General features: G+C 36.2%; 3 protein-coding genes across 4 annotated transcripts; 1 reads left to right on the forward strand and 2 right to left on the reverse strand.

The window, feature by feature from the left end:
- Positions 1–41,654: 41,654 nt before the first annotated feature.
- LOC104217415 (probably inactive leucine-rich repeat receptor-like protein kinase At3g28040) lies at positions 41,655–45,535 on the forward strand. Its single transcript, XM_009767656.2, has 2 exons — positions 41,655–43,433; positions 43,820–45,535. The coding sequence occupies exons 1-2, from the start codon at positions 41,881–41,883 to the stop codon at positions 45,303–45,305; spliced, it is 3,039 nt and encodes a 1,012-aa protein (XP_009765958.1). The 5' UTR covers positions 41,655–41,880; the 3' UTR covers positions 45,306–45,535.
- A 1,358-nt stretch (positions 45,536–46,893) lies between these two features.
- LOC104217416 (eukaryotic translation initiation factor 3 subunit H) lies at positions 46,894–54,306 on the reverse strand. Of its 2 annotated transcripts, none has more exons than XM_009767658.2 (12): positions 54,207–54,306; positions 54,027–54,106; positions 52,382–52,498; positions 52,182–52,285; positions 51,871–51,937; positions 49,749–49,882; positions 49,582–49,630; positions 49,120–49,191; positions 48,917–49,018; positions 48,760–48,827; positions 48,101–48,253; positions 46,894–47,255 (listed from the first exon to the last, which is right to left on the reverse strand). In XM_009767658.2, the coding sequence occupies exons 1-12, from the start codon at positions 54,214–54,216 to the stop codon at positions 47,198–47,200; spliced, it is 1,014 nt and encodes a 337-aa protein (XP_009765960.1). In that variant the 5' UTR covers positions 54,217–54,306; the 3' UTR covers positions 46,894–47,197. The 2 variants fall into 2 exon arrangements, with proteins under 2 accessions (XP_009765960.1, XP_009765959.1); XM_009767657.2 differs by having other exon boundaries at positions 54,027–54,109.
- A 1,930-nt stretch (positions 54,307–56,236) lies between these two features.
- Positions 56,237–60,492, reverse strand: LOC104217417 (probable polygalacturonase At1g80170). The gene is made up of 9 exons (XM_009767659.2): positions 60,204–60,492; positions 59,469–59,597; positions 58,753–58,923; positions 58,456–58,476; positions 58,158–58,365; positions 57,748–57,829; positions 57,399–57,507; positions 57,070–57,186; positions 56,237–56,824 (listed from the first exon to the last, which is right to left on the reverse strand). The coding sequence occupies exons 1-9, from the start codon at positions 60,438–60,440 to the stop codon at positions 56,543–56,545; spliced, it is 1,356 nt and encodes a 451-aa protein (XP_009765961.1). The 5' UTR covers positions 60,441–60,492; the 3' UTR covers positions 56,237–56,542.
- Positions 60,493–61,015: the final 523 nt, after the last annotated feature.

A 61,015-nucleotide genomic window follows, 5' to 3' on the forward strand; every position in this document is an offset into this window, starting at 1 on the left:
CTTTTTGAGGTCGAACGGACCTTAATCGAGTGTTTTCAACGGAGAACACTTTGACTAAGGTCGATTAGACGCCCAAATTCCTTTAATTTTGGACAAAACCCAAGTTTGGTCTTTATAGGGGTCTTGGTTCCATTTGGGGTTCGAATGGTTCTAACAAGATTCGAACCAGGCCAAAGGTATTTTGGGCACGAGGGAGGTTAGGGGGTGTCGTGGTGTGAGTTTGGGACTGGTTGGGGTAGGTTTGGGCCAAACCCTCCTTATTACACCGTGAAAAAAGAAAACAAGAAGCTAGACTAAACTAGGGATTACAACATCTTATCTATCTTCAAACTTGCTCTTGTAGTCTTCCTTTTGATTTTTGCAGCGGGATTTTTGCTGGGGATATTTTGTTGTAACCCTCCGCTTTACTGACTTCTGTCTTGAAATTGAGTGTAGTCCTCTGTTCTACAGGCGGGCTCCTGACTTGTTTTGAAATGTACTCCTCTGTTCTACAGGCGGGCTCCTGACTCCAACAATAATTTAAAGATAAAGCAGCCTCCATTCTCCAGGTGGGCTCCTGACTTCAACAACAACTTAAAATTTAACAGCCTCCATTCTCCAGGTGGGCTCCTGACCTCATCAACAACTTAAAGATAAAAGCAGCCTCCATTCTCCATGCGGGCTCCTGACTTCAACAGCAATTTAAAGATAAAACAGCCTCCATTCTCCATGCGGGCTCCTGACTTCAACAGCAACTTAAAGATAAAACATCCTCCATTCTCCAGGCGGTCTCCTGACCTCATCAACAACTTAAAGATATAACACCTCCATTCTCCAGGCGGGCTCCTGACTCTGTCAACGACTTAAAAATATACTACCTCCATTCTCCAGGTGGGCTCCTGACTTTAACTATAAAAATATAACACCTCCATTCTCTAGGCGGGCTCCTGACTTTTACTATGACTTAAAAAGATAATACCTCCATTCTCCAGGCGGGCTCCTGACTTCGTCTACAACTTGAAATGATAACAACCTCCATTCTCTAGGTGGGCTCCTAACTTCCAACACAACTTAAAATATATAATACCTTCATTCTCCAGGCGGGCTCCTGACTTCAACAACTTCTTGAAAATGTGTTCTATCGCCGTTGTTCCTTTCTGCCTCCTGAACCATTTTCCTTCTTCAATCATCTTCTTTCAGAACTGCTTCCCTCAAAACTAGTGTTTCATTCCTCTGAAGACTGCTGGGAATAACACCGGTGTTTCATTCAAAAATATGTTATTCTCCTCCTAAAATTTCTTTCTTTGAAACTTGTTTTGCCTTCTCCCGAAAACTGCTGGGGATACCACTTTTCACCAAACTTATATTAGACTTCCAGAAAATTTTCAAAATGAGAGAAAATTTTCTGCCCCAGTCTGACAATCTTTCTTGTGGCATGTCTTTCCGTCATCAATAACATTTCCTGTCCCTACTTCAAATCAAAGAAAATTTGTTAGTTTAAAACGTGGGGGACCTTCCTGCTGGGGATGGTTTTCCTTTTTTCCTTTTTCCATGCTTTGCGTTGTTCGACCGTCTTGAAACTTGGCTGATAACTTTTGATCTTCTTGATGCTTTTGTATCCACCTACTTCTCAATCGTTGTTTTTCACTTTTACTCCATACTTTCCACGGCATCTTAGAACAATCAGTCATTTGGTCTTATAATGACATCTTTCTTGTCCCTTCACATTATCTTCGGCCTGTATTATCCCCATTTACCTTGTCCCATGTTGGCGACTGGTAGTTGGCTTTGAAAATCCTTCTTAAAAACAAACTACCATAAATATATTTAACCAAAAGAAATGAAAGATGATGACTTCAAAAGATAAAAAGAAAAATCTTCCTAAAGAATTGTTTGAATAGAAAAAAGGAAAAGGACTTATCTGAATGGCGTAACTGATCTCAATGATCATGTCGTGCATTTTGGCTTAATCAACCCAGTATATTGTATCACTCAATCTTTCTAATGGTCTTACTTTGCATTTCAAAAGGTCCCGCAACCTAATTGTTTTGTCGAATCAACATCTTTGTTCTGCTTGATGCCTCGACGGATCATTTCTGTCAACCTTACCTCATTTGTCCACTTTCAATTCCTTGTCGCATTATAGTGCCCTTTGAGGGGTTTTCACTAATAAGACTCTCTCATTTCACTCAACTCTCGTCGCCTTATGGTGCCTGTGAAGGTTTTCACCAATAAGACTCTCATTTTATTTCTTTTCAGCTGGGGATTGGGGTGTTACTGACAAGATTCTCTCATTTCATTTCTTTTCTGCTGGGGATTCTCTCATTTCATTTCTTTTCTACTGGGGACCAGAGTGTTACTCCAGACTTCCATTTTCCCGACTTGGCACTTCTCGGATACTGAGCGGGAGGTCTTTTTGGACGTCAATATTGGTTTCTGGTGTATGGCTAAAGAAAAATTTAAAATAATTTTGATGGGTAAAACATTACAACCCTTGGAATCAACTTTCTTTCCCAAAATTATAAACACAACTTCTTCCCTAGTTTTTCTTGCTTGAGGATTTTTGATTCTTATAACACTATGACCGAGTCGTGAGGCGCCTACGTATCCTTTTTTAGGAATCAGGTCAAACGTAGTTCCCAATTCCTTTGTTTTTCTTGTGACTTTTCTTTTGTCTTTAGTATCATTATTTTGCTTTTCTCCCTTTTTTATTTTCATTACTGATTCCAAGAGAGGTGTATGAAAGAATAAATAAGGCTCAAAAGGGGAAGCAAAGGTTTAAGTGTTTGGATGGAAGAACAAATTGCCTCCTTCACTTCATTCTCCGATATCATGCAAAATGCAAACAAACAACAATTACAATTAAAAGAAATCATACATAATATCTCTTAACTGCGTCAGAATTGATAGTCATGTCGATGCATTTTCCTTTGACATCTGTTAAACATAAAGCACCATTGGACAACACTATGGTTACAATGAATGACCCTTGCCAATTTGTGGCGAACTTGCCTTTTGCCTCAGCCTGATGTGGAAGGATGCGTTTCAGCACTTGCTGGCCCACTTCAAACTTCCGGGGACGCACCTTTTTGTTGTAGCTCTTGCCATTCTCTTTTGATATAACTGGACATGACACATAGCTGCCAATCTTTTTTCATCAATCAAGTTCAACTGCTCCAGACGAGTTTTGACCCACTCATCATCATCATTCTCAGCTTCAGCGACAATCCGAAGGGACGGGATTTCAACTTCTGCAGGTATTACGGCCTTAGTTCCATATACCAACAAATAAGGAGTTGCACCTACTGAAGTACGGACAGTGGTGCGATAACCCAACAATGCAAATGGTAATTTTTTATGCCATTGCCTCGAACCTTCTACCATTTTTCGAAGTATCTTCTTTATGTTTTTGTTGGCTGCCTCAACTACTCCATTCGCCTTAGGACGATATGGGGTGGAATTGCGGTGTGTAATCTTAAACTGCTGACATACCTCTTTCATTAAATTGCTATTAAGATTAGCACCATTATCTATGATGATCACCTTTGGGATTCCAAATCGACAGATGACATTTGAGTGAACAAAATCGACCACTGCTTTCTTGGTCACAGACTTGAAAGTTTTGGCCTCAACCCATTTGGTGAAATAATCAATGGCTACCAGGATGAACCTATGCCCGTTGGATGTTGCTGGCTCAATTGGTCCAATGATATCCATGCCCCAGGCGACGAAGGGCCATGGTGCTGACATTGTGTGCAATTCCGATGGTGGAGAATGAAACAAATCTCCGTGTATCTGGCACTGATGACATTTGCGCACAAAACCAATACAATCTCGCTCCATGTTGAGCCAATAATAACGTGCTCGGAGAATTTTCTTCGCCAGCACATATCCGCTCATATGTGGTTCGCAGACCCCTGAATGTACTTCGGACATGACATCCATAGCCTGTCTAGAATCTATGCATCTTAACAACCCCAGGTCTGGTGTTCTTTTATACAGAACTCCTCCACTCAAGAAAAATCCACTTGCCAACCGTCGAATTGTTATCTTTTGATCCCCCATGGCTTGCACTGGGTATATCCCCATCCTGATTTATTCCTTGATATCGTGGAACCATGGTTCGCCATCCAGTTCTTCTTTAATCATGTTACAGTAAGCATGCTGATCTCGGACTTGAATATGCAAAGGATCAACATAAGATTTGTCCGGATGGTGCAACATTGATGTTAGGGTAGTGTTGATACCCAATTTTTCCCTATGTATTTTTATACTCAAAATACTTTCAAAATAGCATGTATATGCACATGCAAGCATCCCCAAAGGCTTTGGTATTTTTCTCAAATTTTTAAAGATTTTTAAAACCAATTTATGGCCTATTTTGCACTATAAAAACCAATAATTATTCCCAAAACTTGTCATTTTGGTGAATAATTTATTTTATTCTCACATTTACATCAAAATATAATTTACATGATTTTTTGCATAATTTTACAAGTCCATTTGTTATTTTTAAACTAAAATTGCATGAAATTGCAATTTTAGCCCACTTTCAGATTTAAATAGCATTTTAATTACAAAATCAATCCTAATATTTTTAAATTAATACCTACGTATTTTTTATCAACCCAGTATCTTTATTTCGATTTTTAACGTCTTTTACTATTTTTATAAATTCAAAAAAAAGGGAAAAGTGGCTATTTCAATTGTAGCCCATTTTACTTTCAATTTTAGCCTAATTTCGACCCCAATCTAACCCCCCCAATTCCCAACCCAATTTCATTTCTACCCAACCCATACATGTTTAATTAAACCCGCCCAGTTCCCCTTTTAATCCTGGTCGTTGATCATTTTGATCAACGGCCCACAGCCTTTCTTTCCTTTTTAATTTCCCAACTTCCCCTAACCCTAATTCATTCACACAAACGAGCCGCCCTTGTATCCCCTTCGTCTCTCAAATGCTCTCAACCTCTCTCCGAACCCTAGTCTATCTCACCGGTCTCCGACCTTATTCCACCGGAAATCATGGCCTCTCGGGCCCTGAGCAGCCTGTACTCACTCCCACGTACCCACGTACCCCTGTTACTTGAAGATTCAAGGTTCGAGCTTGAAGTTCTTCACTCAGATCTCCATCGATTCGAGTTCTGTGTCCACCTCCGCCTCAACTTCAGCATATCCTAACCCTATGAGTCCATCTCTGACTCATTCGACCCGGAGCAGCTCCTTTTCCAGGCCTTTCTCGCTTCTAGGGTTTCTCTGAAACCCTAGCCTTTCAAGGTTTTCCTAATTTCTCTAGATCTGTTCTAGATCTATGTTTATTTTAAGGTTTTCAAACGATTCCTCTAAATTTCTTCTAAAACTTTGCTTTCAAAATTGTTCGTCTTCTCCGACTGAGGGTTTTCTTTAATTTTACTTGTTCTACTTAGATTCCTATGTGTTTTTACTGTATTTGCTCTACTGTGTTTTCATCTACCATGCTTTTTTCTACCATTGCTTTATGAGTTCTTTTACAGTATTTTGTTCCCTTCTTATGTTTTCCGAAAATGCTTAAGGTTTTAGTTCCTTTGGGTCTTTTTGAACTTATTTCGTTATTACTTTGGCCTGATTTGTCTGTTTTCGTCTTTACACTTGATCAATGGCGGAAACCCTAGAATTTGGGGAGTTTTCAGACCACTTGTGTGTGACTTGTTTGCTTCCCATGTCTGAACTAGTTTGACTTCAAAGTCCTAATTGCTAAGTTCATCTTTGTTCTCCATGTGACTCTGATTCTGGCTAAACTTTGCAAGACCTTTTATCTGATTTCTCGTATGCTATCTGATGCTCTCCTTTAGCCATAGTCTTCTACTCACTAGTCTTTGGTTGCATGATATTTTGTTCGAATCCAGTCTCGCATGTTTAAAGCCCATGCCCTCTTTATAGTTAGATCTTCCCTCTCAGAATAACCTTTGATTTGGGGATTGATTTCAGTCTGCCTTGTGTGAATTCGATTGATTCTTTCTTTGATTAGTGTTAAACTTCTTGATTTCCCTATTGGCTGGCTAGGTTCATTGAGTGATTTAAGGAATCTCTAATTCCCTGAATTGCTATGTGCTAATTGGTTTACTTCCTTAACTGTGTTTTTCAAAATTCCCTTTCCTTAATTAAGACCCACATGTATTTACCCTTATTTGTATGTTGTGCACAATGTGTTTATTTGATCCCCTTTCCTTAAATATTTCTTGTCTTTTACTGATCAAATTGGGATTCCTTAATTAAAGGAACCTCCGTTAATTGATTGATCTTAATTGATACTCGACTAATTTTCTTTCCTTGCTTGCATAACTGATTTCAAGTATAAATACATGCTCTTCTTTTCACTTCATCATCGAATTCTGACTGAAAATAAAAATCAGAATTCATCTCTCTGTCTTCTTTACTACTACTGTTACTACTCTCTATTTCTCTACACTACTACTGAGCATTCTATATCTGTACCTCATGCTGTCTGAACTTCTAAGCAATTGGGGAGTTTTCTTGAGTCTGTTCCTGTTATTCCTGGCTGTCTGTTTGCTGTTACTATCCTGCTATTCTAGAATTTATAACTGGTATGTTCTTCTATGTTAAATAGCATCCCTGTTCAACTTCTCTGTTTCTACCCCTTTCTTTATGTGTTTATTTATGCTTTCCTGCACTATTTAATTACCTTCAAGCATGTTATGTCTCTTATGTTATGTTAATCCCTTTCCCTCTACTCCCTTTGTATGTGAGTATTGTCCTGGGTCATATCAGCACTATGAATTGTTGTCTGTGATCCAGGACAAGACTCTTCTGAGCCCTTACTCGATTATTTTCCCATTCCCTTTCCCCTCAATGTGCTGAGCTCTAATTTGGGTCTGGTGGTGACCTAATCACCCTTCAGACCTAAGTTTGACTCTCTAAGAGTCTGCTCTTATTTGTTTGAATCTAAGCAAGGGGTTAGAGGTGTGTCAGTCTATGCCATGGCTGGGTATGACCACCTCCTACTAAGGTTCCTCCTTCACTTCACACTTACTCTTAGCTCTTAAGTTCTACCCCCCTCTGGTAAGCCATGCTTCGGGACCCTAGAGCTCCCTCTGAACTTGGATGCCTAAGGGATGGTAATTCCACACATTGCACTACTATGTTACCACATTCACACTTTAGGGTGTAAGCATTGCCTGGGCTCTTGAAGCTCCTTGGAACTTTGAAACACTCTAAGAGAAGGCCTTGGAATCTAGAACCCGGATTTGGTGAAACACGTGTTATTGGGTATTAAGATTGAATTAGGCTGCTCGGATCTAGTTGTAGGCTGTGATGTATTTCTGTTTACTTTCTTTCTTCTGGTTCTGTAATAATCTTGTAAAAAGAACTCGAAGAATATTAGTAAAGGGTGTGGGAGGGGTTCATATTGCTTGCATGAGTTAAAGGGTAGAAATATGCCTATAGGATTTAATACTTTAAATCACCTAGAAATCATACCTATAGGATTTAATACTTTGAATCGCTAGATATCATGTCTATAGACTTTTAACGTTTGAATCACCTAGAAACCATGTCTATAGGCTTTGCATCTTTTCACTCAATTATCCAGAAATCATGCCTATAAGAAATGCATTCTTTTCATTCAAGCATATAAAAATCATGCCTATAGGAAATGCATAAACGCTAGGCAAACTGTAGGATCAAATACTCATCCTCCTTAATGTTTTAAAAGAATAACAATCAATAAAATCAAGGTATAGATATCCTGCCTATAGGGTCCCAAACTCGTTTAAAAACTGAGTAATCTGGCGATTAGTTTCAACGTTTTTTTTCACATAATTCGTCCAAACCTGTCTGCAAAGAACTTGTATTTCTGTCGCTAAAATTGTTTTTAACTCTCTGTCTAAACTTTTATTCATGAGGATACTTTCAAACAATTTTCAAACTCTCGCCCCTTTTTATGAACACTTTACTTTTGAAACTCTGCTGCACATTTCTTTAAACAGTCTCAGCGATTTTCCAAAACCTTTTCGAACTTCTGCAACTTCTGCTTCTTTCAAAACTTGTCGATGTTAGTCCTTAATAAACAATTTGGTAAAATATTCCAGATCCTAACAATTGGATCCAAGTTGCCTAATGTAGACCTTTTATCTAGTTCTATGTGTTAAACTGATCCGTCCGCCGCTTAAGTTTTAATTTTAAGACCAAACCAGTATATGCAAGACATGCTAAACTAATTGCTATGTGATTTATGGGGTTTGTATGAGCCTTTTTGAGTGTTTGTTTCCCATTTATTTGCTAATTGTTTTGATTGACGCCTAGTATTTTGTCCTTTTAAACCCCGTATATGCCTCTATCCCTTTTCTTCCCCTTTTTTAGGATTAGAAGTCCAAATACCCCGGGACTAATAGGTTGGGACGGGTACTAGCATGCAATAAGCAAAACGAGACTAATCGCGTTTAATACCCTAACGGGGTGGGAAGGGTAGAATATGGAGATGATGACGGTGCGCTAATATCTCGTGCGAGAATGATTGCTGGGTATTGCACCAAACTGATTCATATTATATTTAAACCTAGGATCCCCTTTTCTCCTTCTTTAGTTATCAATGTTTTCTTAAATTAGTGTTTTCTTCAACTAAGCTTTTCTCTTTTCAAAATCACTTGTGTCTTTCTTCTTTCAAAATTTTTCATCTTGTTTACACTTCCTATGTGCAAATTTTGCTTGTTTATTCATATTCTTAAAGTCATAACTAAGCACGGCCGGGAACCACACTAGTGGATCTTGAGGGGTGCCTAACACCTTCCCATCGAGATAATCTCAAGCCCTTACCCGAACTCTGGTTTATCTTTCAAAATCCTTTTTTTAAGTGTCCTAATGCACTATAATCATTAGGTGGCGATTCTTCAAATTCCATATCCCGATTCCTCAAAAGGGAAATAAGAGTTGTTTTGCCCATAATGTCGTAAACCCGATTTCGCCTTCTTTCAGGAGGGAAAAAGGGGGCGTCGACAGGTAGCCAAAGCATTGGCGACCTCATTATGGACCCTTGGAATATGCCTGAACTCCACTGATCTACACCGTTGGCAAAGATCATGTAAGCATTGTCGGTATGGTATGAGCTTCAGATCTTGCGTTTCCCATTCTCCTTGAATTTGATGTACCAGAAGGTCTGAGTCTCCCAAGACCAAGAATTCCTGGACATCCATGTCCGTAGCTAACATTAACCCCAAAATTCATGCTTCGTACTCAGCTATATTGTTGGTACAATAAAAACGAAGCTGAGCCGTAACAGGATAGTGATGCCCTGTTTCAGAAATAAGCACAGCTCCTATTCCGACTCTTTTCATGTTAGCAGCCCCATCAAAGAAAAGTTTCCAGGTTGGTTTTTTGGCCTGTTCTAGTTCATCAATATGCATCACCTCTTCATCAGGAAAATAAGTCCTCAGTGGCTCAAACTCTTCATCGACCGGGTTCTCGGCCAAATGATCGGTCAATGCTTGGGCTTTCATCGCAGTCCGAGTCACATAGATTATGTCAAACTCTGTGAGCAAAATCTGCCATTTTGCAAGTCTTCTTGTCGGCATAGGCTTTTGAAAGATATACTTCAATGGATCCAAGCGTGAAATGAGGTAAGTAGTGTAGGATGACAAATAATATTTCAACTTCTGTGCCACCCAAGTTAGGGCGCAACATGTCCTTTCTAGGTGAGTGTACTTAACCTCATAAGCTGTGAACTTCTTGCTAAGATAATAGATGGCTTGTTCTTTTCTGTCGGTGGTGTCATGTTGCCCCAATACACAGCCAATTGAATTTTCCAGGACAGTTAAGTAAAGAATCAAAGGTCTCCCTGGTTCTGGTGGTACCAGCACAGGCGGGTTAGACAAGTATCCCTTTATCTCGTCGAATGCTTCCTGACACTTACCAGTCCACTTAACCGCAAAGTCCTTCTTCAACAACTTGAAAATAGGCTCGCAAGTCGTCGTGAGCTAAGCGATAAACCTGATGATATAATTCAACCTTCCTAACAGACTCATCACTTCAGTCTTGTTCCTCGGAGGTGGCAATTCTTGTATGGCTTTGATCTTTGATGGGTCCAACTCGATGCATCGCCGGCTGACTATGAATCCCAACAGTCTTCCTGATGGAATACCAAATGCACACTTGGCGGGGTTAAGCTTGAGGTTGTACCTGCGAAGCCTCTGGAAGAATTTCCTCAAATCCCTGACGTGGTCGGCCTGATGCTTTGATTTTATGATCACATCATCTACATATACCTCAATATCCTTGTGTATCATATCATGAAACACAGTAGTCATTGCCCTCATATAAGTTGCCTCAGCATTCTTCAAACCAAATGGCATTACCCGGTAGCAATAAGTTCCCCAGGGTGTGATGAATGCCGTATTTTCTGCATCTTCTTCATCCATTAGAATCTGATGATACCCGGCATAGCAATCCACAAAAGATCCAATCTCGCGCTTGGCACAATTATCAATCAGGATGTGGATATTGGGTAGCGGGAAGCGGGAAGTTATCCTTCGGACTTGCTTTGTTGAGATTACGGTAATCGACGCACACTCTGATCTTGTCGTCCTTCTTCGGTACAGGCACGACATTAGCCAACCATACAGGATATCGAGTGACCCGAATAACCTTTGCATCCAACTGCTTGGTAACTTCTTCTTTAATCTTCACACTCATATCAGTTTTGAATTTCCTCAACCTTTGCTTGACGGGTGGGAACGTTGGATCAGTGGGCAATTTGTGGACCACTAAATCAGTGCTTAAACTTGGCATGTCGTCATATGACCACGCAAAAACATCTTTGTACTCAATGAGTGCTTTGATTAACTCCTCCCGGATTTTTGGCTCGAGGTGGACACTTATTTTAGCCTCTCGGACATTGTCTGTGTCCCCTAAATTGACGGCTTCTATGTCATTCAAATTGGGTTTGGGTTTTTCTTCGAAGTGAATTAACTTCTTACTAATTTCTTCGAAGGCTTCATCGTCGTCATCATATTCTAATTCGTAATCGCAATCTACTTCTTGAACTATCATTTCGGAATCAGATTGATTTTTAAGATTGGGATGAGAATTCCTTATGCACGCCATGTCATTAAGACCAGTATAAAAAGAACTGTACAAAAAAAGAAAATAAGAAAACAAAATTAAAATAAAATAAGGAATGAAGAAGAAACTTTTTTATTTTATTTTATTTTTATTTTATTGAATTACGGGATAACAAAGTTTCACACTTTGATGAACACAATAAAAAGAAATATGGATTACAACCCTGGATTAATCCAGAAAACAAGAAGGAAAATCAGAGCCAACTACCAAGACTCCCTCCGAATGGGAAAAGGAGTAGCCATCCAATTGTTGATTTTTGCCTTTGGCCCCACAAACTGCACATCCGCCTTGCTGGACCCCTCCCCAACTTCTACCATGTTGATTTCTGTGAATAATCTTTCAAAGTCTTCATTTAAGTCTCCATCTGTACCAATCAATGGCCCTGTAACCTTGGACAGCAATTACTTTTTGATGCTCGGCCTAACAAAAGATCTGGACAGGCGCGGGATTGGCTTGGGAAGGACCCAGACTCTTTTCTTCAACTTGCGGGCCCGTCTCACATCCTCCACTGTAGGCTTGAACCCCAGCCCAAAGGTATCCAGATTTTTGGGTAAAGAAACCGGTTGAACAATACCCTGAAGATCAGCCCCTAAACCTTTGCCTGGCACAAACCCGTTTTTCAACATCTCCGAGGCTACCATGACAGTTGCAGTTGCTATTTTGGGAAGTGGGATGCTTTCACCCTCGGGAACTTTGTCCACTGAAGTTGTATAAAAAACCTGGTAAACCCACGGCCCCTTGTCATTGTCAGTCTCTATGAAGGGTACGATGGCATCACTTACGGCGCTTGTATTGTCTTCCCCATGTACTACAATCTCTTGCTTATCCAACTCGAATTTGACCATTTGATGTAATGTAGAAGGCACTGCTTTGGCGGTGTGGATCCAGGGTTGCCCCAACAGAAGATTATATGGCACTGCCACGTCTAACACTTGAAACTCCATGGTGAACTCGACCGGACCAATTGTTAATTCAAGTATGATGTCACCCACTGTGTCTGTACCACCACCATCAAACCCTCGAACATAGATGTTGTTCTTGTGAATTCGGTCACCATCGACCTTCAGTTTGTTTAAGGTGGTCAGAGGATAGATATTGGCACTGGAACCATTATCAATTAGTACTCGAGTGACTACCGAGTCTTCACACTTCACAGTCAAATAGAGGGCTCTATTATGTTCTGTACCCTCCACGGGCAACTCATCATCTGAAAAAGTGACCTTGTTGACCTCGAAAATCTTGTTTGTTATTTTCTCCAGATGGTTCGCAGAGATCTTATCCGGAATATGGGCTTCGTTCAGAATCTTCATCAATACCCGGCGGTGCTCATCTGAATGGATCAACAAGGATAACAATGAGATCTATGTCGGGGTCTTCCTTAACTGCTCCACAATGGAGTAATCTTGTGCCTTCATTTTTTTTAAAAATTCTTCCGCCTCTTCCTCGATAACTGGATTCTTTGTTGCTACTGGATTGGCCCTTCTTAACTCTGCGGGAGCAAAACACCTTCCCAAACGAGTTAGACCTTGGGCTTCACACACTTCTCCTTTGACTTCTTTCCCTTTGTAAATCACCGTCACCCGTTCATAATTCTAAGGAACAGCCTTGATGTTGATCATTAGAAGCTGAGTTACCGGTTTTATAATAACAGGCTCTGTGCGAGCACCCTTCACGACCACAACAGGTTTACTTGCTACCCCTGGCACTACCACTTTAGCTTTCTCGGGTTTCACTGCAACAAGGCTCGACGACCCTCTCTCGGCTACCACAGCTGGCTCATCATCTACCCCTCTCAACTGGACCACTGATTTCCCACTGGTTACTTTTTCCTTTGAGCTGGTTTCGCTGGAATGGATCATCATTACCGTCTGTGAGGGCTTCCTGGGCTCCCCCTCTTTGTGTATAAACTCAATCATGTGTGTCTCATGGTGAGCTGGCAGTGGATTATGATTAATATTTGGTGCTTCTGGTGCTTGAACCTCGATCTGATGAGTATCGATAAGCTCTTGCACATTTGTTTTCAGCTTCCAACATTTCTCTGTGTCGTGCCCTGGGGCCCCTGAACAGTACTCATAACTCACCGAATGGTCAAGATTTCTAGGGGAGGATTTGGCATTTTAGGCTCAATTGGATTCAACATGCCCAACTGCCTCAATCTGTGGAAAAACTGGTATATGGTTCCCTCAGTGGAGTGAAAGTCTTTTGCTTTTGTGACCTCTCATTCTTGAGGGCTGAGTTTAGTCGGAAACTGTCCTGGGGGGATTTCTGTAGGCCTTTGGGGGTGGATATGTGTTTTGTGGAGCTGGGTATGGATTTTGTGGAACAGGCGCACGCTATGGCGCGTATGCCGGAGTTTGGGTATAGGTTTGTGCATGATGGACTGAAAAATGGGGATCTGACAGTAGATAGTAATGTTGTGGAGGGATATATGGAGTATGGGGGTAATTTTGGTGGTAGGGTCGTGGTTGGCCATAGTAGGGTGACGGGCCTCTAGATCCGAACCAGGCTTCGGACTCAACAGTCGTGACATCTTCTTTCTTCTTCTTCCCAAGTACACCCCCTGTGCCGCTTTGGATGGCCTGAGTGGTTTCCTTGATCGCTGAATAGCTCATGATTTTGTTGGACTTAAGCCCCTCCTCGACCATGCATCCCATTTTTACAACCTCAATAAAAGACTTGCCAATTGCGGACACCAAATGACCAAAGTAAGTTGGCTCCAAAGCCTGCAGAATGTAATCGACCATCTCGCTTTCTTTCATTGGGGAATCTACCCTTGTTGCTTGCTCCCTCCACCGGAAACCATATTCTCTGAAGCTTTCACTGTGCTTCTTTTCCAGTTTGGTCAGGGGTAGTCGGTCCGGAATGATCTCAAGATTATATTGAAAGTGACAAGCGAATGCTTGGGCCAAATCGTCCCATGTGTACCACCTGCTATGATCTTGTCTGATGTACCATTTTAACGCCGATCCACTTAATCTTTGGCTTAAATACGCCATGAGTAATTCATCTCTTCCGCCCGCTCCCCTCATCTTGCTACAAAAACCTCTCAGATGGGCCACCGGATCACCGTGTCTGTTGTACAAGTCAAACTTGGGCATTTTGAACCCTGCCGGTAGTTGTACATTTGGGAATAAACACAGATCTTTGTAAGCCACGCTTACCTGACCTCCTAGCCCTCTTATATCCCTGAAGGATTGCTCTATGCTTTTCATTTCTCTGAACATCTCTTCTTGTTCAAGATTTCTGGCCGGTTTTTCTGCTTTCCCCGGTAGGTTAGAATGTGGATCATGTGGATAGGCTTCAGGCGCTTTGAAAGTAAGCTCCAAGGGATAATACTTGTTGTCCTACACTTGGATCACAGGTTCACTCGAGGATTTATGGAGTGCAGTTTGTGGAGATGCCACAAAGACAGGGGTAGTTGGTGGAGAAGGGTATGGATTGATTTTGGTGGTGGAGCTTGTGGCGTATGAGAAGTAGTGCCATGGTAGTGTTGATAAATGGAAAAACCTGGATCGGTGGCGGGATGATCTTGAGACTGAGCTAATGGTGGGGTAAGGGCCGGGTTGGTTGGGTAAGCTGGCGGTGATTGCCCTTTGGACCAGGCCTGGTACATTTCGGCCATCTGTTGCTTAAGCTTGAGCATCTCCTATTTCATTTTATAGACGTCCAACTCCTCTACCTCAACACTAGTGTCGACATCTGGGATAGACATGATTTCCGGTATTGGTCCCTTCGATCTGGTTTGGTAATGGTAATGTGCCAGTATCCTCTAAATAAACTAACTGCTTGAATTCTCTGGAAATCAACAAACTTGTTAGTTTTTCAGAGTTTAACACATATGCAATTACACGTTGGGATGCAATGCACCTAGGCAATTAACCATTTCTATCATGCATTTGCTTCGGTTGCGTGCGTCATTCCGGCCTCTCATAATTGTGCCCCTTCTTTTAAGCTTCCTTCTTTATTTATTTTTCATTTTCCCCTTTTTATTTTTTAGTGGTGGTCGAATCCTATAGAGATTGCCTACGTATCATGTCCCCGCATGAATCAGACCGTGCGTAGTTCTGTCACGAGTGCGGAAAATAAAGACACCATTTTTGGATTTTTCAATCTTCACTAGCAAAATATTTTATTACAAGGAAAAACATTTTTGAAAGGAAACTGACAGGCTTGATACAGACTACAGACTCTATACAAAAGGGAAATACAAACTCCAACAGACAATAGACTCTGAAGACAAGGAAAATACAAACTCAAACTATGAATGTTTCAAAGTTTTGAATTTTGGCGCCCGCGGGGCGTCGTTCGGTCTCGCCGCGGGCTTTGGTGCAAGGCCCCTTTGCAGATCTTTCAAATCTTCCATGATCTGGTGGACATAAATCATTACTGAAGCAAAGAAGGTGGTACGGGACATATCCTCATAAGCTAGGCACTTTATGGTGATGTAGTGCCCGATATCGTCGATTCTTCCCTTGATTTTGTCCCTCTCCATAAGCAATCGCTCTATTTGTTGATTCCGTGTCCCCATCACTTGAGCGTTGTAAAAGAGTTGATCCTGAAACTCATTCATCTGTTTCTTCATTTGGGTCATCAGATCATAGTAGCGCTTCCTATCTGTTCTGGCATCTCGGGCTTGTCTGAAGATCCGCTCTTCGTAGTCCCTCTTCATTTGTTGCGTGAACAGTACTTGCTCTTCTGTCTTCTTTATCCATTTCACCTGGATTCTCTCTAGACCAACTTTAGATTTTTCCAGGTCTTCTTGATATTCGAGGACTTTTTTCTTCAGACCATTTATGAGCCTTTTATCAGCCCGGCTTCTCTCCTGGCTTCTGGAAGCTATTTTCGTTTTCTGGATTTGAGTTTTGAGGACCTCGTTTTCCTGAGCTAGTTTTCTCCTTTCTCCCTCATCTGCAGCGATATGCAAATCTTTCTCAAATTTCAAATCCATAACTTGCTTCTCCAACTTGCCTATTGTCATCCTGTACTCGTGTTCTTTAACCAACCGATCCCACTGTTCTTGCGACGCCTTGACAAACTCCTGGAGATGGGGTCTTTTAGCCGGCCTTTCGTGCTCAAGTTCTCTCATGTACCAAGCAAGGTATCCTGGCGCCACTTCGCCTTTGGCCTGATCCTGCACGCAAGTATCTGCTTTTAAATATTGGCATTCACTCCAGATCTGACGGACTCTTGCTTCAGGAAATTGTCCGTCAGGGTTAATCTCAATTACTTGAGCACTATGATCTTTCTCCTGCGGCATTGTTTGGCATCTCCCGAGTTGTCTCAAAACCCGATATGGCGCGTAAGGCTGAATGATCTTGAGCCCCATCAATAGAAAGTGGGTCCTAGCTGCCGGCATATATATGACCTCATCAACGGGCAACCATCCTAGCGTCCACTGTATTTGGCTGGCGGTGAGGGTCCGAAAGAATGATGTCCACGCTGTAACTCCCTTGGGTAGACTGACCCCCTTAATTCTTGTATAGAACTCTTTTATGCAAGTTTTCTTCGAGGAACCATAGCTCAAGAGCTGGGAACGGTGGCAGAGATGCTTAGTCATCCATATTTGTAGCAATAAGTTACACCCCTCGAAAAAGTTCCCTCTGGATTTGCAGGCTGTGAGAGCTCGGAAGATGTCAGATACTATCATAGGGGCAAGAGTGCTTTCATCTTGAGTGAGCAAGGTACTGACGACCCCGGCTATTTTCAAATTAATGTTTCCGTCTTTCCTTGGAAACACCAAAAGGCCCAAAAAGGTTATCATGAAAGCCACTCATCTATGCTCCACCCATTTCTAACGGTTACTTTTGCTGCATAACTTGTTACCCGGATTGTTGAATCCTCCGACATGACTGTATTTGTCGTATATAAAGCGCGGATTACAAAAACCTGTGGCCAAATCTGAGTTATGTACCGTCCTGGGTATCTTTAATGAATCTAAAAATCGATGCGCGGTGACAGCTCTTGGAGCAACCAGTTATTTTTTGCCTTATCGGAACTTCAGCATTTCCGATGTACCCGGCTATTTCCTCCAAAGTCGGGGTGAGTTCAAAATCGGGGAAGTGGAAGACATTGTGTGCCGGGTCCCAGCAGGTGACCAAAGCTCTTATGATATCCCCCCGAGGCTGGATTTCCAATAAACCTGTAAGACCTTTTAGATATTTCTTGACCTCATCTCGCCCCTTACCACCTAAATCATCCCACCATAGCCGCAACTCGAAAGGGATTTTAGTCATTATAGAAAAAGGTTCATTTTGCATCATGCTCATCCTGCACATTTATTAAGGTGATTAAGAAATAAAATTTATTTGACTCAACAAATTGACTATATATTTTTTTAAAAACTTTTCACAGATTAAAAGGAAGATCCGGTTCCGAACACGGCTTTTCAGCACTTCGGGAACGAAGATTTTAAGGCTGGGTGAGTCAACCGGTCAAAAATCCAAAAATGACTAAAAGTGGCCGTTTATGCAAAGTCAGCCTTTCGGCGTCCCTTTCGGGAACATTCGGCTATTCTTGCCAAAAACGGCATCACCCGACTTATTTATGTTGACAATTAAAATTTGACATTTTTGGCTATTTTTGCAAAAGGGGAGGTTGGACCCGATGAGGGTTGCCTACGTATCTCACACCCGGTGAGAATCAAACTGGCGTAGTTCGGGACGATAAAACAAACTTCTTTTGAAAACCAGACTCATTGGCAAATAAAACTATATTTTTTTTCTTTCTTTCTTTTTTTTTCTCAAAAATTCGTAGAGTTTCGACACTATTTGGACATTGTTTTTTTCAAAACAGGCGATTAACTCTCTTTAACCCTCATACTGCTATTTCTTTTTCCTCAAAATATTCAAAAGTCGGTCAGCATGCACGTCCGAAGCAAATAAATGCACAAGTAGCAAGTAAGATGCATCAGGATGGTCTTTTCATTTTTGGTACACCTGTCTTAGACAGACCCAACTCCTGTGTTGAGCCTCCAAAGTCAAATGCACGTGATGCAAACAAACGTTCCTACTAGGAATCTGGCATGAAGTCACGTTATTCTAGGTTCAAAGCCTAGGTATTTGTTATAGACTATGTACCCAAGCGGACAACTCGAGTCGAGGAGGGGGCAACGTACCGGGGACCCGCGAGATCGTCCGGCTTTGTAACTTGTCCGGCCTCTTTCTTATTTCAGGGTATGACACTAACAGAATAGGGAGTCCCAACCAGTAAGCACATCCCCGGAGGTAAGAAGAGAAGGGTTTCGGCACAGTTCATATACAGTTCAGATAATATCAAAGCGGTAAAAGCATCATTTAGCACATTAGGCCCAAACATGTAAAACAAATCACATAAAACCAAATATAACAATTTATCTAAGATCGAATTCTTGAACCCTGTTTGGTCCCCAACAGAGTCGCTAGAGCTGTCACACCTCCTTTTTTGCCCGCGCCCTAGGGGCGCAGAGGGAGTTTTTCCAATTAAAGGACAATCAAAACGGGATTTGTTTATTTATTTCAGAGTCACCACTTGGGAGATTTAGGGTGTCCTAAGTCACCAGTTTAATCCCGAATCGAGGAAAAGAATGACTCTGTATTACAGTCCGCGAACCAAAAATCCGGATAAGGAATTTTGTTAACCCGGGAAAAGGTGTTAGGCATTCCCGAGTTCTGTGGTTCTAGCACGGTTGCTCAATTGTCACATTCGGCTTATTTATCTGATTTTAACAATGATGAGCTTATATGCAAGTTTTAACTCTTTACCGATTTTATTATTATTATTATTATTTTAACAGAGAATTGCAACGTTGTGAGAACGTATCTCGAACCACGTCACATCAATATAACCGTGGTTATTGACACATTTCGACTCTGTTGAGATTTGGATTTGGGTCACATAAATGTGCACCCGAGTTTAAGAAAGTAAATTATTAAAGGCGCGCCTAAAGCGACTAGCGTATCATTTTTTTGGGTAAGGCCGTGAAATTTTGCTAAACGGCCCATCCCGAAGTCTAAGCAATTTTACCAACACGTATAGAGGGCCCCGCAACTTGTGTATTTTTTGTTTGTCAAGGCTCGTCTCATTCATTATTATTTTTAAAAGGAATTTGCAACGTCGTGGAAATGCATCTCGAACCACGTCACAATCAATGTACCCGTGATTAGCGACACATTTCGACTTCGTTGAGATTTGGATTTGGGTCACATAAATGTGCACCCGGGTTTAAGAAGGTAATGTCATTTAAAGTACGCGCCTAAAGAGACTAACACGTGGTTAGTTTTGGGAAATGGCCGTGAAGTTCGCTAAGCGGCCGATCCCGAGTTCTAAGTAATTAATACATACATTTGTGAGGGCCTCGCAATCTGTGCGTTTTATTTGGCGAGGCTTATCTCGTTTCTATTAAGTTCGTCTTTAAACACAAAATGAAGGTCCCAACCAATTGTTACTTAACTCTATTGTATGATTTTTAAGGATGGTCTTGTGATCGGGTCCGTTTCCTACGACCAGATTTCATGCGTTATTCGGTCCAAGTTCAGCGTTCGACTCACAGAAGCGGATTCGAGTCTGATTTAACATGCACAGGCTATTGCCAATTGCTTTGCGTGTTGAAGCCAAACCCGATATTTCAACTTTTTGAGCAAATGGGCTGCCAACAATCATTATCTACCTACTGTTGACAATATTAAAACCTTCATAGCTAGTGAAACTAACAAGTTTAAACAGGCAGGTTCAATAGAACAAACTCATGCTATCTTCATCTTATTCCACTTATTTAACTAAACAGTTTGACAATAATGGGCATGCTTAACTATTCGGGAAAATCACAGTTAACTTGGAAGTTTGATTTTTTAATTCTATTGTACTGAAGTTGGTATTAAACTACTAAATTTACAACTAAGAAAGGCAAATTAATGGTCCAATACAGTCCTTATCAGATACAAACTCCACAGTCCACATTCTTCATTGAGTTATAAAGATAGACTATACAACTTATCATTTATCTACTAAATTACAGTGGCACTAAGTACTCCACTACTCGAGCATTTTCTTTTCACTTTTACATCTCACAGCTACATCATAGTGTGATTCGAAAGTGTACCTGGTAATAGGCAATAGAAGAAGAAGAGGAGGATCAGTAGAGCAGTAGCAAACAGCAACAGCAATAACCAGCAACACAGCGACAGAACAAACCAGTTACAGATTTTAAAAAAAACAGCAGAATTTCAGCAACACCCAATGAAACAGTAACAGTACTAGTTATGATATTCAGCAGTAAAAGAAAAGACGTCACTTTTCAGTTTTTTCGCTCTCAAACACTGAACCTCTCAGGATTAAAAACTAGCCTGTTTTTTTTCTCTCAAATTACTGAACTGTTAAATGTTAAAAATCCAGCCTAGACTCTCTGGAAAAAAACTGAAAGAAAACTGATTTCTCTCCCCAAAAAACCATCCCCTCAATCTGTCTTAAATGACTCTATTTATAACCCAAAACAGGCCTGCTATCTCTACCTTGAAACTATCAAATTCTAACTGCCCATCCCTCTTTGAATCCCATTACTTAATGTCTTCTTGTTTGAAGTTATTTTGTTCCCCACACTTGCATGCCTTGTTCCCTATTGTTTCAATCAAAACTATGGGTTATTATAGTATTCCTATTAACTCCCATACTATCATGTTATGTTCCCCATTGATATTAAACTAATGGCATCTATTATCCACTTAACAGACTCTTAAGTTAGTCCACTTGCAGACCTGTTAAATCCCAAAATTACCCCCTTAACCCCTGTGTATTACTGCCCTGCCCTAAGCTTCATTGATCTGTTATTAAAACTCTATAAGTTGTAACCCTAACAACTAATTTCTAATTGATCACTAAATTACTACAGCTATAAACCAATTCCCACTATCAAATTCACACAGTGATTCGAAGCAGAAGACCAGATCATTTCAAACATGGCATCAATCAAAGGAAATGAGTTGATCATATTGGGAACCAATCCTGATCAACTAAGACCCAGTGATTGAGCAGGAATTCAATAATACAAGCCAAAACTGAAGCAGTATGAATCAAGGAGGGAAGTTCATGCGAACAACTATAAAGAACAGGAGGTCAAACCAAATACAGGGAATGAGCAAACACAACTCTAATTCAAATATATACAAGATGCAGGATGGTAAACATACTGGTATGAACCAAAGGTTGAACTATTATTATGTTAACATAACATTCAAGCCTAAAAGACTAATCGACGACGCTTATTCAATTGATTACACAAGCTATAACATTTAGCAATTAACAACAAACAATCAGAATAAACAGACCAACAAGTGATTCGAGTGGTATTGACAAAAACAGGGAACTTACAAACTAACAGATTACATGGCTAATAACATATATTCGACCATGAATAGAAGCAGACTCGACCAAATAAGAAGGTCTAATTTGAGAAGAAGAAGCAATGAACAAAATTGGATTATAACTAAACTAAACACAATTAATCGTAACAAAAATGGAACAAGAGAGAAAGGAGAAAAACAAATACCTTAACAACACAGAAACTAGACGAACCCAGGTCGAACTCTTGACTCGAACTTTTTGATGTCGAACGGACCTTAATCGAGTGTTCTCAACGGAGAACACTTCGACTAAGGTCGATTAGACGCCCAAATTCCTTTAATTTCGGACAAAACCCAGGTTTGGTCTTTATAGGGGTCTTGGTTCCATTTGGGGTTCGAATGGTTCTAGCAAGATTCGAACCAGGCCAAAGGTATTTTGGGCACGAGGGAGGTCAGGGGGTGCCGTGGTGTGAGTTTGGGACTGGTTGGGGTAGGTTTAGGTTCTGCTCGAATCTTTGATTGAAGATTCGAGAAGCTAGAGGTTGATTCGAGGCAAACGGTTAACGGATCTGTAACGAGGGTGGTCAGATGGCTTAGGGGTGTTAATTTGGTGACCGGCGGCGTTGTTGCCGCCGGGTTTCAGGCGAAGGTGTAACAATGGCGGCTAGGGTTTGGTCTGGTTCGTCTTTGAGCTTGAGAGAGACGATGGGGTGAGAGGGGGTTTGGTTTGGGGCGTGGGGTAAGGGATTAGGGTTATATACGAGAGGGGGCGTTTGATCTTGGCCGTTGGATCAATCACGATCAACGGCCTTGATCATTTTACTAATAGAAACGACATCGTTTGGCCATGCTACGAGACTGGATCGGCCCGGGGTGAAATGGACCGGGTTATGGGGGAAGCCTGGGATCGTTAGATCAAAAGGAACGGATGGTTCAGATTTAATCACCTGAAACGGTGTCGTTTGAACCAATGCTGGGGCTGAACTGGACCGTTTGATCTGTTTGATCAACGGTTCAGATTTGAGACGCCTAAACGGCATCGTTTGAGTCATCTGAGAGATCAGGCATATTGGACAGAGTAAATGGGGTGTTTTGGGCCTGATTTTGGGTCCAAAAAATGGCCCAGTTCCGATGTGTTTCTTATTTCACTTGTTTTTCTTTTCTATTATTTTCCTTTTTAATTCCTAATTACCAAAAATTCTAAAATAAGTTGTAAAACCAAAATTAAATTAAAAATATTAATTAAACCTAAATAATAATTGACACCCAAGATTAAATATTAATAAAAAACAAAATCACACAATTGGACAATAAAACGACAAAAATGCAACAAATACATATTTTGTGATTTTCTTTCTTTTAAAAACAAAACATGGTTCAGTTAATTCCTAAGTGCACAATTAAATCCTAAATGTGCATGCAACATATATTTTTGTATTTTTAATTAATTAAAACAAGATAAACATTCACAGACAAAAATACAAACAATTATCCAAAAATGTCATGCAAATTCTTAAAATTGTACCTAAAGGATATTTGTTTTATTTTTTCTTTCGGAGTAGTTTCCGTAAAGCAAAAATCACGTGCTCACACCTAATTAGCTTTGACTTTATGTGATGCTAACTTTATGTAGTAGTAATCCTTTGTCATTCATTTTACTACTAAATATAATTCTGTTACATTAATTTTATCTATAATGCAAGTGGCATTTAGAATAGAATACATTTTTTTTTGTTCGAATTTTTTCCTTTTTTCCCAGAAAATTTTATTATGAGTAGTTCCTAAACCAAAAGAAGTCTTGATATTTGATATCAATTTGTCAAGAGATGATAGAGTTCTAAGAATCGAAAACCTTTATGTCCTGCTGTTTGCGTTCGTCTTACCGTGTTGTTTCACCTTTTTCCTTTCCAATATTCAGTAAAACAACAAAATTACCATATTGAATTTCAACATGTGAATGCACAACAAAATATAATTTTCAAATCTAGAATTAATATAAGGGAACTACTAGCTTTGTCCATTTATAAGTAGCTTATTACAAAAATTGATTAATTTATAAAATATTATTAATATTAGCTAATTAGCTATTTGTAGTAAAAATAAAGTCCTTTTTTTAGTGGATATTATTAGAATAGATTGCGTATATTTTAAGGAGTTTGAATCTCAATTTTGGGATGATTTGGCGGAGTTTTGAGGTGGTTTGAATTGAAAATTCAAAGCAGAAGATGAAACATGAAAAACAATGATATATGTATCACATTGTTTATCATTTGTGTATCACATATGTATCATATTTGTATGAAATATGTATCATATGTATACCTGTGTGTATGATACATGTGTGGTACATGTTTGATACATGTGTCGCAGAAGAATTTTTGAATTCAATTTTAACTTCGAACTTTGATACCAAATCACCTTCAATCTTCTTCAAAATTTGTATATTGACTCATCTATATATTTTCAATGAATTTCAACCATACCCGTTGAAAAATGTCCTTTTTCTCTTAGATTATTGGAATCTTGTATATATTTTTTTTGTATTTTATCACCTTGTTTGTTATCTCATCCATGAATTTTCTTTCCATCTTGCATCCAGAGGTGGCTCTAAAGGCTTGGGTAGTTAGATCGTTGTGTTAGGCCCCCAAAATTTGAAGGCTCCAAATTTATTTTAAATTCTTCTTCTTATTATTACTATATATTATATAATTTATATAAATAACTATAAAAAAGTGATACAATATATATATTTTTATTTGATTGAGGTTACTTTATACCAATAAGTTTTTATGATAATTTTTTTCACTGATTATTTAATATATTTGCTTCCCTCTTTAATTTTAATTTTATTCGTTTTTTATAGGAATTAAGTTATATATATCAACAACATAATAAATTTCTTTTACAATGTTCTCTGAAACTGCATGAACACAAAAGTATTCATGCACCGGTTTTCTTTTAGTGTAATTCGACATATTATATTAGGTAATTTACAAATTTATTTTAGATATTCACCATTAAGTGTTAGTTAAGTGAATAAACTACAATTATCTCTTAAATTGATCAGAATGAATAAATATTTTTGACACTATTAATCCTCAAAACTTAAGTTATTATGTTATGCACGTTTATTTCTTTTTCTTGTTTGTGATTATAGCCAAATCAAAAATTGTTGAACTCAACATCCGATAATCCAACACTTTATATTTTGTCCTATTCTTCCATTTTTTTTAAATTCATTATTTTTTTCTTAAATGATTAATTTGTTGTTTAGAAAATAAATTTTGTTGTTCGTGTAAATATTTTATAAAATAAATTTAAAAGCCCTTCAATATGATTTCGCCTTAGGCCACGAGATCCGTTGAGCCGCCCCTACTTGCATCTAATGTTCACACTTAAAAATATGGACGGAGATTTTTGCGTGTTATTCTCGGAGAAAAAGAACTTTATTTATTTGATTTTTCAATTTTTATATGTACTTGACTAGTTTTGGTAAATCTATAATTAATGGCTAAAAATTGATAAGTTGGAACTTATTTGGGATATTTTTGTAAGATTCCCTTAATATAAACATAACTTCTGTCTATGTTGCCTTGTATGGGCCGGATTTAATAAATACTAAATAGTAAGGGAGAAATTCAAAAGTAGCCAGATTTACAAGTGGTCATTCAAAAATAATCACAGTTTCAAAAGTAACTAAAATTTAGCCACTTTTCATGTAAAGATAAATTTGAATGAAACAATGTTCAAAATTCGAAAAAATAATCCAGTATAATATACTGGAGATTGGAGCACCGGTGCTCCAATCTTCAGTATATTATATTGGAACTTACTGCATGTTGGAGTTCCAGCATAATATACTAGAGATTGGAGCACCAATGAACTAATCTCCAGTATATTGTGCTGGAACTTTTCATGTTGCAGCAAAATAGTGGCTATTTTTCAATGACTTTGTAAATGCTGGCTATTTTTGAATGACCGGTCCGAAAACTGACTAGCTTGTGCTATTTTTACAAATAGTAAGGCTAAACGACCAACTATATTTGGGTCGAGTTTTTCTTCAACACTTGGCCTAATAAGGAATTCTATTCTTTGTGGGCTGGACGGAGTATTAGAAGAAGGGATCTTTACCCAAATAGCCAATCATATTCGTTATTTACTTTTTCTAGCCATATACATAATTTATATAATAGTTTTACACAATTATACATATATAATACATGAATGAGGCATATATTATACCTACACCATATATTTTTAGTTTAAGCAGTTAGATGGGCGGCTATTTGGATTAATGCTTCTTAGAAATAGCCACCCCAATCTTACAAAAGAGTGTTACAATTCCTAACAAAGGTTTTAAATGAGCATCTCATAGGCCATATCTTGAACCCTCTTTCTCATAGTCAGCTATATAACTCTAGCAACAAAGGTTCGAATAGGATGACAGATAGTTTTTCCCGTTTTTCCGAAATGGGTCGGTTATTTCGGTCGGTCATATTAAAAAATCAACTGATTTTGGTCGGTAATTTATATTTTTAATTATCAGTTCATTATTCGCACAAAAATACAATTAAAGAATACAAATAAAATAAAAGAAAGTCTTAAACAAAAATGTACCGATGGTCTAGTGGTAGAATAGTATCTTGCCACAGTACCGACCCCGGTTCGATTCCCAGACAGTGTATTTTTAATTACATAATTGGAAATACTGACTGACTTCGGTCGATTTTTTCCGTAGATTTTTTCTTTTTTGGTCGTTTGTGAAATTTAATTGACCGGCCGAAATTGGTCGGAAATTGCAACGTCTTTGGTCATTATTTGTTAACGACCAGCCTTATTTCGACGAATTAAAGTCGGTTGGAAATCAATCAATTTTTTAAATTTTCCGACCAATTTCGATAGGCATTCCCGGAAGGTTTTCGCAATTTTCTAGTAGTGATAGTTCATACACTTTAAAACCCTAAAATCGGCTCCATCCAATAATATGTTCAAACATACGTTAGGTAATCATATATTCACACTAATAGCTTGTTAGAATAGTTGTTACGTATCGTTTTTATAACATATCATATTGTATTGTATTGCATCGTATTGTATTGTTTGATTAATACAACGTTTGGATAGATTATATCATTTGCCGACGTTTCATGATGTCATGCACCAACAATATGAAGAATAAACTTGCACTATTACTAAGAAAAAATAGGACACGGAATAAAATTATTATATAAAAAGTATGGTAAAGGATAAAATATGATTAATTAATAATAAGGAAGGGCAAGATGAGAGAAAAAAATAAGGTAACGACACCACCACACCAAATTCGTGATTCTATAAAGTGGCACTTTTTGTCATTACATAACGATGAATTTAACGATATGATACAATAAAATTTAAGTAACAATTGAAATAAACATGTGTTTAAAGTAACAATACGATACAATACAGTAGCTAACAACCATCCAAACAAGTTTAACACTTGCCTATTCACACTTGGTATCACATTTAATTGGTACTAGTATAAGAAACTTTAAAACTCAATATGTCAAGATATGATACCATGTCTCATTAATGATTTACCTAAAATTCTTCTAAAGAACAGAAAATAATAAAGAAAAAATTAGCATATTTTTTCTAAAAAATGGTAACTGTAGGATCTATAATACAATACAAATCTGATTGTTCCTAATCATAAATGAATTTCCAAATGAAATATTTATTTTGAATTTTTTTCGTGGCTGACAGTAGTATAAAAAGATCATCCGTCTTCGTTTATTAATCAATTTGTCAACTAAAGCGTTATATAGCGCAAAGTTTATTATAGTCTTGTGTAGCTCAGAATTACAGATTAGTCGAGCCAATACGTTCTGAATACTAGAAGTTGTGTATCGAGCATCTTCACTTTCTATCTTTTTCATTGAAATCTTTTCTATCTTGTACACCATTTTTTATAAAATGGCTTGCTCTTTTGGCAATAGTATGAGAAAAGATTTTGATGGAGAAGATGGAAGTGACGATGATATATATACAATAATATTTCATGGAGGCATTTTGGATGTAAAACGTAATAACTAATTAGCTTTGACTACTTTATTTGATGCTAACTTTATGTAGTAGTAATCCTTTGTCGTTCATTTTATTACTATATAATTCTGTTACATTAATTTTATCTATGATGCAAGTGGCATTTAGAATAGAATACACTTTTTTTTCTTTTTTTTCCCAGAAAATTTTATTATGTGTAGATCCTAAACCAAAAGAAGTCCTGATATCAATTGGTCAAGAGATCACAGGGTTCTAAGATTCAAATACGTTTTATGTCCTCATGTTTTCCACGGCGCGCAGAGTGAGGCTAGTTTGTTAGGATTTAGTCTTAGACTGCTAGTGGTTAGTATTGAGTTCTCACTATTCTTTCGTTCCTCTTAGTGCCGAGCTTTATCTACTGGTTATTATTTTGTTTTCCATCTATTTTTTGGTTCTGTGATGGTGTTATTTTTTTTAATAATTTTTATTGATGATACTTGATATATTGCCTCTTTTCGTCTTCTTGAGCCAAGGGTCTTTCAGAAATAGCCTCCCTACCCTTCGGGATAGGGGTAAGGTCTGCGTATACACTACCCTCTTCAGACCCCAGTAGTGGGATTTCACTGGGTTGTTATTGTTGTTGTTGTTGTTGTTGTTGTTGTTGTTGTTGTCTCTTGTTTGCTTCCGTCTTAATTGGTAAAGTTATTGCCGTATGACCAGGAGGTCACGGGTTCAAGCCGTGGAATCAGCCTCTTGCAGAAATGCAGGATAAAGCTACGTACAATAGACCCTTGTGTCTTGCCCTTCATCGGACCCCACATATAACGGGAACTTAGTACACCAAGTTGCCATGTTTGCTCCGTCTTACTGTGTTGTTCATTTTTTGCATTTCCAATATTCAGTAAAACAGCAAAATTACCCTCTCTTTTTTTCAAATTCAGTATTGCAATTAACAAAAATATTGAATTTTAACAGCATGCGAATGCACAACAAAATATAATTTTCAAATCTAGAATTAATATAAATATAGTTTCGCCTTGTATGGGCTGGATTTAGTAAATACTAAATAGTAAGGCTAAACGACCAACTATATTTGGATCGAGCTTTTCTTGAGCACTTGACCCGATAAGGAATTCTATTCTTTGTGGGCCGGGCGGGGATTATTAGAAGGGATCTTTACATAAATAGCCCATTCGTATACATAATTTATACAATGGTTATACACAATTATACATATATAATGCATAAATGATGCATATATTATACCTACATTGGCTATGTTTACTTTAAGCGGTTAGGTGAGCGGCTATTTGGGTTAATTCTTCTTAGAAGTAGCCACTCGAATCTTACAAAAAAGTGTTACAATTCGTAACAAAGGTTTTAAATGAGCATCTCATAGGCCATATTTTGAACCTTCTTTCTCGTAGTCAGCTATATAACTCAGGCAACAAAGATTCGAGCAGGATGGCATATAGTCTTCCCAATCTCTTTCGGGTGGATGGTGAGATTAATAGGACGCCCAGTTACTATGTGTAATCATATACTGAAGTACTCCTTATCGATTGTTAGAACGACACGAGTCGAGCAGTGTCTCGATTAAGAAAGATGAAAGATCCAAAAGTTTAAACATGGGTTTGGATGAGCAAGAAATGATTAATAATCAAAATAGATATATCTAATTATATTATAGGTATATCTAAAAGTCAAGAATTTGAAAGATTAAATATTTTGTTACCTCCTAATACAATCTTGTATTTACCTTCTTGTCTATATGTATTTGAAGTTACCTAGCAAGAGGAATCCTAACTCTAAAAGTGTTCTGTACTTTAATTTCTATTATTCTTTACTCCAAACTTAAAGCTGTACTTTTTAGTTCTTCCTATTCACTTTGGTCTGGTATAGACTAGTAATAACTCTATCTCTTGACTGAAATAAGTAATTGTATAAGAACAACTCTTGGGGTTTGAAATGATGAAAATGCGAAGTTTGATTTATTTTTCCTTTTGTAAAAATGAATTTGTAATTAATAGATGTTCAATTTACCCCAGTATTAATTGAAATTTTAAGATTATCCCTTCCATTATACTTTCGGGCCATTAAGGTCTTTACTGTTAGTAAATCGTCTTATTTTTTCTCATTGACTTTAGTGGAGCTCTAGCATGGACAAAAAAATCTTTGAACACCTTGATACAGTGAATTTCACATTTCAAAATTGAAATTTTTACTTTTCATAGCAAATGTTAACACCTTATTTATTTTAAATAAATACCATTTAAAAAATAATATTCTATAAATACTTTTTAAGATTTATAGCAAAATATTTAATTTTGGTTACCTTCTAGCCCTAAGCCACTAAATACGCTATTCAATTACACTATTTTCTTTCTCTCTCTACTTTGATACATCTCATTCTCTTTCCCATCCCATTAAAATTTCCGCTCTCCTCCTCCTTCTAACGGCATCTTTTCTTTGATTCACTTTAATCAATCCTTCAAAATCCAGCGACCAGCAGCACAGCAACAACAAACCCTAATCCGAAGACCCAATCATGCCGAAGCAAATCCACGAAATCGTTGGTGATTATTTGTTGTTGAGGTTCACCAAGTTTACAATGCTTGACTTCATCACATATTTATCTTTCATTGATGCCTGGATTTCAGTCCATGCGGATAACTAGACAATAATACAATTAAGTTTCGACTAAATATTCTGTAAGTTCCATGTGTATTGTTATAGTATTCTTTATGAACAATTATTTATTTACTTGTTTAAATTCAATAAAGTTTCATTTTAAATAGATCATGTGTTGGTTTGTGCGTCCATTGCTTACATAGTAGATGATTTAGTGTATAGAGTTTAGCTTATACACGGAAGATTAAATCATCGGTTCTTGTAAGACATAAAAGTTAATGTTCACAATCTAATGATGGAATTGGACAAATCATCGGAATGATTGTAGCACAAGATTAAATATAATTTATCTTGATTATGGGAATGGTTTAATTCCAACTTCTTGTGCTAGTACATTTTGTATGTATTGAACGGATCAAGTAGAGATGAGTATTTTATACTTGACTTTATAAAATAATTTCTCTAGTCCATTTAATGTACTTATACTCTTAATCCTGATATAATTATTATTAGTTGTGTATGTCACTTGTTGTTTTGATTTATTAAAAGGCGAGATTCTTTCGCGAGTCAATAAGCCTGGTAAATTGGATAACAATGATATACATTGGCGAAGTAATAATTAGTTGATGGAATCCATGTCTCGATTTTGAGATTGATGATACTCCTTTATGAAAGCTTATAAGTTTTCATGTGTAAACCCGGCCGGTGGATTTTGTATCCGACACATGAAATAAGTTAAGTGTAAGTCTAAAGGAAGTAATCAATAAATTAAATAGTCAGTAATTTAATTTGATTGATTAGTATCTGAATCTTAACATGGGGAGTTAAATAAGGTTTTATGGAAGAATTTCGAAATTGAACTAAGGAGTGCAATTACGAATTTTTAGTGGAATAATTCGTAATTTACTATGATGGAAATTAATTTCAGAATTTTGAAATTAATATCATAATAGGAAGCCTTGTTAATTAAATTATGTGGTCCTTACTGTGCCTAAATAATAGAAAACAGTGGAAACTGTTACTTAGTGGGAAAGAAAACGTGGAAACCGTCCCTTAGTGGGAGAAGGAAACCTAACAGGTTTTGAAAATGGTTTTGACCTAAAACGCAGCTATATATATGGATATAAGAGCTGGACGTTTTTGACACGATTCTGACTGCGGTTTCTACTAGAATTTTGCCCACCCAAAATTCTCTATTTTCGGTTGTTGTTTGGGTAACACAGTAGAAGACTGTGGAAATCTGCTGGTGTGTTTTCAACTGAGGAACTGGAGAACGACATAGATTTGTTATGTTTACGCTTCAAGAGGTAATCCTAAAATCTACATACGTGCTAGTTGTTTAGATTACACGTGAATAAGATTCTGTTATTGCTTCCGCTGTGGTATATATTCCAACAATTGGTATCAGAGCCTACTCACGTCTAATTAAATAATTAGAATAAACCATAAGGACTAATATCATATTCTATATGCAAGTTTTGAATTACATGCAAAGTTTGTTTTCTGAAAACCTGCACTGTTTTTTTGGTGTGATTATCTGTTATGGGTTGTGTTGATTATTCAGAAAACTATATGTATCCTTTTAATATTGGTGATGTTGAGTTAGAATAATCTGAAAGTTGAATTTTATCATGTAAAACGGAAAAACAAGTTTTGCCGAATTAGGGCAGAAATCGGAGGTCAAAAAGTTGACGGACTCCGATTGACCTGAAACTTGGCAGGTCTATGCGAAACGGCCCAGTGAGCAATACTCATGTATTTTATTCATGACTAAAGTCGTTTTTTGGGCTTTCGGGGTCGTTTAGATGATGTTTTTGCTGTTTTTCTAAAATTCTGAAATTTTTTTGTTGTTGTTTTTTAATTCCAGTAATTGTGGGGATCAATTCCCTTGGTCCCCAGACTTAAAAAATCAGTGATATAATGTTTTTATACGTTGACGTAGGTCTTCTTCCATATCGGATAAAAATATTGTGAATAATCACTGAATACAGCCGAATACAATAAGTTGTCTAGCTGTAATCCCCTGTTTCACGCCGTGAATATAGTCGAATATAATAATCTGTCTAGCTGTAATCCTTTGTTTCACGCCGAGAAATGCTATTGTATTCATGAATACAGTAGCTTGAATACATCGAATACACTCTAAAAAACCTGAAAACATAGTTATAAGAAGTAATATAGTAAATGGTAGCTAAAACTAACTAATAACAACTAAATAATAGTGGTTTGTGAAAATTTCTCAAGTTTATAAAGGGAAGAAAGAGACAGAAGGCTTGTCAAAAATAAGCAATTTCCACTAAATGGAACAAAAGTTTTATTCAAAAATGAAGGCCAAACTTTAGGGTGTCCACACACACAATATCCAAACACCATCGTCCAAATTACAAGAGGGCCAAAGCTAGAGTGGAGTTTTGGCAGAGGCATTATCAAAAGGAGTTGGAAGCAAAAAATTATTTCTCATTTCATATGTTTGAATAGTTTTGGAAAACAAACAAATATTATATATGTCGGAGCTAACCATTATTAACCAACAAAAATAAAGGGTACTCATAATCGGTGTCAGAAGTAGAATTTTCACTAAGGAAATTCAAAAAATAAAAATAAAAATACGTAAAGAAGTTAAGGGAATTCAACATCTAATATATATACATAAAAAATTAACTTTATAAATACAGTGTAATTTTCGGACGAAAGGGGTTCAATTGAACACCCTTTCGCCCACCTAACTTCACTTCTGAGTCGTGACATTCTTTCGATGAAAATTTGAAATCATTATAAAAGATTTTTTTATATATCATATTAAAATCTTGAATCCGCCGCTGCTGATGATAATATATAGCAGCAATGAGGCAATGATACATAGCTCTCATTGTTGGGCAAAGAGCATGTGATAAGGTTATTGTGTTCATCGAACCTGACAAAAACTCACCGATGGGAAAGCTAAATGTCACAGGACACCCATTCTTGTTCATCATCATCTACTAAGCGATGGTGCTGTTAGATTCTGCTCACTAGGGGCATGTATATAGGGTAGGGAACTAGGAATCCACCTTATATATTTTTCTATCTCCTAATCCATGATAGATGAACGTCGTTATTGTGACGCAACCAGAAATTTCATCAAATAAATTTAAAAAAAAAAATATATATATATATATATATATATATAACATAATTTTTCGATAGGGAGAATTCAGTTGAACCTTATAGATAAGTTGTTGAATTTTTAAGGTGTGACGGAGAAAATTCACTTTTTGGCTGCACCTCTCTATCTCACTCTTTCATTGTCTATAACTTCAGAGGCTTGTCTATTTTTTAATATACTAAACATTTTGAAATCTCTCCCCTTTTCTCCGCTTTACTTTTCCAAAATAAAAATAAGTGTCAAGTGTGATTCGCTTCGTCATTTGAGCTCGCTGAAATTCTGTAATTTAAAGTGCCGCTATTACATAGTAGTTTTTTCATCCTATCCTATGAGGAATAAATCCGAATACCTTAGACAACAATAAAAGGATTTAAATCTTTTAGGACATGCAAGAAGCTTTCTGGAATCAAAATAAATCATGTTTCTATTTTAAAGATTATTATGCTCATATTATTTTACAGTTTATATAATTTAATTTTTTATTTTGAAGACAGATTACTAACATAATTATATTATCTCATGTTACATGAACAAAAAAGATAGTACTAGAATCTGCCATATTAATTGAATTTGAGTGTGATAGGAATAAAAGAGATTTTCTTGAAACTATTGGGGAAGATTATGATATTATATATTATCTATCTATATCTATATCTATATTATTATAAAAGCATGAATATAATGTTGGTAGATCAAAATAGCCCTAAATATTAGTTGACTTTTTATATTATTTTTGTACAAAAACGTAAAAGTAACTCATTAATTATAGAGTTCAAGTCAAATTGGTACATAGATACAAGTAAACTGAATTTTTGCGTTCAATTTTACCAAGTTGTGAAAGCGGACCCATATGTTTTGTTATTAATCAATTGCAACAGTAAAAAAAATTGGACTTATTATATAAGGAAAAAAAAATAAGTTTTCGATAACTTTTGTGATTGTTTCTGGTATTCTGAAAATAGTGCAGTAGTAGTTTTCAAAACCTTTTTTCTTTTTTTTTTTCTTTTTTTTCTTTTATTATTGAGTAACTTGGTTTTAACTTCCGAGAGTATTGTACAATATTTTAGATGGTTAGCTTTATTTGTACAGTACGCAGTCTTATTAGCATTTCATTTTTTATTTTTTATTTAGTTATATATTTATGATAAATACTCAAAACATCTATTTTAGACATTTTTCCATTACGAATATGCTTGTTTTTTATTTTACATTTTACATTTTTGTCTATGCTCACTATATTTTACTATATATAGTACTCTTAATTAGATAATAGGTGATTCGTATTATAGATTTGCATAACACTTTTGAGGAAAATGTTTGTTCATACAACTTGCTAAAGTACACAACTAACTAATCTGGTGATCTTTTTTAACTTTCTTAAAATTAAAAAAAAAATCATCAATTAATAAATTTTCGTCTACTCACTCTTCTTTTTCTTTTTCTTGCGATTTCAGATTAACATTTTGTTGTACACTTCAAATATAAGTGAATTTCTCTTAATTTATGTGGCAAAGACAAAGATATGCTCAATGTTAATTTCAAAGTTTTGAAGACGAATAGAAAACGAATAGAAAACAAATAGAAAACAAAAAATGAAAAAAAAAAGTAGCATTTTTTATGTCATACATTAAGTAAATTGATTTTTATGCCCTTTAAAACCTAAATTATATATTTCTTCTAGAAAATAATTTTTCGTTGGATGGATCATAATATATAAAACTTTAGCCACTACGAAATTCAACCAAAAATCACAACTCACTAATAATATAATAAAATAGTTTACAAGTAAAAAACTATTCAAATATGATGTAAATAATGAATAACCACATTGATTATTTTGAGGAAAACAAATAATAACACGAGGTACATGAGTGATAAACAATATTTGGATATACTAAACTATTTCAGGCACGAGCATGTATATTTATGGATGAGACACATGATTGAAGTTTAATCAATCAAAATTAAAGTTGAATTTAGAGATTAGATTATTACCTAATAACTTTTTATCTTGTATTCTTCGTTATTAATATATCTTAATCTAAAGAAATATGACTTCTATGTACCTAAATTATTAAGGTTTAATTAAAATAAAGTAAATCCTCCAATCACAAAAATAATATTAGGTATTGTTGCATTCTTTAAGCGATTTACAATGATAATTGTATAATTATGTCATTTTAGAATGTTTATTATATTTGAAAAGTGTTTGGTAATAGTTGACATAAGATATTCGTGCATCGCACGAACGTAGAGACTAGTATATAAAAGACACATGTATAGGGTAAAAGTGAGATTAGAAAATTTGTGTGTAATTAATGGAGGGTAAGTTTGAGGTTTGAAATAATAAGCACGTGATTAGATATGTCTCATTGACCTGTACTTAATAATTAAATATGACATCTTATTCTATTACATTTCATATCATATACATTAAGTTCAAAATCAAGATATGTTAGGAAAAGAACAAAGATATGTTACATTCATTGTCCCAACTACTATGACTTCCGCTTTATATTTAGCTAACGTTCGGCCGTAGATTTTCAAATTTATAATAAAAATTTTAATTTGGGTGTAGTTTGGTTTGAAGATGAAAATTTGTTTGGACATAATTTTTTATAACATATTTTACTTTTTTTTTAAACATAAAATGTGACTTATACTCATAAGTTTTAAAAACTATCAAAAATACCCAACAACACTAAAAAGAATTCATACAAAACAAGGGAAACAAATTTGAAGAAAATTCATACAAAACAAGCGAAACAAATGTGAATAAAAATTATACAAATATTAGCAGATTTTAGCAAATTACCGTCAAATTTTGTCTTTGCGGTGGATTGCCACATATTGGCACAACAACTTTTGGCGAAGGTTTTCTTCTATTTATGGAGAAGGCCAAAACCGCGTGAGTTTAATGAGAGAAAACTGGGTAGATATGGATTAGTTGGGTCATAATAACAGGAAGTGGACTTTTTTATAAAATACAAAAGTTTGGGAAAAAAATTTAAAAAAAAAATTGAAAACCAAACGTAATATTTTGAGCTAAAAACAGCTCTTTAGCTGGTTTTCGAATTTGGGTTTTGAGATTTGAAAATTTGCCAAAATATGGATAAAATCTATAAACAAAAAGTTATTTGCCAAAAAATTGAAAAAAAATTGGCAAAATCTATGGCCAAACGGGGGCTTGATGTTGTTACAGTCAAACCTCTCTATAACAACCTCATTGTTCCGATATTTTTTGGTTGTTATAGTGAAGTATTGTTATAGATGATACTATTTATTATAACATAACATAAAAATCGGTTCCGAGAAAAACTTGGCATTTATCGTAAATGGTTGTTATATATAGAGATGTTTTTATAGAGAAATCTGATCAGGGGCGGACCTAGAGCATACAATACGGGTTCCCGGGAACCAGTAACTTTTGTGTAGACCCTGTATTTATATTAATAAATTCACTAAATATTTGTAAATATCTAGTTGTGAACCCAGTTATTATTGCATATTAATCTAAAATTACGGTAGGAACCCATAAGCCTCAAATCCTGTATCCGCCTCTGAATCTGATTGTATATGTTTATAAAAATTTCTCAAATATCAAAAACTCAACTTCATTTAACTAAATATTTTAAAATTAAACACATAGTCAATAATTTTTTTGAGAAAAAGAAATAATAATACAATTTTGAGACAAGATGATAAAGGCAATAGAACAAAACATGGGTGAGTGGACCAACAGACTTATGACATCTTTCACAGCATAGTCAAATTTCCAAGTTGCACCCGTGACCCTCATTTGGATCATGTGAATATTTTGTAAGCTCATTTCTTTGTTTTCCATTTAATTAAAAATTAATTTATTAATAAAAACTCGTATACCAAAAGTATAGGATATATTTTACTTAATAATTTAGAAAAGGCATCTAAATAGTTCATTTATACACGTTTTTATTTAGGAAAATGATAGAGAGAGATGGGGTTTTTCAAATTAAAGAAAGTTTGAGTAATATTTTTCTACGTTAAAAACATTAGGAGTATAAATTGCCGTGATAAATAGAATAAAAGTCTAAAAGTGATTTTAAAGATGAACTAACCCAAACAGCCGCCAATCTAATTTCTTAAACTAAAAATAGTCTCATATAAAATGTATGTATAATTATGTATAATTAATGTATAATCTATATATAGGGCTAGAAAAAAGTAGACATTGAATCTGGTCGACTATTTGTATAACAATATATAAATGATATATGTCTTTTGCAAATTTATTAATTTAAAGTTATTTTCCACTTGAAACAAATAGACGTCTAAAATGTTAACGACAAAATGCAGAATCTTTTCTTTTTCAAAAATAAGAAAAATATTGAAGGACGTGAGATGAGAAAGAGTAAAATTGTTTATTTCATCGAAATATGCACTAAAAAGTGGAAGTAAATGATATTCAAAAAAATATTCTTGGAAGTGAAACACAACAAAGGAAATGGTTTTGGATTTTCCTTATATTTGAAAAATTATTGACAGAAAAATTGAAAAGACAAAGCAATAGATGGTGAAACAAAGGACACATGATTGAGAAGACCTAAATAATAATCCAAAAAGTCAAAAAAAAAAATATGCAAAAAAGAAAAAAGAATTAAGTTGCAAAAAAAAAAAAAAAATTACTAGGCTTTGGGAATTGGTGGTAATGTGTCAGATGGACTTATCTTTTGGACCATTTGTTGATTGTCTCATCATTTTTTTTACAGTTTGGTGTCTTTTTTTGTTCAAACAACCACAACATTCTCCTTACAGCTTGTTTGGATGGTTGTTACGCAACGTTTCATAATGCATCGTATCGTAGTGTATTGTATTATATTATATCGTTTAATAAATATAATATTTGGATAGATTGTATCGTTTGTATCGTTTCATGATATCACGCATCAACAATATGAAGAATAAACTTGCAATATTATAAAGAAAAATTATGATACAACGTAAAATTACTATATAAAAAGGTAGGATAAATGATAAAATAAAATAATTTAATAATAATAGAGGGTGAGATTGAGAGAAAAAGACAAGGTAACGACGCGACCACACCAAATCGGTCGTTACATAAAGTGGCACATTTCGTCGTTATGTAACGACGAATTTAACGATACGATACAATAAAATTTAAGTAACAATCAAAACAAACTTTGTATTTAAAATAATAATACGATACGATACAATGGGTAACAACCATCCAAACAAGCAGTTAGATTCCCTTTCATCTTTCTACTTTTATTTCAAATTCTACTTTCTTAAAATAATTTTTGGCCAATTACATTGGTACTCTTTTAATTCACCGTTATATTGTCGGTCCCAAATTCGAATAAAAAATAACTTTAATAGGCTAACGCTTGGCAGTCAGCATACTAGAGCCCGTTTGGACATAATAATTTTTTTACTTTTTTTCGAAATCAGTGATTGGCAATAAATAAAATTTTCAATTTGCATTTGAAGATGAATTTTGAAATTTTTCGAAAATTTGCAAAACTCCAAAAAGTTGTTTTTCAAAATTTTCACTCTGATCACTCATAAAACTTCAAAAATAACCCAAAATTATATTCATGTCCAAACTCAACTCTAATTTTCAAATATCATTTTCACTTGAAAAAAAAAATCACTTTTTTAAAAAAAAAAATTACAATTCTTATGTCCAAATGCCCACCTAGTCAATTTTCGATAACTTTTCATAATATAAATGATATTGAGACTTGCTAGAAATGAATTTAAATAGAGAATTATGATTAATAAGAATTATAAACATGATCCTAATTTATTTGGAATTGAGACGTAATTATTGACGTACATTTATAATTCTTTCTTAAACTGTCCTCATGTCCAACGAAAATACAAAACTTAGATGCATGGTTTATGCAATCCATGTTAATGTTTGTTTTTTCTCTTGACGTGATATGTTTCATAATCTGAGGATGTAGAAAAGAATAAATAAATTACTAATGTATACAGTACTACTTAACATAATAAATGGTTTATTGAGTTAACTAAAAAGAAGTAATTTAAACTATGATTTGAAACTTATATACATTAATAGTCTACATATTTTTCACACCACTAGTGTATTTTAAATTGTTACAGCAGCGTATTTTAAATTATTATGGCAGATTTTATTTGCTTTATTTTCTAAATTATCAAATTAATTAAGCTTATTATGAAAGTTAATCCAGTGTTCCAGCTTTGCTTTAGCCTAGTAGTGTAAAAAAAATTACACCGTGAGTGCACAAAAATTAAACTTCATAATAATAGCATCCAACTCAAAAGTAACTCATATATACAAATCGTATAACGGTTCTTTTATACTATCAGTATAATTTAAATGGAAAATGGCCTAAAATGCCCCTGAACTATCCGTTTTGGTACAATAATGCCCTCCATCCACCTATTGGGCCAAATATGCCCTTCCGTTAATGTTTTTGGTTCACAAATGCCCTTTGAGTTAACGGAGGGACACGTGTCATCCTCCTGTTGGTCCATTCTAAATATTTCTTAATTAATTAAAAAGACCCATTATTCATACCCGAAAAATAATTTTCTAAAGCAATTTTTCTAAAACTTTTTTTTACTAAAAACTGAAGAAAAAAAAGGAATTTTTTTTCCAGTTTTTACAAAAAAATAGATTTTTTTACTAAAATAATCAGTAGATGTAAAAAAGTAGATGTTTTTTGCTAAAATCAAAATTAAAAAAAAAATCCAGTTTTTTGCAAAGTTGGATTTTTTTTTGGAAGCCATAACGTGAAAATATTGAACCAAAAGAACAAACATTATAGGATCGTTTTCTGCTGTTGTGGAAGCTTGTAATCTGTGTATATAAATGGTTGACATAGGACCAATGCACATCAAAAAACATGGATTTTTTTTCCAGTTTTTTAAAGAAATATTTTTCTAAAAACTGGATTTTTTTATTTATTTTTGATTTTAGCAAAAAATATCTACTTTTTTTCCAGTTTTTTCAAAAATATTGCTTTAGAAAATTGCTTTTTAGATTTTATTTTTGTTTTTACAAAAACATTATTTTAGTAAAAAAATATATTTTTTTGTAAAAACTGGAAAAAAATTCCTTTTTTTTCCTTCAGTTTTTAGTAAAAAAAAGTTTTAGAAAAATTGCTTTAGAAAATTATTTTTCGGGTATGAATAATGGGTCGTTTTAATTAATTAAGAAATATTTAGAATGAGCCAACAAGAGGATGACATGTGTCCTCCGTTAACTCAAAGGGCATTTGTGAGCCAAAAACATTAATGGAAGGGCATATTTGGCCCAATAGGTGGATGGAGGGCATTATTGTACCAAAACGGATAGTTTAGGGGCATTTTAGGCCCTTTTCCGTAATTTAAAATGTTATAGCATGTTGCATGCTTTATTTATCTAGTTACTAGTTTCACTCACTACAAAAATAGAAACAAAAATTAACGACAGACAAGTTCCGTCATTAAATAATAAAGATTCATAGCTAATCCTATTTAGCGACGTATTAATACAGTGTTAATATATAGAAATTTAAATCATCCAACTCTTAGTCTCCCCAACCCTTTCCCTACTCTCATTCTTCTCCCTCTCCAAGACTCCAACTACGGGTTTGGGGTGTGGGGACTAGCAGAGGCGGATCTAAAATTTGAATTTTATGCTTTCAATTTTTGAAAAATTTAATATTGAAAATATTATATTGTTAAAATTATGGGTTTATATCTACTATTTATTTATTTTTAGATGATTTTCGCACATAAATTTATATTCCGTACCAAAAGTACTAAGTTCGGATGAACCCGACACTGCTACGTTGGATCCGCCCTAGGGACTAGAAGCCAAAAAAGGAAAGAGGAAAGAAAACTTTTTATCACTCCCTAAAACACAAGGACCACCAGAAAACTCTTAAGCCCACTAATAGTATCCAACTCAGAATTAACTCATATATATAGATAGTATAACGATTATATTCAGAATTAACTCTTGAGCCGACGGTCTCCTGGAAACAGCCTCTCTATCCTTCGGGGTAGGGGTAAGGTCTGCGTACATATTACCCTCCCTAGACCCCATTTTTGGGATTATACTGGGTCGTTGTTGTTGTTATTGATTCTTTTACACTATCAATATAATGTAACATGTTAGAGCATGTTGGATATCTTATTTTGCAAGTTGCTAGTTTCACTCACTCAAAAACAAAAATAAAAATTATCGGCAAATAAGTTCCGTCGTCAAAATAATAAAAATTCATCGCTAATCCCGTTGAGTGACATATTAATAGAATGTTAATATATAAAAATTAATATATAACCTTTACCCTACTCTCACTCCTCTCTCTCTCCAAGAATCCAACTATGGGTTTGGGGGTTGGGTGGGGGGGGGGGGACTAGAAACCAAAAAGGAAAGAGAGCTTTTTATCACACCCTAAAACACAAGGACCACCACAAAACTACCTATCTTAGTCTTTCTTTTTCTCTCTCTCGTGAATATAGTTATTTCATTTTCCATCCACCTTGTAACACATGAATATCTAACAATAATCCCAAAAACTCAAGATTCATTCATGAAAACCTGTACTCTACTACCTAAAATTCACACCCTTTCTCTAACTATTCTCAACTAAACATTTGTTTTCTTCTCTTGTTGTAGGAACTGAAAAAAAACATATGAAAATGTGGTTTTTTTCTTGTCCTTCTTGTTTTCTTATCTTCATATTTCATGTTGGTTTATTGTATGGATCTTTAGCTGGTGAAACTTTACAACTTAATGATGATGTTTTAGGCCTCATTGTATTCAAATCAACTCTTCTTGATCCTAACTCAAAACTCTTATCTTGGAATGAAGATGATAACTCTCCTTGTGCATGGGAATTCATCAAATGCAATCCAATGAATGGTAGAGTTTCTGAACTTAACTTAAATGGTTTAAGTTTATCAGGAAAGATCGGTAGGGGGCTCGAGAAGTTGCAGTCACTACAGGTATTATCTTTATCAAACAACAACTTCACTGGTCCTATTAGCCCTGAGTTAGCTTTGTTAACAAATCTTGAAAATCTTAACCTTAGTCAAAATGGACTTACAGGAAATATTCCTCCATCTATTTCAAAAATAACCTCCTTACAATTTCTTGATCTCTCTCAAAATTCGTTATCTGGACCTGTCTCTGATACCATGTTTGATAACTGTGGTAATTCGCTACGTTATCTTTCTTTATCTGGAAATTTTCTTGAAGGTGCATTTCCTACCACAGTTTCCAAATGTAACAATTTGAATCATCTCAATGTTTCAAGAAACCATTTATCTGGCGACCCGGGATTTTCGGGGGGACTCTGGGGATTGACAAGGCTAAGAACATTAGATCTTTCACATAATGAACTCTCTGGATTAGTACCTGTTGGTATTTCAGTATTACATCAGTTGAAAGAGTTGTTGTTACAAGGAAATCAATTTAGTGGAAAGTTACCTTCTGATATTGGATATTGTCCACACTTGAATAAATTAGATTTGAGTGAAAATCTATTCACAGGAGCAATCCCAGAGTCAGTACAAAAGCTCAATGCTCTTTCTTTTCTAAGTTTATCAAACAATATGATAAATGGAGATTTCCCTCAATGGATAAGTAACATGAGCAGCTTGGAATACTTAGATTTTTCGGGCAATAGTATAGAAGGGACATTGCCTGATTCAATAGGGGACTTGAAAATGTTGAAATACTTGAGTTTATCTGGTAATAAGTTAAGTGGAAAGATTCCAAAATCTATGGTTTATTGTACTAGTTTATCGACGATTCGGCTAAAAGAAAATGCATTGACTGGTAGCATTCCTGAGGGACTGTTTGGTATAGGATTAGAAGAAGCAGATTTTTCAAGAAATGAGTTAAGTGGTTCAATCCCTCCTGGTTCTGGCAAATTCTTTGAATCACTTCAAGTTCTTGATTTATCAGGAAACAATCTTACTGGAAATATTCCAGCTGAAGTTGGACTTTTCTCCAAGTTGAGATATTTGAATCTTTCTTGGAATAATTTTCAATCAAGATTGCCTCCTGAAGTTGGATATTTTCAGAATCTAACGGTGTTAGATCTTCGATACAGTGCTTTAGTTGGATCAATTCCTGGTGATATATGTGATTCTGGTAGCTTAGGAATTCTTCAGCTTGATGGAAATTCATTTACTGGACCTATTCCTGATGAGATTGGAAATTGTTCATCCCTTTACTTATTGTAAGTACAATTTTCTGATTTCTCTTATTATATTATTCAGTACTGTCAAATGAAAGGGAGCCTTGGCGTAGCTGGTAAAGTTATTGCCATGTGACCAGGAGGTCACGGGTTCGAGCCGTGGAAACAGCCTCTTACAGAAATGCAGCATAAGGCTGCGTACGATAGACCCTTGTGGTCCGGCCCTTCTCCGGACCCCGCACATAGCAGGAGCTTAGTACACCCGGCAGCCCTTTTATTACTGTCAAATGAATGTCATAGTAATTTATTCATCAAAACTCATTTGATCAATTTCATAAAAGAGGATGTCCTTAGCCTTTATAGTTTCACATTGCTTTCTTTATTTTACTATAGTCTTGAACTGAATGCCAAACTTTGCTAAATTGCAGGAGTTTGTCTCATAATAATTTAAGTGGCTCAATACCAAGGTCTCTTTCAATGTTGAGGAAGCTCAAGATTTTGAAGCTAGAGTATAACCAATTGAGTGGAGAAATACCACAAGATCTTGGCAAATTGGAAAATCTTCTGGCTGTTAATATATCCTACAACAGGCTCGTTGGACGGCTTCCATTAGGTAATATATTCCAGAATCTAGACCAGAGTTCATTGGAAGGGAATTTGGGCATTTGTTCACCTTTGTTGAAAGGTCCTTGTAAGATGAATGTGCCAAAGCCTTTGGTTCTTGATCCTTATGCTTATGGAAACCAAATGGGAGGTCAAAACCGGGGCGATGAAACTTCAAGAAGCAATAGCAAAAGGTTCAAACACCATAGATTCCTTAGTATTTCATCCATTGTTGCAATCTCTGCTGCAGCTGTGATCGCGATTGGAGTAATGGTGATAGCCTTACTAAATGCTTCTGTTCGAAGGAAGATTGCGTTTGTTGACAACGCCTTGGAAAGTATGTGCTCAAGTTCTTCTAAATCCGGGAGCCTAGCCACAGGAAAGCTAGTGTTGTTGGACTCTAAATCATCCCCGGATTGGACTAATACCAGTCTTGAATCAGTCCTAAACAAGGCATGTGAAATCGGTGAAGGTGTTTTCGGGACAGTTTACAAGGCTCCATTGGGAGGGGAAGGAAGATTAGTAGCTATCAAGAAGCTTGTGACATCAAAGATACTCCAATATCCTGAGGACTTCGATAGAGAAGTCCGAGTTTTAGCAAAAGCAAGGCATCAAAATCTGATATCCTTAAGAGGGTATTACTGGACTCCTCAACTTCAGCTTTTAGTATCAGATTATGCACCAGAAGGAAGTTTACAAGCCAAACTACACGAAAGGCCATCGTCTTCACCTCCACTGTCTTGGTCCACTCGATTCAAGATTGTGCTCGGGACAGCCAAGGGACTAGCACATTTGCACCACGCGTTTAGGCCAGCAATCATTCACTACAACATAAAGCCTAGCAACATCCTCCTTGACGAGAATCTCAACCCGAAAATATCAGATTTCGGGCTAGCAAGGCTCGTGACAAAGCTCGATAAACACATGATAAGCAACAGGTTCCAGTCTGCACTAGGCTATGTAGCACCTGAATTGGCATGCCAGAGCTTAAGGGTGAACGAAAAGTGCGACGTTTATGGTTTTGGGATGTTGATTCTTGAAATTGTGACAGGGAGGAGACCAATTGAGTATTGTGAAGACAATGTGTTGATACTCAATGATCATGTTAGAGTGTTGCTTGAACAAGGGAATGTGTTAGATTGTGTTGATCCAACATTGGATACATATCCTGAAGAGGAAGTTTTGCCTGTTCTGAAATTGGCTTTGGTATGCACTTCTCAAATACCATCAAGTAGGCCTTCAATGGCTGAAGTGGTTCAAATCTTGCAGGTCATCAAAACACCTGTTCCTCAAAGAATGGAAGCATACTAAACATGTCACAAACTTCATTGTCCTATTATTATTATCTTAAGCTCCTAATTTGGTTTTTTTTTTTTTTTTTTGTTACTAGATAGTGATAAGAGAGTTTGGTACTTCTCTGTCATTTGTATGAAAAATATGGGAGGGTGCAGTCACTTCAATCTTGCTTGTTCCTTTTTCTTGAACTTATCCTGATGAAGTTTATTTGTTTTCACTTATCTGAAAATCATTTTGGAAGTAAATTTACTGGTTTATTGCTCATACAAAAAGGTACCCATTTTAGTGAAAGTGGATATAACGTTGCAAGTAACTTGTTATGTTTGTATTTGTTCTATTGTACCTAAAGCATTGCCAGAAATCACTTTACAGAATGGAATCTGTGTTTGAAACTATTTTTATCATGCCACTTCCTTTCACCTTCTTTTCTTGTAGCAACAGAGGGAGTTTGAATTTCTTGTTCTTTGGCTGTTAGTCGTGTAAAAAACAAATAATAAATAAGCTTGATTTTCTTTATTCTAAAAATTCAAGAATCGCGATTCCAACTAGGGATGGCAATGGGGCGGGGCGGGTGCGGGGCGAGTTTACTCTTGTGCAGGTGCGGGTGCGGGCAGGTTAAAACAATTTTTAAAATTTTTAAGGCGGGGCGGGTTGCGGGTTTAATGCGGGGCAACTTTAAATTTTATCTTTTTTGAAACAAAGAAATCATTTCAACTACAATTTCACATTCTTCTTCACTAGCATGAATACTATTTTGATTTAATTAACTAATTTGCCTAAGCTGTTTATCTTACTATCAGACAAGTTGATATAAGGATATCTGCGTTTCTAATTCCTAATGTACCTACCAGCAATATAATTAACATGCAAATCAAAGATGAGTTCCACTAAAATATGGACAGATAGTCGAAGAAATTGTATTTTTAGTTGATGAAATTGTATCGTTAGTTGATCAAAATAATGTAATTGCCTTCTTGAAAACATCCCATCCATGACAAAAAGAAGAGCAAACTCTTGTAGAAGCTGTGGAATGCAATGATTTATTTGGAGTCACAAATGCAGAATGTTTCCCTGATTAGGCACGTTTGGTTAAAATAATAAAATGTCAAACTAGTTTGTTTTTTAAAAAAAATAAAGAAAAAAGAGAAAAAATTAAGTGGGGCGGGGCGGGGCAGAGTGAAAAATGAAAAAATAACTATGCGGGGCGGGTTGAATTTTTTGTGGGTTTTCCCCGCCTCATTGCCATTCCTAATTCCAGCAACTTTTATGATTTTCATAGACGAGTAGGAACATTTTTAGGAACGTGTCTATCAGCTGTCACCTATTTTTACTTTAAGCTAGGTAACAAAGGGGAGTGACATGGGAAAAAATCATCTTAATTTTGTGTCGAAAAGCCAAATCAATCTTATGCCGCTATGAAAAAAATTCCGGTGCTGCGCCTGTTTGGCATTTTTCAGTCACAAAGTCTCATGTTTCTGGAAAATTTCTATCAATACTTTTCCATAGCCAAATCGCAGAACTCCAGAGTAGTTCTAGTTCAGGAACAAACAACTAAATCATATGAGGTGAAGCACTTTGTTCTTGCTCACTGCAGCAATGAGGGTATTCAAAACCATTGATCTTAAAACAATAAAGTTATCGATCCGGAGATCCTTACTCCTTTACATACTAGATGTAGTTGTTCACATTTATAAGTCCGACAACAAGATCGTAAGATATTTGCCTTCAATTTCATCTAATCAGTTTATAGGCTACACCTGATTGTTCATGACAAAAAATCTGAAAGTAATAAGCTAAAGAAAGAACAGAACCTACACAGGAAAGACCATTCTCTTTCCATGCCAACTCAGTTTGAGAAAATCACGGCACAAAACTTTTAAGTTACAAATTGTTCACTCAAAACTGCTTCAATTCTCGTGTAGAGCCTTCATCAGATATAGTCTACTGAAGCTTTGTCCCGCAACACTGCAAACCACATACAAACATGTTCATAATCAGAAGAACGAAAAATTACAGGAGAATGAAACCACGAAGAATAAGAAATTATAAATGGAAGTCCTAAATCTTGGTTGTCAAATGAGAAGCATTGGTAGCAAAAGTGACCAACAGAATTGAAAGCACACCACTTATTTTATCTAATCAATAATTCTTTATAGTACTCTGATCTGACCAACAACCTCTACGTAATTTGGCAGCTGCCAATCAGAATACCAAGTAATTGTTGCACAATCAACAAATTGGTCTAGTTCCTTGGAGAGCTAATTTCCATTGCACCAAAAAGGACACCAAACGTCTAAAAAGATTTGAAAATGTTAAACACATCCATCAGGTAAAAGTTTCTGGCCTCACATTCCGATACTCGTGTATTCCTTTTACAAGAGTTGTCTATTTCTGTTTTTCTTTTTTATATTTTTTAATCTTCTTTTGGAGAGGGTGAGTGGATTTTGGCAGAAATATATAGAGAACTCTCAGATGTGCATACCCATACCAAAAATCCACGTAATATAGGGGACAGGTGACATCTTAGTTTATCCTCAGTGGTCATGGATAATGCAACAAAATTCCATATACTAATGCCCAAACCCACATTTGTAATGCCACACCACAAGACAGGCAGCCTTAATCTACTAAAATACATCCAGAGAAAACGCTCTCTCTATACATGTGTGTGTATGTGAGGGCAAAATTTTCAAAACATGAAGCACTTGCCCCAGTAGAAAAGGGATCAGCTAAGGGTCAGCAAAATTCAGCCATCATGTGTCAAACTCACATATAACGGCAAACAATAAGCACTGAAGACGGTAACTTACCCATTAATCTGGTTGCAGTAGTTTGCTATTTGATTAGTTATGAGAAAGCTATCCAACCGCGAGGGCTCTGGAAGTGGCTTAAAGATGGGATTAGAGGGATCCTCCTCTGGCAGAGGTTCTTCTCCTGCAGCTTTGCGTGCATTGTTATCAGACCTGTAAAGGACAGAAGCCAGAATTAGATGGATATAATTAGATATAAACAAGGACCTCTGATTAGACATCATGATTTGCAAACTTTACCAGAGCATAGCTCGGCAAAAGATTCAACCTTGACTACAAGTTAGATTACAAGCATTTAAGGATCTAAACAGCATGTTCCATTATCAATTTGTGGCAATTGCTCAAGACCTTTCTCCTTCCTATCCCTAAAATATAATTGTCTGCTAAAGTTGTCCAATAGTATTTCCTGAATAGCCAAATATATTCCATCTCAGGAAGTGTCAGACTCTAACTTCTTAAACTTTTACTTCTTATGAATTAAGGCAGGAGCTGTCTTGTTGAGGCCCAGATCATCAAGTCATACTAAGCTTACCCCAAAACTGTTGTAATCCTTCTTTCAAAATGCCCTAAAAAGTGACAACTACCTTTTTTTAAAATAAGGTTAATGAAGTACGTCAAAAATGACAACTACTTGAGTATGCCCCCAAAAAAAAAGATACCTCCTCTTTTGAAGCCAAGCTTGCTGCTGAGCTTGTTGACGAGAAAGATTCCGGTAATAGAATTGGAACTGCAAATTAAGTGTTAATCTTAGTGAACCATCACACGTACGTTAATACAAGAAAGGGAAAGATTGAACTAAGAATAGGAAAGACAAACCTTCTGCTGTTCCATTGACAAGTCATCCATGCATTCAATCAAAAATTCCACATTTCTCTCCAAATATGGATTAGTTGACAATTGTAGCCGTTCATAATCACACTGACACACGCACACACACACATACCAAAAAAAAAATCCGGGTTACAGTTTGCCAACATATACAGACATTCGAGTATTCTGCCAAATTTCAGTTACATTACCTGAGTTACAGGTGTATCAGGCTCCAGTTCAGTCATAAAAGCACTAATGAGTGCGGAATTTGAAACTTTTATCTGTCAAAACAATAGGAAATTAATTTCAGCAATGAAACAGAAGACTTTTACTGGATCACTGCATGGAGTTGCTCAAAATAATGTATAATTCCAAGAAATAGCATAGCAAAGCATCGCATGTATATATCAAATCTAATCTTAAAAGGAAGAAGAATCTTTTTCAAAAATCAGATAAAAGGAAAAAAGGCTACTAAATCAGAACTATATCTCAAACAACTTATCTTCAAATCAATACAAGTATACAACTGTCTTTTACATGCAAAATGGTAACAGGCTATGAAGCAGTGAACAATATATTATCTATGAAAAATCTAGCATAGAAATATAGTATCTACATATGATGACATAAGTGCCAAAAGTAAACAGGATAAGGAAGCATTAGAAGCATACTGGTATCTCTTCAAAGATGTCAACCCATGAAAGATTCTTTTCTCTCAACCTAGAACAGTAAAACAATATCAGCAATTACAATTTGTTTACTTTTACTTCAATGGTACCATAAACATACTTCTCTTGAGAGGGAAAGGTTAAAAGGAGCAACTCAAGAATAAACATACTTTTCTCCAGTAAAGTTGTTACTCTTATAGAGTTCCATGAAAGAGTCCGAAAGCTTCAAGGCTTTCAAAGCCAAGACACCTTGGTTGGATCTTGAAGGATCATAAATTATGCAGACACAACGTTTTATATTCTCCTGCAATCACAAACATCATAGAGTCTTAAGTACAATAAATTGTTCAGATTTATAGCTACTAATTAAAAATAAATAACGCAAGTAACCAAGCCAAAATACATATACAATTAATATTTAGGAGAATATCAGTAAGAGAAGTTTTTGTTTACAGTATAAAGTGTTTCATCTTCAAAAAATCAACAAATGGGAAAATGCTAGTAGTTTTTCCATGTGAAAATAATACATAACTTAAGCTTGGAAGAATAAACTAAAGCTTGTGACATTTGACTTTGAAATCTTTTTTACAGATGTTTAACTCAAGCAGTTGGTCAGAAGTTGACTTTTTGAGAAGCGTTTTGGTTCCCTCAAATTCCTAAATGGGATACATTTCTCATGTTGCTTTAAATAGGGCCGCATAATCTTAGTGGGTTGGGTTTTCCCTGCTAGAGAACCAGCAGGAGATTACTACTGAAATGCATAGCGATGAAAGCTCATTTATAAAGCTAGAGTCAAGGCGAGAGCGAGCCCCAGAGTTTTTACTCCATGCAGACGTTGGAGTCGCCATAAAGCAGCTATCTCATTTTGGTTATGGATGATTACTTTCTATTTCTTTCTTTTTTTTGGGATAACCGTGACGTCCGGGCTAGCTTGCGCGCACCTCAACTAATTCCACGGAATACCTGCCACCTCCCACCAGCAAGAGGTACTAGGTAACTCTATCCAGCTTGGTCCATCTTTATTCCATTTCATATATGTCTGAGGATCCGCATAGCCCTCGATTTATGTGTTATTTATCCATTCCTACTTTTTTTATGCCAAAGTTGATGACTGGAGATAACAATTATTCCTGGGATGGAAGGGAGTAGGTCTTGCTTCATATTTGTTAATTCATTTCTGGCTTACACGACGTCAAGCCGATAAAGCAGCTATAAAAGCTATGCTTGTCAACCAAGGCTTGGATAGATGGAAAAAATCGCCTAGTGTTTTTTGCCTACGCTGGGATTTGAACCCGAGACCTCATGGTTCTCGCCCACTTCATTGACCACTAGGCCACACCCTTGGCTGCTCACTTTCTTCCAATTCACATTTGCTAAACTTTGAAATTCAAACTTGACTCTTTTTTTAGTCCAATTCCATGAGCTTTTCCTCATCCTTGCCTATCAAAAAGGTCGCTCCCTTCATAGGTAAATATCTTTACATGTTCCTTATTTCATTAAAGGCTAACAAAAAATAACCAATTTCCATCTGCTCTTTGACCAGAGCAAACAGTTACTAGTTATACTAAAATATGTTGTCGGTGTGATTCACTCACTAAATTTTGAGCCTTAAGCTGCAAAGGCACTTCAGGGCATTAGTCTTGCAAATCTGCAGATCATTAACAGGATACAGTGGTCTTTCAGGCATAGAGCCCTAGTGTTTAAACTTTAAACCAAAAGGGTATAACAGTTTTTGCAAATTTTTCTGGGATGCCTTGGAGTCTTGGACTTATTTAGGGCCAGCAGTATATGAAAAAAAAATCCCGACTCACAAAACTGCAACACTTTTTCAAGTGTAATGCATGTCCAATAATTTCAAATTCCAAGTGTAATGCATGTCCAATAATTTCAAATTCCAAATACTATTTTTTAACTTAACTTCAAATACTACTTTTTTTTCAAAAATTACAATTTTTATGTCCATACGCCTACTACGACTTTTCAAGTGAAATGTACTAGCATATTCGAAAAGCTCCATCAGTAGTTCAACAAAACTTAATTTGGGGTGGGTATAATTTACAAAGATCTCATGACAGAAAAAGAAAGCATCAAAAGCTGCACCTTGCAAAATTCTGAACTGGACAAAGGTATACTAATAAACATGCCAAGAGAAAATCAAAAAAAAAGATATTCTGTAGTAGCAACCGAATATCCATACCCCAGTTATCAGCACAGAAACAGAACCAAAGAAAGAATAGCTTCACCGCTGAAAAAAACCGGTTCAGAATCCAACAAAGAGATGGAGAAGGATACCTGGTAATTCATGAAGGTCTCTATCAGTTCCACAGTCTGGAAAGAACCAAATAAAGTTGATTGATACCTGGAAAATACCCCCGGATGAGATTCATATTTGGGACAAATTATTAATGAGGTAAAAGTTAATATGTCAACTTGTTGGAAGAAGGGACATGGCAAAAGCATTCCTTGTTACCTCATGAATTTAAAGCTAGGAACGGAAGTACTAGAATATCTTGCCCAAAAACAAACATATTTTATTACTTAGGAAGAAGAACCAAATGTCCTACCAAGATTAAATAATGTCTAACAGTCAGAAAGTATCTTACCAACCAACGGTGTTGTTGTCAACATTAACCTCCCTCAGGCATCTCATCATCTCAAGCTGATAATTAGCACCCTCAGCTTCTATCTCCTCATCTTCCTCACGAACCTGAGCAAGACAGACGTGAAGCAAGCATTTGGTGACATAAATTCAAAAGGCATTTTTCTGTATAAATAAGAAGCGTGAAAGACTAGTTCAGCATACCGGAAAGGGAAAACAGTTAGTGACTTCAAGAACGCTCCCAACATCCAATCCAAGAAGTTGCCCAGTGACTAAAGCTGGTGAAAACTCCTGGCAGTGCTTTATTATTTTCAAAATAACCTGTAGAACACAGTTTACTTCAGGAAAGCACACACGAACAGGCAGTCCAAGATGCACTTATACTACAAGAAGAAAGAACAAATCTTTTTCCCACCCATATTCCCCAGTGCTATGTGGCATCACTAAAAACATAGTAATACAACATTAAGGGTATAGACAAATATTTCTCAAGGGCTCAGCTCAAGTGGCAAAGGGTTGAGGAGCTTGTGACTTAAGCCGCGGGTTCGAGCCCTGTGCCAACTGAATCTGGTATTTACGTGGAGAAAGGTAAAGGGACGGGCCTATTATCGCCGAGCTTCGAGGCCTGTGGTTGTTCCCAAGGTTGTCCCTGGACGGATTTCTCGGTCATAAAAAAAGTAGACATAAATATTACTCCCTCTATACTATTTTACATGCCCTACTATCCCTTGTCATTGTTCTCGTCCTTTCTCAATAGGTATAAGACTCTTTATTTAAGAATACCCTAAATACATATACCAATGGAACTACCAGAGTAGAGAAATATTCAAGACGTGCAAGCTAGTACGATGGCAATTTAAATAAGAGACCACTCAGTTTTCTTTTCTTTCTTTTTTTTCTATTTTGTTTGGGTACCTACTAACTCCCGCTAATGCACATACACGTGTAACTTTACTCGAAAGTGGAGATAAATGGAAGCAAGGAGGTTCAAATGAATCCCCTTCGTCGAAAAAATATACTGCACAAATAGGGCAAAAACAAATTTAATCGGTTAAATATGAACTATTGAATCCCTTTGATAGAAAGGTAGATTCTTGTAGTGGCAAAGTTCAAAATTCTCTTTAGATCACAGGAATCCTAAGTGTGACACTTTAAATTTTTTTGAATCCCCGTGTATAAATTTATGGCTCCACCACTAAGTCTAGCCAACAAAGTTTAGGATGATAGAAACATTTCACCTAGTGTTCTCCATCCCAGGATCTGAAAGTTGGTTCGCAAGGGGACTACAGGGCCACCCCCTTTGATGGCTGTATTTGGGCCAACTTGCACATACCTCAAGTATTCCACGGGGCACATGCTATCTCCCACCATGCATTACCTGTAACTATGTCCACTAAGGCTTGGACATAGGGAAGAAATCACCTAGTGTTTTTTGCCTCTGTTCAGTTTTGAACATGAAACCTCATGGTTCTAAACTCACTTCATTGACCCCTAGACTAGACACTTGGGTGCTGCTACTTCCAACTTATACGTACCTCAAATATTTCATGGGGCACCTGCTCCCACCAGCACATGTAGCATTAATAACATTGTCCACCAAAACTTGGACATATGGAAAGCAATTTTTGCCTCCGAATTGAAGCTGAAGACCCCATGGCTCTTAACCCACTTCATTGACCACTAGGTCACACCCTTGGGTGTTACTATTTTAGAGTTGGATTTTGAGGATTGTCACTGAACCAACTAGGAACTCTTCCAATTGAGCTATATACTACTTTATCTATGATTTTATTGGCTAATTACAACAAAACAGAAAGAAAAAAGGGAAAGAGATAGCAGGTCGTAATACCAGTCCTTCAATCTGAACAACCCTGAGTGGCGGCGCCACAGCCTCCTCTGTAGCTGCCACTTGCAAAAACGACCGCCCTGCTGCTGCATCAAATCAAATTGAAAGGGCTTAATTGCTAAACTACACATATTGCACACAAAAAAGGTACTCGTTTAGAAGTGGAAGCAAAATTGTACGTACGATTTGCCATTGACGAAATCGGGGAGAGAAATTAGGCAGAGAATTTGACTGAATGCGAAATCTTACTCTCTGAGAGAAAAAGTTCGAAAACCAAAGCCCTAATTGATGGAGGGGTTTGTTCTTTATTTGTTGAGATGAGAAGGGAGAGGAATTGTTATTAATGGGCCGGCCCATTACTGTCTACACAAGGATTGGGCCAGCTTAAAAGCTTGAAGAAGATCTTGTAAAAATTGCACTTGCGCCTTGTTTGGTCGCCCCCATTTAACGTATACTCATTTTTTTTAAACTTTTAACTTGTACTCACTTTTTAAGTAACTTCAACCCCCTTTCTCCTCCTCCTTCTCCTCCTTTGTTTTCTTTTTCTTTCTTCTGCTGTTGTTGATGCCGATTATTTCTTCTTCGTTTTGTCTCAATTAATATTCTTTTACGTAAGCATAGTTATGAATTTAACTTAACTGTTTGTTTAGATTTTTCATGAAGTGGAACGAGTCATCTATTGAGCTCAAAAACGGCAACCTGTGATGAAGTAGAATGGAGTAACATGAAGGGAATATATACTACACAAACACAACTATGACAAGTAGGCCAAGTAATTTGTAGCAACTTTTCGCCTAAACAAAGAACCACCATAATTAAGGATAAACGACAGATTAACTACTCTCATCTTGGCTACAAAAAGTACAAAGAGTTATCCATATGAAATCACCAGTGATTATAGCTGTCTTTGCTAAGTACAGGAAACTCAGTTAAGTGATTAGAAAAATTTCAGACTCCAGAAGAGGAGAGCCAAGTAAAATATTAGTACAAACAAAAATTTCAGCTCTAGAGCTGAAACTTACAAACAAAAACTTCGCCAGTTACAAACAAAAACTTCGGCTCTAGAGCTAAAGTTTGACAGTTACAAAACAAAAACTTTAGCTCTAGAGCTGAAGCTTACAAACAAAAACTTCGTCAGTTACAAACAAAAACTTCAGCTCTAGAGCTGAAGTTCGACAGTTACAAAACAAAAACTTCAGTTCTAGAGCTGAACTTCAGACCCGGCTACTAGAATGCTGAAGTTTTGCGTGATTGTCTTTACTACTTCAGCCCAGTATGCTGAAGTTATACGAAAAAGCGGGTACGCTTGCAATTTTTTTTGCAAAGCGGGCACAAGTTAAAACGTGACACAAAAAGCAGGTATAGATGCAACTGCCCCAAGATCTTTACACAAATAGTCTATCAGATTCACTATTTATTTTTCCTAACCGACATATATAGATTATAAACAGATCATACACGATTATACTCATTATATATGTATTATACATATGTTATACATCCGCGGGCTATTTTTAGTTTAAGTAGTTAGGTGGATGGCTATTTGAGCTAATTCGTCGAGAACATTTAACCTAAATAACTGTCCCCCCAATTGGTTAAATTAAATATATATATATATATATATATATATATATATATATATATATATATATGTATAATTTGCATTATTATTCTATAATTTATTATATATTACAGTCTAGGAAATTAAATTAATGAATCCGGTCGGCTATATATGTAAGCAACCCCCACTTCCAACCGAGAGGTTGTGAGTTCGAGTCTCCCCAAGAGCAAGGTGGGAAGTTCTTGGGGGGAAGGATGTCGGGGGTCTATTTGGAAACAGTCTATCTACCCTAGGGTAGGGGTAAGGTCTGCGTACACACTACCCTCCCCAGACCCCACTAAGTGGGATTATACTGGGTTGTTGTTGTTGTTGTTGTTGTTGGTCGGCTATATATGTAAAGATTTAAAAACATCTTCTTACATTAATTTAATTTTGTTTCTTTTTCTTTTTGGTTTTAATGAGATACTGTAATAAAGTACATGTAAAATACCTAATGTTAAAGGAAGCAACGAAGTTAGATTAGATTTAATTATTGAGACTAATTGGATAGCAGAGAGTATTGTTGAATGAAACTAGTTAAAAATAACAAGTAATTTAAATTGCATAAAAACTGAGATTTGACTACACATAAAAAGAAAATAAACAACAAATGACCATTATAAAACTTCTCATTCAATATATTTGGATATAAAACATAATTACAATAAGTGGAAATAATACATAAAGTTTCTCTAGGAAAGATAAATCAAGTGTAAATTTATATAGATACATTTCAAAGGCATCCCTTGTAAAATGATTTAGTTAGCTTGTATCTTAGCTAGATATCTCAGAATCTGAGATTACACAAATGAATATTTCAATGAATACTTACTATACTATATATTACTATACTATATGCTTTGTAATCAAAATATCTGCTTCAATAATAGTGTTGAATTGTAGATAAAAGGAAGCCAAATCATAGCTCAGTGTGAACATTGTATTCTTCAATTTTCTGCTCAATTTTCTTATCAGATGAGTTGAGACACTCTGCTTCTGGATGAACATAACCGGCTATAATGCCTGTTGCAGAGTTGCAGTATACTTCAGCTGTGCCATCTCTACCCTCTAAGTTGACATTGTCCAGGGTAATGTGGCTGCAGGGGACGGTGTCACTACACGCGAATTTCATCGCCTTTTGGCTTTTTGACGTTCCACTAACGTTGCGATACATTACTTCACTTATCTCAACTGCAGATGTCTACAATGTCAAATTAAACACACTGTGTCATACTTCGCGTAGGACTTGTACGTTCAGCCAAATCCAGTAACTTTGGTCCAAACTATGTATTTGTATTTAAAAAATCACTAAATATGTATAAATTGTTAAGTTGAAACCTAGTAACATAAAAGAACTAGAATCCCCGTACCCACAAGATTCAAATCCTGACTCCGCCTCTGCCGAAGCACACAAAAGTTAACTTAAGAACTATGCCTATGTTGTACCTGATTATGGCAAGGTTTTTGTGAGTCGCAATAGAATTGATCGATGATGATTGGATTTGAAACATCTTCCATCCTTACATTTTGGAAGCGCACTGTGCGAACATAACCTGATCCTCCCTATGAAAATTAAGGACTTCACATCAGTCTCCCTATAGAAACTAAATTCAATTATGAACAAGGAAAAGGAAACAGCCTCTTGCAGAAATGCAAGGTAAGGCTGCGCGCGTACAATAGACCCTCGTGGTCCGGTCTTTCCCCGAACCCAGCACATAGCGGGAGTTTCGTACACCGGGCTGCCCTTTAACTAAGGTTATAACAAGAACTTGTACCTGCCATGTCTTGATCCTGAGGCCGTTTGTGGTACCTTTGAGGAATGCAGTATCCAGTACTACCCTTGTCACTATGCCGACAGAGTCGTCCTTACCAAGGCTCCCAATGCTGGGCAAAGATCAATCATGTAACAGAATCAATTGAGGGAACATAGGTTAGAATGATACAACAAGAACAACAACTATGCCTCGACCCCAAGCCTGGATAAAGGAGGAGTGTTTCGGTAGGTTAACTACCAGCTTAAAACTAGTCATTTTATGAGGAATTCTCACAATAAGTTAGAACAATACTTCAGCTAATTCTTACATACTAGTTCAGCACTGATTCAACTTATGTGGAATAAATTACCTGATTCCATGGCCAGGACCACAGTGGATTGTCTTCATCCTGATATTGGAACTAGCATTGACGATTGATATGCAGTCATCGCCTACATATCAAAAACAAGTTAACCATATTCATTCTTTGACCACAAAACACACATTATGTATGAAATTTGCTGAAAAAGGCACATTCCATAGTTTTGCATGTACATTATATCGTGCAAGCAGATCGGTCTTTTAAATTGTGAAACTAATGATGTTGCAATTTTTTTTAAGAAATGACGAGCCTCACTACCTCCACGGTCTGATGTGTCACACTACCCTCTCCAGACCCCACTTGTGGGATTATACTGGATATGTTGTTGTTGTTGCTGTCAGAGAAATAAGGAGAACGGAAAGTAGATAACATGACATATAGAGGGATAGTGTGGAAACCTGTCCCGATTTTGCAGTCCTGGAGTACAACATTTGTTGATTCACTTATATGGATTCCATCGGTATTAGGACTATCTCCAGGAGAAGAAATCATAATGCCATTTACACGTACAGAATCCGATCGAGAAATGACAAAATGCATCTGTTGGCTATTTTGGAATGTAAGGCCCTTCACCCTTATTCCTGAGCTTGAGTCTATAGTTAATGCCTGCAATTCGAAGTTTCTCGTCAGTTTATCAAGCTAAGAAGATAAGAGTAATAAAACAAAGAGTCAAGACTACAAGAATTAAGTCCTTACCCTTGGTGCTGCTTTACAAGGCTGTTATCAACACACAAAAAACCAAAGAAAAGAAATAGTTAGAACATCACCCCAAAATAGTTGTTTGTCAGCGGAGGTGCGAATCTAGGATTTACAGTTAGTTGGTTCAAAATGAGTGTGATCTCAACATATATATACTTTTTTTTTGCATATGTATACATAGTCGAGCAGAAATCTTTGAGTTCAGTTGAACCAGTAGAACCGCACTAGATCTGTCTCTGTCTGACAAAAAGTTAAACGAAAAAAGTGTGATATATAGCTTTTTGTGTATGTTACATTGGTCTTGTTCTTCTTGCATGATGCTGCCCACCATTTGCTGCCTGATCCATCAATTACTCCATGCCCTTGGAATGTAGTTCCTGTCAAATTGTTGAACACAAGCCAAGCTTTTGGACTCTTTGGATCCCAGTCCTCAGGATCGCTTGGTGCCATTATGGTTCCATCGACCTGGTATAGAAAAAACATTTTCAAACCATAAATTTGAGCCCGTTTGGCTTAGCTGATTTAGAGTAACTGATAAGCAATAGGTGCTGAAAAGCACTTTTAAGTGTTGAAATTGATTTAAAAAATAAGCAGTTATGTGTTTGGATAAAAGTGTTGAAATTAATAATATGCAACTGAAGAACTGGGTATATGAAGAGTTTTGTTTGGATAGAATAGTAAATATTTTGGTCAAACTTAAAGTGTTTATAAGCTGAAATTTGATAAGTTTGGGGAGACCAACTTATGGCTTTTGGCTTATTTTTGGCTTATAAGCACTTTTAAATTTACCAAACGCGTATATAAGCCAAAAAGTGCTTATAAGCCAGTTTGACCAGCTTATAAGCTTAGCCAAACACCCTCTTTGTCCTTTCGATCGTTTCTACTTTTAAGCAATTCACACATAGTTGGGTTACTTTACTGTGATCGAAATAGTTTTATAACTTTATAATTATAATGGATAAAATTCAGCAACATTATATGAAAATTAACCACAGGATTTAAGTAATCACCTGGATGATTAATCTGTTGGCACAAGGCCCGTTGAATCTGGTTGCATTCACTAGATAAGTGCGTCCTGAAGGGACCAAGAAGACTGATCTTCGTTTCGAACAAGCTTGGTTCCATGCATCTACAAATGCCTGAAATTTACAGCAATTTTAGAGGCCATTAGAAAAATTTTATTTTTTCCCGAAATCAACTTTTGCTCATAAAATTTTCAATTTCCCGTTGAAGATGCATTTTGGAAATTTTCGAAAATTTAAAAAATCCAAAAAGGTGTTTTTTAAAATTTTCACTCAAATCACTGACAGAACTTCAAAAACAACCCAAAATTATATTCATGTCCAAACACAACTCTGAACTCAAATACCATTTTCACTTGAAAAAAAATTTCCCTCTATTTTGGAATTTTACAATTCTTATGTCCAAACGCCCACTTAGAAAGTGGAAGAATGTAACTTTAACTATGGATAATCGTCCATAAAGAGTGAGATAAGTAACCTTAAAAACAATGCACGCTACCTCCCTATACATAACATGTTAAAATAAAAAATCTACAATGTTAGTACATATAAGATCGTAAACAGCCTCTCTGCTCTCCCAACACAAGGGCAAAGTCTGCGTACACACTACCCTCCCCAGACCCCACTTGTGGGAATTCGCTGGGTTTGTTGTTGTTGTTATCATCGTACTGTCAGTACATATAAGCTAAATCGTTTACGAAAAACCAAAAGCATAATCTTTACCTTGGTGTCATCAGAAGTTCCATCACCAACTGCACCAAAACTATCAACATTGACAAGAACTTTATTCCCCCTTCCATTTTTCTGTAGTTCAAATACTTCTTCTTCATCTTCATTAATGTCATCAAAATCTTCAAACTCTGAAAAAATTTCTTCTTCAAGATTCTTCTCAAGTGCATTTCCAAGAGACTCAACTAACAAAACAAGAAATAAAATGAAGAGTATCTTTGTCTTAGCCATGATATATGATTTAGTGTTTGTTTTTTGTTGGCCTATATATGATTTTGGATAAATCAAGTGAAAACCATAGTATTAATATTTATATGTAGTGTATTTAGTGGTGAAAATTGGATGATTTAGTGGGATTACATAGCTTGGCTTGAAAGTAGATAAAAGTTGTTGCAATTTTTTTTACATATCCGTACTTTAAGTGTAAGATTAAACATTATTTAGAGATGTTTGCTTTACTTCTCAGACATGATCCACTTCGTTGTTCGTTGTTCATTAGTCAAAGTGCTTTCCATAATTTCTATTTTTTATGGAATTTCAAGAACTTGTTCATGGTTCAAATGAGTCGACTTTCGAAAAGTACTCTTATATACATGAGTAACTAGGGCCTACGTATGTATTAATATTTAAAAAATAGAACGGTATAGCCATTTTTCGGACTGGTCATTCAAAAATAGCCACCGTTTACGAAGTCAATGAAAAATAGCTACTATTTTGCTGCAACAGAGACCGGTCCCGCATAATATACGGGAGTTCGGTGCATCTGTGTACGAACTCCAGCATATTATGTTGGACCGGTATACTTT

This window comes from Nicotiana sylvestris, chromosome 1 (assembly GCF_000393655.2).
Source record: "Nicotiana sylvestris chromosome 1, ASM39365v2, whole genome shotgun sequence".
Taxonomy (NCBI): domain Eukaryota; kingdom Viridiplantae; phylum Streptophyta; class Magnoliopsida; order Solanales; family Solanaceae; genus Nicotiana; species Nicotiana sylvestris.

What these genes read in the sequence shown, in the direction of transcription:
- LOC104217417 (XM_009767659.2), bottom strand. Translation starts at nt 60,440, where the DNA reads ATGGCTAAGACAAAGATACTCTTCATTTTATTTCTTGTTTTGTTAGTT. An exon ending in GAACTTCTGATGACACCAAG is followed by an intron (nt 59,598 to 60,203) that starts GTAAAGATTATG and finishes TGTAAATTTCAG; the next exon opens with GCATTTGTAGATGCATGGAA. An exon ending in GGACTGCAAAATCGGGACAG is followed by an intron (nt 57,830 to 58,157) that starts GTTTCCACACTA and finishes TTTGATATGTAG; the next exon opens with GCGATGACTGCATATCAATC.
- LOC104217416 (XM_009767657.2), bottom strand. An exon ending in AACAACTTTACTGGAGAAAA is followed by an intron (nt 49,631 to 49,748) that starts GTATGTTTATTC and finishes TTACTGTTCTAG; the next exon opens with GTTGAGAGAAAAGAATCTTT. An exon ending in CTGATACACCTGTAACTCAG is followed by an intron (nt 49,019 to 49,119) that starts GTAATGTAACTG and finishes TGCGTGTGTCAG; the next exon opens with TGTGATTATGAACGGCTACA.
- LOC104217415 (XM_009767656.2), top strand. Translation starts at nt 41,881, where the DNA reads ATGAAAATGTGGTTTTTTTCTTGTCCTTCTTGTTTTCTTATCTTCATA. An exon ending in TGTTCATCCCTTTACTTATT is followed by an intron (nt 43,434 to 43,819) that starts GTAAGTACAATT and finishes GCTAAATTGCAG; the next exon opens with GAGTTTGTCTCATAATAATT.